The 56,063-nt window shown below is 42.8% G+C and overlaps 2 protein-coding genes and 1 long non-coding RNA gene across 4 annotated transcripts; 1 reads left to right on the top strand and 2 right to left on the bottom strand.

The window, feature by feature from the left end:
- Positions 1–24,111: 24,111 nt before the first annotated feature.
- nfil3-2 (nuclear factor, interleukin 3 regulated, member 2) lies at positions 24,112–36,170 on the bottom strand. 2 transcript variants are annotated; one of them, XM_021625023.3, is made up of 2 exons: positions 35,736–36,170; positions 24,112–28,336 (listed from the first exon to the last, which is right to left on the bottom strand). In XM_021625023.3, the coding sequence occupies exon 2, from the start codon at positions 27,831–27,833 to the stop codon at positions 26,103–26,105; it is 1,731 nt and encodes a 576-aa protein (XP_021480698.2). In that variant the 5' UTR covers positions 27,834–28,336; positions 35,736–36,170; the 3' UTR covers positions 24,112–26,102. The 2 variants fall into 2 exon arrangements, with proteins under 2 accessions (XP_021480698.2, XP_036794434.1); XM_036938539.2 differs by lacking the exon at positions 35,736–36,170 and adding an exon at positions 34,832–34,984.
- On the top strand, positions 32,358–39,635 carry LOC149979394 (uncharacterized). Its single transcript, XR_016485317.1, has 2 exons — positions 32,358–32,479; positions 39,261–39,635. It is a non-coding gene; the product is annotated as an uncharacterized LOC149979394 (long non-coding RNA).
- Positions 39,636–40,765: 1,130 nt separating this feature from the next.
- On the bottom strand, positions 40,766–44,925 carry LOC110538297 (uncharacterized). Its single transcript, XM_021625025.3, has 2 exons — positions 44,420–44,925; positions 40,766–43,189 (listed from the first exon to the last, which is right to left on the bottom strand). The coding sequence occupies exon 2, from the start codon at positions 43,092–43,094 to the stop codon at positions 41,928–41,930; it is 1,167 nt and encodes a 388-aa protein (XP_021480700.1). The 5' UTR covers positions 43,095–43,189; positions 44,420–44,925; the 3' UTR covers positions 40,766–41,927.
- Positions 44,926–56,063: the final 11,138 nt, after the last annotated feature.

The raw sequence follows: 56,063 nt of genomic DNA, 5'->3' as shown, positions 1-56,063 counted from the left end.
ACGTTTCCCGGGAGCAGATTTTTCCACCACTGCCCTCTGGGATTTGAACAAGCAATCTTTTAGTTACTGGCCCAACGCTCTTATCTGCTAGGCTACCTGCCTCCCTGGACAGTCTGTGTGTGTGTTGGGGTCACTGTTTTCAACGTCATAAATAGATGTACAAGTGCCCTTGCAACCTGTAGTAAAGCCAGTCCAGAGCTGTGTTGTGTCTGCTATGTATGCTTCCGATAAACAGAGGCTGGTTCCCTATTCTGAGAAGAGGAAGCTTGGGGTTTTAGAGAATAGCCAGACATGCACTGACCCAAGCATGCATACATAAGCCTACACTCTTAGAAAAAATATGTTATCTAGAACACTAAAAGTGTTCTTCAGCTATCTACATAGGAGAACCCTTGGAAGAACCCATTTTGGTTCCAGGGAGAACCTTTTCGGTTCCATGTAGAACCCTTTCCACAGAGGGCTCTACATGGAACCAAAAAGGTTTTCCTTTTTTCACTACACACAATATGCACTACACTGTGCATGCAACCCCACTTTGAGATACCGACCCCACCGTTACGCTTGTTTACACTGAGCTGCACTGAGGTCGGAACGCAATCATGGTTACATTAAAACACTGTTCCATTGAAGATTTAAATATTGCTAGTTTTCCTGGAAAACTGCCCTTTTCGTCCTCATGCTAGCTATCAGTAGCCACCTCAGACATTTTGGAATGGCAGTGTCAGCCAATCAGCACCTTTGTTGTTCAACATGAAGTGCTATTCCAAAATGGCTGAGGTGGCTACTGCTTTTCTGGGAAAACTAAAGCAGTATTTTAATCTTCTCGATGGAGCAGTGTGGATAAAGGTCAAATTTGGAGTACATTGGCGTATTCTATCCCTGCATTGAGGTATGTTTTCCGACCCATATCTCGCGCCGGCTCCACGGTGTCTTAATGCAACCATGATTGTGTTCCAACTTCAGTGCCGCTCAGTGTAAACAAACATAACGGTAGGGTCGGTATCTTCTGGCAACCCTTATATAAAGCTTTGCATATGGATACATTTAGAATCCATATGTACATTAATACATACTATTCATATAGTGTACATAGTTACACACTAGCCAAATGTTCAGCCTTCCACACTCTCAACGAAGTTATTCCTTGTTTCTCCGCTACCAGGTGAGCGATGATGATGTTTCTCAACTGAGCTTCTCCTTTTCTATCTCTGCCTCTCTGGTGTGGAGGCAGGGATGGATCTCAGACTGACAGTAGTGAGGAGAATATAAATAGTTCTGTAGTGATGCAGGTATGGGGGCTTTGATGGAGGAGCCACATCTGAGAAGACACAGGGGAACTGCCAATATTGGCACTGCACACACATCAGTAAATGTAAATTCCATACAACCTCACCCTTTTGTTGTGTACATACAGATAACTGCTAAAATAAAGGAAACACCACCAACATAAAGTGTCTTAATAGGGTTTTGGGCCACCACGAGCCAGAACAGCTTCAATGCACCTTGACATAGATTCTACAAGTGTCTGGAACTCTATTGGAGCGACACAATTCTTCCATGAGAAATTACATCATTTGGTGTTTTGTTGATGGGGGTGGAAAATGCTCTATCAGGCGCTGCTCCAGAATCTCCCATAAGTGTTCAATTAGTTTGAGATCTGGTGACTGACACACACACAAAACACATAATCCTACTCATTACTCCAACTGGCTAACCTACGTCCCTTTTGTTTTGAGCCGACTTCGCTGTCGGCCAGAATGGGGCACCTGGCTCACACTCGGTTACAAATTGAGTGCAATTAACGCTAACCCGGTTCACGCCCTGGGCATTAATAGAGTCCCCTCACTGGCACACACACCATTTAAACCCCTAATGACACGCCTCTTTCAAAGTCACAGATCTCTTCTTCTAGCCTTAGCATCCAAAATAATGGGCAACTGGGCATTTTTAAACATGACCCTAAGCATGATGGGATGTCAATTGCTTAATTAACTCAGGAACCACACCTGTGTGGAACCACCTGCTTTTAATAAACTTTATCTTTCATTTACTCACGTGTTTCCTTTATTTTGGCAGCTACATGTACCTTTTACACCTCAGTGGTGCGAAGAAGGTAAGACAAAGGGAGGCACTCGGTTGTCAACAGTGTTGGGAATTCTCATCCATATTTCCAAAGCAGTTTTGCTGCCATTGGGACTGTGCCTCCTTTACCATGGTGTAACTGCAGACTGTTAACTCACCCAGTGTTCCTTTCTCAGCCAATGCAGCTTCTGCCATTCAAGCCTCTGCTGCTGCCACTGGTTGTACAACCCCCGCTGCTACATTTTGCCCTTTTGTGCACTGTTGTGAATTTTACCCCAGTGGCCTAAAGGAGGTCTCACTGTTCCCGTGACAATGCTTCAAATCAGGCTATTCCTCTTCTCTATTCCAGTATAGAGCATGTTCCCGTTCCTCAGTTTTTGTCATTGAAGAGTTACATGGAAATGTTTCCTATCATGATTCTGTCATTTGGCCTGGTGTGTTAATGTTTTCCATTTTCTGACTTCTCTAACTGTGTGTGTGTGAATGGAGGTGCAGTGGCTTCTCCAGTATGACTCATGCTCTGATGTTCACAGCTCCACTTACTTAAAGGCTTGGCCTAAGCACATGGCTCCCAGACAACACACAATCTGACTTCATGTGCTGGCCTTCTCTCCTCCTCACTCACTTTCTCTCTTTAGCTCTTTCTCTCTCTCTTTATTTTCTCCCTAGCAACCCACCCATATGCCCCTTTTCTTTCTCTCTGTTGGTTTGAGGACAATAGCAGTCTTTTCCCCCCTGTAACTTATCAGTTCATAACCCATATTTGCTGAAACAGTGAACAAAGAGCAGGATTACTTTAAAGTTCCCTTCTGTCTTCTTTCTGTCACATTGTTTATCTCTCTCACACACACACTTTGGAACTATTTATAGTACAGTGGAAATATTCGTGGTTGAGATACTTTAACTTGGAATTCCTTACTTTTTGCATCAAGATTTTCAGTAAAAAATGCTTAGATATCATAAAGATGAAATCAATTTGAATGAAACAGTAAAGATAATATAATGGTACTAAAAAGATAGTATGATGGTGTGGATTAGGATGCATTAACTACGTCCCAGAGGAATAAACCAGATGAGATAGGCCCATTAGTGGAAAGATGAATATCAAGTTATCGTTGGAAAGGAATGAGTATGAGGACGGGCTTGGAGACTAAAATCCCTCTACAGTGCAGTGAGTGTACTCGACTCAATCCAATAGCAACTCGGCAACACAGCTACATAACACAGATCTGTTTACTACAGAGCATGTTAAAGCCTAGCTGTCAACCTGAACCTTAGAAGCCACGCTCACTCTTCTCTTTCACTTTAGTGCTGAGGACACATCCTCTCACCACAGAGATGGGCCTGATACGCTCCCAAGCTTTTACAAGATAATCTCTGGTTTTGTTTACTTTGTGTTTATTTGCCCATGGCTGAACCTCCACCAGGTCAAGTAGAAGCAGTGTGTTTTGACAATAACTGAGATTATCATCTGAAGAACCTGGGTTTACAGGTTTAGTGGACCTCCTACTCTCTGCCTTAACTCCTGCTTAACCCCTCTCCCTGACTTGTGAAAGCCCCCCAGAAATATGTTGTGTGTTTCCCTTGTGCTGTTGACTGTCTGCCCTTCTGTGCACCATTGTGAACTTTACCCAGCGCAGATCCTCCCCCTGTCCTCATTGAACCCATGCCTCTGGAGCTGGAGGACACAGAGTCTTTTCTAAAAATAGAAATGTTCAATGTTCAAGTTTAATGGTTTCAAAGGCCTTCTTTTGCCTTATCTGTCATGGTTATTTATTGGCTTGTAAAGTCGCACAATATCTTGGCCTTATGTTGTACCACAGTAACAACCAGTGAAATATCCCTATGTAATTATTACCCGATAGTAAAGACTGGCAGTTCTGCGGTACTTCCTACTTAAGCCTAACAACATTGTTTATGAATGCTACATAAGTTATTCCTTTATAGTTACCTTGGACTCTTGCCTACCTACAGACAATTCCACAGTAACAGTGATGATGAGACTCCGATTCTTTTCCTTTTAAAATGTATGCCAAACAAAAAACAATGATTGCAAAGTTTAAAAAAACATACAACTCTATGCAAAAGGACTACTTTTAACAATTTCCACAGAAAAAGTTTACAATTACTGTTTTTTGGTTGACATGCATTTTAAAGTGAAACTTTGAGACTCATCATCACTCTGTTACAATGGAATCCCCCTAAGTAATGTAATGTTTTCCTAGTCTTGCATTTTATTTGTGTAAATATGATTTGTGAATATTACAAGTTAATGATTGATGCAGCTTATGATGGTGATCTGTATAACTAATTTCTACTCCTAGTTCCACAATCTTTTCAGCAATGTCACTAACAAAAATGATTACAAAGTTCAGCTAATGTACAGTACTACTACTTTTGAGAACACAAAGCAAGTTGTTTGATTCTTACAACCCATATGGTGGCACACACCAGCTGATCCATGACTTATTTGACTTGATGTCACCCCACCAGTTGGCCCGCCGCCTCCTCCCATGCCCTTGGCAGTGTGCTGAGCAGGCCCTGCTTTACTTAACCTCCCTGGCTCCAGTCAAGGTGTTACAGTAACACGTTGCGTAACGCTGCATGTGAGCTCCCAGTCACATGTGGCAGTCTCTTCCCCCTCCTCCCTGCCCTCCAGGTGTTTGGATTAGTGGAGTAAGGCAAGAGAAGAACAGAGGAGAGGGAGGAGGGCTGACCTGTAAACTGGCTCTTCTCCTGTCCGTTTATAGGCCCCTCCTCCCTCACTACTCAAAGGTCCTCACACTTTATTGCTCTGTTTTTGTTAATGCTACTGTCATCACTTTTTCTTCTCTGTCCAGCGATGAGAGTGGCTGTTTGCACTTGGGACTGCTGTCTCTCTTAATGCAAGCTGAGACAGTTGCCGAGTCCTACTGACGATCTGTCAACAGATCAACAGGCACCTCACGTATGTTTTAGTGTCACTGCACCCTTTGACATTCTATGTAAGCTAACCAAACAGAAAGAGCTCATTTTGTCCTGGGGCTGTTCAGTCTCATTCTACAACCAGTAATATCATGTAATCCACCCCAACTCTATGTGTGTCTTACTCTGTGGAGGATGTCCAGGAGAACAGTGCTCTCGTCTCAGTCATTTGATCCGTGTCTGTAAACAGATGAATGGACCTGTTGACACTAATCTACTGTATGAGGTAATGGAGTCAGTGACTTTGTAGTGGCACTCCTGAATGTCTGTCCTACTTAATTCACGTGGCATGGCCCATATTGAAACACACACTCAGTGCGAAACCTTTCGTGCCCGAATGCCAGAAGCCACTCTATGGCTTTATGAGAAGAGCACTGATTTCACCCCGCCACTTTGTTGTCAAACAAAGGCTCTGGGCTACTCATTAATTAATCAAATGTTGGAAGCTACCACAAGCCTACCTACCTTGTTGTGTGAGCAGGTATGTAATAGGGGAGCCAGTGCAGTATTGGTGGTGAGAGCAGGAGCTCAGTGGATTGTCTCTTGAGTGTGCCCCTGGCAGGTGGGCCTAGTGCTGCTGACACTCTGGAGGCCTGTGGGGACTCCCTCCCTGACTCACATGGGCATGTGAACATCCAGCTGCTCCACTTACACTACACCCTGCTCACTGGGCAGCACAGGGACAGACCGGCATGGCTGAACTAATGCAGCTTGCAAACAATTACATACTGAGTAGTACGCCTCATTAGCCACAGTAGTACATGGTATTTAAGTTACAAATATTTATGGTATAAGATGAAGAGACTGATTGATACAATAATGCCCATTACACAAGCATAAAGAAATAATGTGGATTTTTATTTATATGTAACGGCTGTTGGAAGGAGAGGACCAAGGTGCAGCGTGGTACGTGTTCATATTTATTAAACACTGAAATAACAAAGAGAACGAACAAAACTGAAACAGTTCTGTCTGGTGCAGACACAAATCAGAAAACAACTACCCACAAAAACCCTGTGGGGAAAAGCTACCTAAGTATGGTTCTCAATCAGAGACAACGATAGACAGCTGCCTCTGATTGAGAACCACACCCGCCAAACAACAAAGAAATACAAAACATAGAAAATGAACATAGAATGCCCACCCTAGTCACACCCTGGTCTAACCAAAATAGAGAATAAAAGCCTCTCTATGGCCAGGGCGTGACATTATAATCAAGGGTCTCATCCAAAGGTTTGATTCAGTCTACATAGAGCTGCTGTGTGTAGTCTGTGACTGTAGGCTAGATTGAGAAATAAAAATACTTTAACAAGTGACATTTCCTCCACTGCTACCACGCATGGCTCCCGGCAACCACATTAAAGACAAAGAAGACTGAAAGAAAAGTTATTTATGTAATTAACTCCTTTAATTTCCAGAGCGTGGTTCTTCAATGTTTTTCCCTTCATGTAACCACAGGCTGCAGGCTGTGAGGAGAGCCAATGCAGATAGCATGACTGTGTGGCTGGTGAGAGGGAATGTAGGTCAGCGAGAAGGAGAGAGACTAGGGACACTTTCTGCTGAGAGACAGTTTTGTGTGAGGCCCAGAGACTGCCTGCCAGTGGCACAATAGCACAGATCCACATGGAGGCTCCCCTGGAATTCAGGCCCCCAGCCCGGGCCTTTGTGTTGGTCAGAGAGCCAGCCTCTGGATGGGATAAGATATCCTGCAAGATGTCAATCAGCATGATGTTCGTTGCACCTGCACTCACAGTGTTAGACTTAAAATGAATCATCCAGCGATCATACACTGTTTACCAAGGGAGAGGGCTACCAACGTTAAGGCTAATCTGAAGATGGTGCTGGCTAAAGCTAAAACTGGCGGGTGTAGAGAGTATAGAGATATTGTTATCCACGTCGGCACCAACGATGTTAAGCATGAAACAGTCAGAGGTCACCAAGCGCAACATCGCTTCAGCGTGTAAATCAGCTAGAAAGATGTGTCGGCATTGAGTAATTGTCTCTGGCTCCCTCCCAGTTAGGGGGAGTGATGAGCTCTACAGCAGAGTCTCACAACTCAATCGCTGGTTGAAAATTGTTTTCTACCCCTCCAAAAGATAGAATTTGTAGATAACTGTCCCTCTTTCTGGGACTCACCCACAAACAGGACCAAGCCTGGCCTGTTGAGGAGTGACGGACTCCTTCCTAGCTGGACGGGTGCTCTCATCTTATCTACAAACATAGACAGTGCTCTAACTCCCCTAGCTCCACAATGAAATAGGGTGCAGGCCAGGCAGCAGGCTATTAGCCAGCCTGCCAGCTTAGGGGAGTCTGCCACGAGCACAGTCAGTGTAGTCAGCTCGGCTATCCCATTGAGACCGTGTCTGTGCCTCGACCTAGGTTGGGCAAAACTAAACATGGCGGTGCTCGCCTTAGCAATCTCACTAGAATAAAGACCTTCTCCATTCCTGCCATTATTGAAAGAGATCGTGATACCTCACATCTCAAAATAGGGCTACTTAATGTTAGATCCCTCACTTCAAAGGCAGTTATAGTCAATGAACTAATCACTCATCATAATCTTGATGTGATTGGCCTGACTGAAACATGGCTTAAGCATGATGAATTTACTGTGTTAAATGAGGCCTCACCTCCTGGTTACACTAGTGACCATATCCCCCGTGCATCCCGCAAAGACAGAGGTGTTGCTAACATTTACGATAGCAAATTTCAATTTACAAAAAATACCCTGACGTTTTCGTCTTTTGAGCTTCTAGTCATGAAATCTATGCAGCCTACTCAATCACTTTTTATAGCTACTGTTTACAGGCCTCCTGGGCCATATACAGCGTTCCTCACTGAGTTCCCTGAATTCCTATCGGACCTTGTAGTCATAGCAGATAATATTCAAATATTTGGAAAAGTCCACAGACCCACTCCAAAAGGCTTTCGGAGCCACTCAGTGGGTTTTGTCCAACATGTCTCTGGACCTACTCATTGCCACAGTCATACTCTGGACCTAGTTTTGTCCCATGGAATAAATGTTGTGGATCTTAATGTTTTTCCTCATAACCCTGGACTATCAGACCACCATTTTATTACGTTTGCAATCGCAACAAATAATCTGCTCAGACCCCAACCAAGGAGCATCAAAAGTCGTGCTATAAATTCACAGACATCCCAAAGATTCCTTGATGCCATTCCAGACTTCCTCTGCCTACCCAAGGACGTCAGAGGACAAAAATCAGTTAACCACCTAACTGAGGAACTCAATTTAACCTTGCACAATACCCTAGATGCAGTTGCACCCTAAAAACGTAAAAAAATTGTCATAAGAAACTAGCTCCCTGGAATACAGAAAATACCCGAGCTCTGAAGCAAGCTTCCAGAAAATTGGAACGGAAATGGCGCCACACCAAACTGGAAGTCTTCCGACTAGCTTGGAAAGACAGTACCGTGCAGTATCGAAGAGCCCTCACTGCTGCTCGATCATCCTATTTTTCCAACTTAATTGAGGAAAATAAGAAAAATCCCAAATGTATTTTTGATACTGTCGCAAAGCTAACTAAAAAGCAGCATTCCCCAAGTGAAGATGGCTTTCACTTCAGCAGTAATAAATTCATGAACTTCTTTGAGGAAAAGATCATGATCATTAGAAAGCAAATTACGGACTCCTCTTTAAATCTGTGTATTCTTCCAAAGCTCAGTTGTCCACACCATTTTGCCAGGACAACTCTGCCAGGACAACTCTGCCAGAGTCTGCACAACTCTGCCAGGACCTAGGATCAAGGGAGACACTCAAGAGTTTTAGTACTACATCTCTTGACACAATGATGAAAATAATCATGACCTCTAAACCTTCAAGCTGCATACTGGACCCTATTCCAGCTAAACTACTGAAAGAGCTGCTTCCTGTGCTTGGCCCTCCTATGTTGAACATAATAAATGGCTCTATATCCACCGGATGTGTACCAAACTCACTAAAAGTGGCAGTAATAAAGCTTCTCATGAAAAAGCCAAACCTTGACCCAGAAAATATAAAAAACTATCAGCCTATATCGAATCTTCCATTCCTCTCTAAGATTTTAGAAAAAGACGTTGCGCAGCAACTCACTGCCTTCCTGAAGACAAACAATGTATACGAAATGCTTCAGTCTGGTTTTAGACCCCATCATAGCACTGAGACTGCACTTGTGAAGGTGGTAAATGACCTTTTAATGGCATCAGACCGAGGCTCTGCATCTGTCCTCGTGCTCCTAGATCTTAGTGCTGCTTTTGATACCATCGATCACCACATTCTTCTGGAGAGATTGGAAACCCAAATTGGTCTACACGGACCAGTTCTGGCCTGGTTTAGATCTCATCTGTCTGAAAGATGTCAATTTGTCTCTGTGAATGGTTTGACCTCTGACAAATCAACTGTCAATTTTGGTGTTCCTCAAGGTTCTGTTTTAGGACCACTATTGTTTTCACTATATATTTTACCTCATGGGGATGTCATTCGAAAATATAATGTTAACTTTCACTGCTATGCGGATGACACACAGCTGTACATTTCGATGAAACATGGTGAAGCCCCAAAATTGCCCTCGCTAAAAGCCTGTGTTTCAGACATAAGGAAGTGGATGGCTGCAAACGTTCTACTTTTAAGCTCGGACAAAACAGAGATGCTTGTTCTAGGTCCCAAGAAACAAAGAGATCTTCTGTTGAATCTGACAATTAATCTTGATGCTTGTACAGTCGTCTCAAATAAAACTGTGAAGGACCTCGGCGTTACTCTGGACCCTGATCTCTCTTTTGACGAACATATCAAGACTGTTTCAAGGACAGCTTTTTTCCATCTACGTAACATTGCAAAAATCCGAAACTTTGTGTCCAAAAATGATGCAGAAAAATGAATCCATGCTTTTGTTACTTCTAGGTTAGACTACTGCAATGCTCTACTTTCCGGCTACCTGGAAAAAGCACCAAATAAACTTCAGTTTGTCCTAGATACGGCTGCTAGAATCCTGACTAGAACCAACAAATCTGATCCTATTACTCCAGTGCTAGCCTCTCTACACTGGCTTCTTGTTAAGGCAAGGGATGATTTTCAAGGTTTTACTGCCAACCTACAAAGCATTACATGGGCTTGCTCCTACCTATATCTTTCCGATTTGGTCCTGCCGTACATACCTACACGTACGCTACGGTCACAAGACGCAGGCCTCCTAATTGTCCCTAGAATTTCTAAGCAAACAGCTGGAGGCAGGGCTTTCTCCTATAGAGCTCAAATTTTATGGAATGGTCTGCCTACCCATGTGAGAGACGCAGACTTGGTCTCAACCTTTAAGTCTTTACTAAAGACTCATCTCTTCAGTGGGTCATATGATTGAGTGTAGTCTGGCCCAGGAGTGTGAAGGTGAATGGAAAGGCTCTGGAGCAACGAACCGCCCTTGCTGTCTCTGCCTGGCCGATTCTCCTCTCTCCACTGGGATTCTTTGCCTCTAACCCTATTAGAGGGGCTGAGTCACTGGCTTACTGGTGCTCTTCCATGCCGTCCCTAGGAGGGGTGCGTCACTTGAGTGGGTTGAGTCGCTGACATGGTCATCCTGTCTGGGTTGGCGCCCCCCCCTTGGGTTGTGCGGTGGCGGAGATCTTTGTGGGCTATACTCGGCCTTGTCTCAGCATGGTAATTTGGTGGTTGAAGACATCCCTCTAGGGGTGTGGGGGCTGTGCTTTGTCAAAGTGGGTGGGGTTATATCCTGCCTGTTTGGCCCTGTCCGGGGGTATCATCGGATGGGGCCACAGTGTCTCCTGACCCCTCCTGTCTCAGCCTCCATTATTTATGCTGCAGTAGTTTGTGTCTGGGGGCTAGGATCAGTCTGTTACAGTGGGGCAAAAAAGTATTTAGTCAGCCACCAATTGTGCAAGTTCTCCCACTTAAAAAGATGAGAGAGGCCTGTAATTTTCATCATAGGTACACTTCAACTATGACAGACAAAATGAGAAAAAAAATCCAGAAAATCACATTGTAGGATTTTTAATGAATTTATTTGCAAATTGTGGTGGAAAATAAGTATTTGGTCAATAACAAAAGTTTATCTCAATACTTTGTTATATACCCTTTGTTGGCAATGACAGAGGTCAAATGTTTTCTGTAAGTCTTCACAAGGTTTTCACACACTGTTGCTGGTATTTTGGCCCATTCCTCCATGCAGATCTCCTTTAGAGCAGTGATGTTTTGGGGCTGTTGCTGGGCAATACGGACTTTCAACTCCCTCCAAAGATTTTCTATGTGGTTGAGATCTGGAGACTGGCTGGGCCACTCCAGGACCTTGAAATGCTTCTTACGAAGCCACTCCTTCGTTGCCCAGGCGGTGTGTTTGGGATCATTGTCATGCTGAAAGAACCAGCCACGTTTCATCTTCAATGCCCTTGCTGATGGAAGGAGGTTTTCACTCAAAATCTCACGATACATGGCCCCATTCATTCTTTCCTTTACACGGACGGATCAGTCGTCCTGGTCCCTTTGCAGAAAAACAGCCCCAAAGCATGATGTTTCCACCCCTATGCTTCACAGTAGCTATGGTGTTCTTTGGATGCAACTCAGCATTCTTTGTCCTCCAAACACAACGAGTTGAGTTTTTACCAAAAAGTTGTATTTTGGTTTCATCTGACCATATGACATTCTCCCAATCTTCTTCTGGATCATCCAAATGCTCTCTAGCAAACATCAGACGGGCCTGGACATGTACTGGCTTAAGCAGGGGGACACGTCTGGCACTGCAGGATTTGAGTCCCTGACGGCGTAGTGTGTTACTGATGGTAGGCTTTGTTACTTTGGTCCCAGCTCTGTGCAGGTCATTCACTAGGTCCCCCCGTGTGGTTCTGGGATTTTTGCTCACCGTTCTTGTGATCATTTTGACCCCATGGGGTGAGATCTTGCGTGGAGCCCCATATCGAGGGAGATTATCAGTGGTCTTGTATGTCTTCCATTTCCTAATAATTGCTCCCACAGTTGATTTCTTCAAACCAAGCTGCTTACCTATTGCAGATTCAGTCTTCCCAGCCTGGTGCAGGTCTACAATTTTGTTTCTGGTGTCCTTTGACAGCTCTTTGGTCTTGGCCATAGTGGAGTTTGGAGTGTGACTGTTTGAGGTTGTAGACAGGTGTCTTTTATACTGATAACAAGTTCAAACAGGTGGCATTAATATAGGTAACGAGTGGAGGACAGAGGAGCCTCTCAAAGAAGAAGTTACAGGTCTGTGAGAGCCAGAAATCTTGCTTGTTTGTAGGTGACCAAATACTTATTTTCCACCATAATTTGCAAATAAATTAATTAAAAATCCTACAATGTGATTTTCTGGATTTTTTTTCTCATTTTGTCTCATAGTGTACCTATGATGAAAATTACAGGCCTCTCTCATCTTTTTAAGTGGGAGAACTTGCACAATTGGTGGCTGACTAAATACTTTTTTGCCCCACTGTATATCTGGAGTACTTCTCCTGTCTTATCCGGTGTCCAGTGTGAATTTAAGTATGCTCTCTCTCTAATTCTCCCTTTCTTTCTTTCTCTCTCTCGGAGGACCTGAGCCCTAGGACCATGCCTCAGGACTACCTGGCATGATGACTCCTTGCTGTCCCCAGTCCACCGTGCTGCTGCTCCAGTTTCAACTGTTCTGCCTGCGGCTATGGAACCCTGACCAGTTCACCGGACGTGCTACCTGTCCCAGACCTGCTGTTTTCAACTCTCTAGAGACAGCAGGAGCGGTAGAGATACTCTCAATGATCGGCTATGAAAAGCCAACTGACATTTACTCCTGAGGTGCTGACTTGTTGCACCCAACTACTGTGATTATTATTATTTGACCATGCTGGTCATTTATGAACATTTGAACATCTTGGCCATGTTCTGTTATAATCTCCACCCGGCACAGCCAGAAAAGCACTGGCCTCCCCTCATAGCCTGGTTCCTCTCTAGGTTTCTTCCTAGATTTTGGCCTTTCTAGGGAGTTTTTCCTAGCCACCGTGCTTCTACACCTGCATTGCTTGCTGTTTGGGGTTTTAGGCTGGGTTTCTGTACAGCACTTTGATATATCAGCTGATGTAAGAAGGGCTATATAAATACATTTGATTTGTTTGGGCTGTAATCTGTTGAGAAGAACTGATATTTCACTATACAGCACAGTGAAGCACAGCTCTGTGAATCAGGCTAGCTATAGCTTGTCAAATCTTGTACGTGCACGGGGAAGCAAACTCTAGTCAGTGTTGTGTGACTGTTAGGGAGATGAATAGACAGTGGTCCGGTGGAGTAGCTGCTCTGCTCCGGACAGAGATATTCGAAGTGGACTGGTCACACTAACTAGATGTACAATGCCTGGTTGATTCGGTGGTGATACAGCACCAAGCTCTACTGTCATGACCATCTGCTGGATCAGTATCGGCTTCCCCTTTTCACACACACAGCATTTTTTTATTTTTTTATATTACATTACATGAGATTGGCTTTCAGTTAAGCCTCTCGAGTTTCATACTGGTATCTCACTATGGGATTATATTCTCCATTGAGGTAGGCCTATCTTGAGATCCTCCTTCCTCCCAGGGTATCGTATTCCATCTGTAAACCACGGCTGTGCTGGTGTCTGCTGCTTTGTATGGCACTTCTGTCATCACTTCAAAATGATTAATGCTTGTTTTTATTGCAATTTGGCAAATTCCGGGCTGAAATTAGACACTTTGTTTTGAGTGTTGATGAACAGTGGGAGCTGTACATCGATGAGCTCAGGTCCTAGACAGGTCCTAAATCGTGACTGAATCATAAAATCTAGATTTTGTTGCACCCTTCTGTTTCTTTTGTAAAAATGGTGATCTCCCATGCCTCTGCCTTTGCTTTATCCTCGTCAATCTTGAACTGCAACAATTTTTTTGAATTTGAGAATCACATCTGATTGAAATTGAAATACTAGTGACACACATGTCATTTTGCACAATTCCTCAACTGTAAATATTTCAATATCTGGTGAAGCATGCTATCAGCAATGTGTTGCTTTCCTGATTTTTTTGTGTGCATGTGTGTGTGTGTGGACAATTTTGGTCCCCACAAGAATAGTGAACAAACTAAAATTTGATCAACTGGGGACATTTTGTTGGTCCGCACAAAGTCAAAAATCTAATTCTAGGAGGTTTAGGGTTAAGGTCAGAATTAGTGTTAGGGTTAGAATTAGGTTTAGGAGCTAGGATCAGTTTTATGGATAGGATTAGGAGCTAGTGTTAGGGTTAAGTTAAAGGTTTTGGGCTAGGGTAAGAGTACGAGCTAGTTTAGAGGTTAGAGAAAATAGGATTTTGACTGAATTGTGAGTCCCCACAAGGTTAGATGTACAAGACTGTGTGTGTGTTTGTGTATTTTATCAGTAAGACGGAGACAACCGTTGACCAGCGTATAGTCGTACAGCATTTCTTGCGGCCTGCCGTTTATATGATGGTGTGTGTGTTTTCCCAGTACCTATGATGGTATGTGTCTGTATATGAAACTCTTTGACCTGGCCTCAAAGTGGAAGTCATTCACCCAATCCCTGACAGTCAGCTGCCAGCAACCCCAAAGTGGCCTGCTCACATTCCACCCTTGGTGAGGGAGGTTGATTTTTCTCCTCTTCTGACTCACCCCTCCCCTTCAATAAATCAGACTCAAACGCCCCCTTTGTTTTTATCTCCTTAAAAGGTTACCTTGTTATACCACTTTCGCATTCCCAAAAGACAAACAGTTATGGCACAGTATCAACACAACGGAAAAATGAAACACTGTTGAGAGATAATGGGTGCCTTGCCTGAGAGAGCCCACGACAACACATTCTTCTAGTACACAGAACAGAACATGCATATCGTTAAGCCTGTAATCCAGGGGCTGTATATGGTCAGGGTTCCTGGAGAAGGGAGACCATAGACCAGTTCCTCAGAAGTGAAGAAGACAAATCGGAGGGGGTGCAGGCATTGTGGGTAGTGTCTGCCCTGGCCTATTTTGCCTGGGACCCCCCCCCCCCCTTTTACCCCCAGCAAGACAGGCCACAGCTGCGTTGCCATGGGTAGCGGGTTTACTCAAGGTTCTGCTGGTGAAAACTTGTTTTGTGGTGGCATGAGAGGTGTGGCCTGGGACAGGGAGGGTGGAGCTGACCTACATTCTGCCTGGGCCTGCAGCAGCACTGTACTGTACTGTAGCAGATACTCAGAAAAACCACAGAGAGAGCAGGGCTCCCCTTAACAGAAAGTCTCTCAGACTGAGGCACATCCAGGACTCACTGGAACTCCAACACACACACATTCCCAGTCATTCCACACACTCTGGAACCTCTAAAATAACAGCTGGCCTGAGGGACGCTAAAAATCTCTTTAGGATTGACTGTTAAGTTGTTGAACTTGTCTCTGTGTCCCTCCCAAGGCTCACTGTCTCTCCCTGTTCCACCCACTAAATACGCTTATCAGGGCTATATTCCATGAGGACACATAACACCTGTTGCCACAGTGAAAGGGCAGATGTCTGGGCCATTTCCAAAGTTCCCACTGGGCACACACTGGTTGAATCAATGTTGTTTGAACCAACGTGGAATAGATGTGGACTTGACGTCTGTGCCCAGTGGGTCAACACTGTCAGAGCCAGGGATGGGCAAAAATAACAAAATACAATTACAAAATACAGAATACCATGAAGATCAGGTCGGAACTCATTAGAATAATACTCAGCATGCTTTGCAATTGTTCATTTTTACATATACATTTATATTTAGTTCATTTGGCAGATGCTTTTATCACACCATAGTGCTATCAGACTTCTGATACCAATGCAGGGTGAAAGGGGGGCAACAAAATGTGAAACGCTATGAACAAATGTATGGAAAAGTATTTTGTATTTTGAAAATACAAATTACAGTATATTGAAAATACTAAATATATTGGAGTGTAGTTCAGCTCAGTGAAATTCAAATGACAAAATACTAAAGTAATTAAAATATGTATTTTAAACCGTCATTAGGTGTTGCCTGAAAACAGTAACAGACACCCTCCCCACTCATAAGATGATGTGGCCACTAATATTACGCAAAGACCTGTAGATGAGGACATGCTGGCCGGTTGTGAAATGTTTGTTGACAATGTTAAGCATTCTCTCTCTCTCTCGCTCATATACACATTACATGTGACGGCTGATGTAATTTTTTGCGCCACAGATGAGGAAATAAAAACAAAGGGAAGGGAGGGTAATTTGCTTTAAGCCCGCCCTCATTCACACATGTAAGGGGCATCATGCACCCCGAAAAATATGATGTGGTACAAAGCACGTGAGGATGGATGTGGGATGGCCCCGACGGGGGCAGACACCCCGGGAATTTAACACACCTGAAACAGCTTTTCCCTGCAATTCCTGCAGTCATAACCATTATGCTCAATTCTACGTAAAAAACGATGTATATTTTTCTGCGTATCTAAGCACACAGACAACTCATGTCTGTAGCCTGGTGGATTTAAAAAAAAAAAAAAACGAAATATGCTTCTCTACATCTCAGCTAAAATCTGGGTAAAAGACAAAGCAATTTGAGTCGTATTCAGTACATGTAGTTATTGCTTGCTTTTCTAAAGCAGGAGTCTTCAAACTTTTCTTGAAGCTACGACATACCTAATACATACAATACAGCTTTAGTGACACCCCTGTCTCAAAAACGAATGGTTTCAGTTGCTTAAATTTAGTAAATGAAGCTTTTCCTCCCAACTGTGCCGTTCTGCTTGTAAAATGATGACTAACTTTACCACTTCATGTAAAAATGGAAAACTGCAATTGGTTAAACTATATCTACTTGAATATAAAGTTGAATCCCCCTTCTCCTAAAATGTAATCTATTAAGACGATTATGACGATTTATTATATGAAAATTGTGCCATTTGCTAATAGCAGTTGTTTTGCTGGTTAAACAAAGTTTAGCAATGTGCTGTGGAAAGATTTGCGCTGGAGGGGATGGCTGCTGTTTTATGGGCTGATAACCAACTGTTTTTTTCACATTGTTTGTAACTTATTTTGTACATAATGTTGCTGCTACCGTCTCTTATGACCGAAAAGAGCTTCTGGACATCAGAACAGTGATTACTCACCTTGAACTGGACAACAACAAAAAATCTTTAACTAGTCGGTTGAGAGGGATTTACTCAAACACCTGAACAGGCCCTCATCCCCGTCATTTGCAGGAGACGACGGTATTGCGGAAGGCGATCGGAGTGCCTTGTGAGGATCCGGCAATGAGTGGCTAATCTGCCTTTGCAATCGATACTATTGGCCAATGTACAATCGCTGGCTAATAAAGTGGACGAACTACAAACACGTATATCCTACCAACGGGACATTAAAAACTTTAATATCCTATGTTTCACCAAGTCGTGGCTGAACAACGACATGAATAACATACAGCTAGAGGGTTATACACTGTATCGGCAGGATAGAACAGCAGCCAGAATTAAGCTGTAGACCACACTACCTAGGGAGTCTATTTACCAACACAAACCGTTGCTGGCACTAAGACCACACTCAATTAACTATATACAGCCATAAGCAAACAGGAAAACGATCATCCAGAGGCGGCGCTCCTAGTGGCCGGGGACTTTAATGCAAGAAAACTTAAATCCATTTGACCTAATTCCTACCAGCGTGTTAAATGTACAACCAGAGGGAAAAAAACGCTAGACCACCTTTACTCCACACACAGAGACGGGTACAAAGCTCCCCTTCGCCCTCCATTTGGCAAATCTGACCATAATTCTATCCTCCTGATTCCTGCTTACAAGCAAAAATTAAAGCAGGACGCATCAGTGACTCGGTCAAAAAAAAGTGGTCAGATGACGCAGATGCTAAGCTACAGGACTGTTTTGCTAGCACAGACTGGAATATGTTCCGGGATTCTTCCGATGGCATTGAAGAGTACACCACATCAGTCACTGGCTTCATCAATAAGTGCATCGATGACGTCGTCCCCACAGTGACTGTATGTAATACCCCAAACAGAAGCCATGGATTACAGGCAACGTCCGTACTGAGCTAAAGGGTTGAGATGCTGCTTTCAAGGAGCGGGACTCTAACCCGGAAGCTTATGAGAAATCCCGCTATGCCCTCCAACAAACCATCAAACAGGCAAAGCGTCAATACAGGATTACGGTCGAATCGTAATATAAACGCTCGTTGGATGTGGCAGGGCTTGCAACTATTACAGACTACAAAGGGGAGCACAGCCGAGAGCTGCCCAGTGACACGAGCCTACCATACGAGCTAAACTACTTCTATGCTCGCTTCGAGGCAAATAACACTGAAACATGCATGATTGCACCAGCTGTTCCGGAAGACTGTGTGATCATGCTCTCCACAGCCGATGTGAGTAAGACCTTTAAACAGGTCAACATTCACAAGGCTGCAGGGCCAGATGGATTACCAGGACGTGTACTCAGAGCATGCGCTGACCAACTAGCAAACGTCTTCACTGACATTTTCAACCTCTCCCTGTCTGAGTCTGTCATACCAACATGTTTCAAGCAGACCACCATAGTCCCTGTGCCCAAGAACACTAAGGTAACCTGCCTAAATGACTACTGACCTGTAGCACTCACGTCTGTAGCCATGAAGTGCTTTGAAAGGCTAGTCATGGCTCACATCAACACTATTATGCCAGAAACCGTAGACCCACTCCAATTTGCATACCGCCCCAACAGATTCACAGATGATGCAATCTCTATTGCACTCCACACTGCCCTTTCACACCTGGACAAAAGGAACACACACCTACAGTGGGGCAGTGGGGAGTGTGTGAAAACCTTGTGAAGACTTACAGAAAACGTTTGACCTCTGTCATTGCCAACAAAGGGTATATAACAAAGTATTGAGATAAACTTTTGTTATTGACCAAATACTTATTTTCCACCATAATTTGCAAATAAATTCATTAAAAATCCTACAATGTGATTTTCTGGATTTTTTTCTAATTTTGTCTGTCATAGTTGAAGTGTAACTATGATGAAAATTACAGGCCTCTCTCATCTTTTTACGAGACCTTGCACAATTGGTGGCTGACTAAATACTTTTTTGCCCCACTGTATATGAGAATGCTGTTCATTGACTACAGCCCAGTGTTCAACACAATTGTGCCCTCAAAGCTCGTCACTAAGCTAAGGAGCCTGGGACTAAACACCTCCCTCTGCAACTGGATCCTGGACTTCCTGACGGGCTTCCCCCAGGTGGTAAGGATAGTTAACAACACATCCGCCACGCTGATCCTCAACACGGGGGCCCCTCAGGGGTGCGTGCTCAGTCCCCTCCTGTACTCCCTGTTCACTCATGACTGCATGGCCAGGCACGACTCCAACACCATCATTAAGTTTGCTGATGACACAACAGTGGTAGGCCTGATCAGCGACAACGACGGGACAGCCTATAGGGAGGAGAGACCTGGTCGTGTGATGCCAGGACAACAATCTCTCCCTCAATGTGATCAAGACAAAGGAGATGATTGTGGACTACAGGAAAAGGAGGACCGAGCACACCCCATTCTCATCGATGGGCTGTAGTGGAGCGGGTTGAGAGCTTCAAGTTCCTTAGCGTCCACATCACCAACAAACTAACGTGGTCCAAGCACACCAAGACAGTCATGAAGAGGGAACGACAAAACCTATTCCCCCTCAGGAGACTGAAAAGATTTGGCATGGGTTCTCAGATCCTCAAAAGGTTCTACAGCTGCACCACCTATTGCCTGATATGGCAACTGCTCAGCATCTGACTGTAAGGTGCTACAGAGGGTAGTGTGTACGGCCCAGTACATCACTGGGGCCAAGCTCCCTGCCATCCAGGACCTATATACTAGGCGGTGTCAGAGAAAGGCCCCAAAAAATTGTCAGACTACAGTCACCGAATTCATAAACTGTGGCAAGCGGTACCGGAGCGCCAAGTCTAGGTTCAAGAGGCATCTTAACAGCTTCTACCCCCAAGCCATAAGACTCGTGAACATCTAATCAAATGGCTACCCAGACTGTTGTTCACAGACTGTTTGTTCACAGGCATATTTCACACATTTTTGGAGGATTGCCAAGGCCCCACTGAAACTAGGTCTGGTGTATGCCCTGATCTCAGTGACAAACTTCATATCTGGTTGATTGCCAGTTGTTGTTGTGTCTGGTTGCATAATAAACCATTCTACATTACCGGTTATCCCTGACATTTTAATGTGTATCATAAACTATTATGATGACCATAAAGTATATGTTTGAATGAGATTATCAGAGTCCTGTTTATGACTTTGATTACTTTTATAGTGCTGCTTGCCTTGCTTTTGTTTTTGTCAGTTGCAAATGATCACACTTTAGACTAGGAAGTGATAGTGATAGTTTTAATATTGTCTCAGAAATGTCTACTAATGCACTAATAGTATCTATTAGTGCTTTTCAAGATAACTGTTGAATGTTTTCAACATCACATTTGTTTTTGTTGTGCATTACAAGTTGCGTCATATTGACAATGCTGTACTAGTTTATGTAGCCAAGTGTTACAGAGCTAGCTATCGTTTCAATCTGTGATTTCATCACATTGAAAGTGTCTGTTTGCAGTGATAAGCACATCTCCTCTGTAGGGGAATTCCTTCCCAGTATAAAATGAGGCCATGGAGGAGAGAAGCCCTGTCATGAGGCCCACAATATCTCCATTGTCCCCCTGCTAAGGGTAACCCAAACAGCAGAGATCACCTGGCTGAGAGGGAGGGTTGTTTGGGTGGAGCACCACCACCTGTTAGGTGACGCATGGCTTCTGAGCTTAGGAAGCTCTCCTCTGGTCCAACAGGAAGGAAACTCAGGGGGAAGAAACACAGCCAGCTCTTTGTTATTACTCAGACTTATGCTCCGCTCCATTACTGCCCCTCCTTTCCCTATTTCTCTCTCTCTCTCTCAAATGTTTAAACCATGTCTCTTTCTCTCTATTGTTTAAACCATTTCCATCTCTTCTCTCCCTCGCTTATCCCCTGATTCCCCATGTAGGCCTCTCTCTCACCCTCAGTTTCCCACATGTTCCCCTCTCTCTGTTATATATTCTGACCTACTTTCTAATAAGAGCTACATTATATGGTTACATAAGAGCAAGACTGTCTCTGCAGTTGATACCCTGATACCACAGCTCTGCTGTGTTCTGTCTCACAGAGGGGGTGCTGGCACTGGAAGACACCACAGTGCCTGAGGCTACATATTTGGGAGCCCATAGGTCCTTAGTGAGAAATGATAGTCAAGTGAGCTCTTATTCCTTTGTCATATCTCCAGCCCTTACCTGCCTACCATTCAATTCCAGGACTCCGGCACTCGACTAAAGTGAAATTAAATAAATGAACACCCCAACATTTCGTTGAAATACTTTTGCCCTCAGAACAGCCTCAATTCGTGGGGCATGGACTCTACAAGGTGTCGAAAGCGTTCTACAGGGATGCTGGCCCATGTTGACACCAATGCTTTCACCTGGTCAGTCTACGTCTTGGAAAGAACAGATCTTAATGCTTTGTATACTCAGTGTATAAATCATATTGTTTATCTTATTTACATTATGACACTCCTCCTTATATCACATCAATAGACACACCAATGTAAGTGAAACTTGTGATTGGAGGTTGGGTTGTAACTGGAGAGGAGTGGGTCTGAACGCAGGGAGGGAGGGGTTAGAAGTAGACCTTGAGATAGGCCACTCCCCAGATCTATTCACTGAGCCGCTCTGGACCAGTTTGAGGGCTGTTATGTTGCGTAACCATTATGTAACAGAGTTTAATGGGACACAAAGCCTCTCATTCCCTCCCCCCTGCCTTCCACCTACTCACGTTTTTTTGCACAGTTCAATGTATGTCTATTGCAAGGAATGTTTTGAATCTTTCCATTCAATTCCAATGCTCTTTTGATTTGATGCAAACAAATACCAGGATATTAAAGCATGAGCCATGTAACCTTTGGGTACTGTTTTCAAAACAGAGATTTGTATAAGTATGTGTTTATTTAATAGTGATGTTCATTCCATCCGTGTATGACAACAGCCATGCTAGAGGTTTTTTGAATCCGGGTTGTAGTTGTCACTTACCACAGCTGAGCAGGGGTTAAGTAGTGGTTTGGTCTCAAGTTCAATAACTGTATTTTCCTCACATAAAAACAACACCGAATTAACCATTAAATACACGTCTTTCATCAAACGAGTAGGTCCATATGTCTTTCACAACCACAGCGTGTGGTTCAGGTGTTGCGTGCTGTAGAAGCTGGGGGAATTCCAATCTATAACATTAATATCTGACTTTGATTTGCCCCTGCTGTGAAACCCAGAGGTGTCTGCAACCTGCCCCAGAAATGTGTGAAAAGGTTGCAGCGTGTCACACTGGACATGAGACAGGGCTGTGTAATCCTGTGGCCCCCTCCCACGCTGGCTGCTCCACTGACCCTCTTCCCCAGGCTGGGAGGGACAGCCAGGTAACTGGAGAGCCTTGTTTGTGCTTTGTTTGCCAGGAGGTCTATTCTGCAGGAATCATTTTGTGACCTGCACATCCAGTCCCCTCCAGCCCCAACCTCTCTCTCCTCCCTCCCTCCCTCCCTCCCTCCCTCTCATCTTCCTCTCATTCCACTTTCTCAAGTTGACCTACTTTTCTCCTAACCTGTTTATGCAAGCGACCACGTACGCCAATCAAATCAGGAAAAGGTCTAACACAGCAGAATCAAGACGAGTGCTGCAGTTGTCAGGGAATGTCACCTTGACACTATAGCAGGGTGACATCAGTCGCACCACCCAGACCAAGCATAGGATGAACGCAAGGCAAAAATATTTTGTGTGAGTTTGTGAAGGGCATTGAGGTGTCAGCCCTCAAAGAGCTGCTTTGTTTGCAGGCTTAGTCCAGGTCACTCCCTCCCTTTGTCTTTGTGTTGTAATGAACCTAACCTCGTTGTGTGTTTTGGGAGGGCGGCAGAGAAGATAGGAATGAGGAAAAGACGCTGCCCAACTGGGCTCTGCCTTGATTTCCATCCCCATGTATTCTTCTCATGACAGGTCTGCTGTGACACTGAACCTGGGCCTGGAGAGCTGGCAGCAGGGACAGACTATTTCTGGAACTATTTCTGCACTTACTTTGTAGGTCAGAGCCATGGACATGCCATGGAAGAGAGCCATGGAAGAGGCATGGACATGCCTGCTGAGTGAGAGCCTGAGAACAGGCTGTGAGTTATGTTAGGACTGGGCTTAGAGAAGGAGAGGAAGCTTGCCCAGTTTTCCCTCTGGGTAAAGTGGTTTGTGTCAGGTTGAATGAGGCCTTTATAAAGTGGACTGGGGCATAAGAGAGGTCCTCTGTTCCGTTGGGGGGGGGGGAAATCTGTAGGTGTATGTCTGTGCGCGTACGTCTGAGGGCGTTTGTGTTTAGTGTGGTCGTACGGGTACATCTCTGTCCTGCGTGCGTAGGTCCGCGGGCCTATAGAGAGTTAGCGGCAGGAAGTAGGCCACTGTTACATCAGGTAGATCAGACTGGCGGTCTGTCTGTGTCAGTGTGTCACTCCAAAGCGCCTCTCATTTCAAATTAATCCTGTGTGTCAGGAAAGTAAGGAGCCCAGGGAGCAAGCTATTTGTGAGGACTGGAAACAGGGTGTCCCCACACCTGCTAAAAGAGATGAGGACTTCAAGAGTCTCTGTTAAACATGCCTGTGGTTACAAACAACTAGGTTAGGCTATCATTTGTGTCTTGCCTTAATTTAGATTGTGTCTGTCTAATCATTGTACCTCGCAGCTCCGCTTTGTGGCTGTGTTCAATTAGTAGGCAGTGATTCAAATGACCATAGAAGAATGTTGGTTGTCAGCAGCTGCTCTGGTATAAATTATAGTTTGTTTATTACGCTAGCTAGCATATGGTTATTATTATTCTTTGCAGTGTTATAACTAACCTATGAACCAATTTGTTTTCAGTATCAAGTGATAACTACAGGGAGGTTTTGGTCTTTATCTGTCTGGCATATGCACAGCTGATTTTCAAACAGACCCATCATGAACTGTGTGTGACCCCCATAGACAAAAGTAAAGAAAGGAGAAATCTAACAATATTTGTACGATATGTTGAGAAATTCAACAACCTTTTTATTGTTTTCAATCTTGAAATGCATCCATCTTCCATGATAAATATTAGTGTCTTTACATACACAGCCATGTCAAAAAGGGGTGGTGGCGACCTAGACACCACCTACTGCTAAACACCACACTAGTCTCGTCTGCATCTTTTTTGTCCTTCTTGAATCTTTTTCATAAAACCATCAGCAAAAACACAAGCATCACTGATTTAAAACACATTGACAAAAGGGAGGATGGGGGTATGGAGCAAATACATCATCACGGTCTATAGGAGAAAGACACACGAAGATAGTAACAGAACAACACTTCAGAAAATAAAACAATGACATTAACATTACAGTGTTGTCAGAGAGTGAAAGCTTTACATTTATACACAAGTGGCAAAAAGCTAAACATGGCACATATACTTTATAAACTGTGTGGTACAGTGCAGGCTTCTCATTGTCACCCAAAACGAGGAAAATAAAGGCCGGGGGTGGATGCCCCATGTATTACACTACAGAGGCACATTAGAAAAAGGGGAAATCCCTATTTTATTAACAAAGTAGAGATTGTCCTTGGTTTTTACAAAACTGAATTGCAATAGCTCTTATTCTAAACCAGGTTTTTATAACGTCATGGGCTATTTGTGTAATATAGTAAATTAGCCTCTGTTTCAGAGATCCAATTACCTAGTTTCTGGGTTTAACTCTGTGTGTCTAGCGCACATGGATCGACATCAGGTTAGAAGCCTGAGGTTCTGAGCTCAGTGCATTGTGTTGATTTGCAGAGGAGACTAGGTGGCCTCACTCAGAGTTCAAATATCATACAGATATCATTTAGATGATATTACTATATTTAAAATAACTCTCTCCCCTATATGTCCCCACTTTACGGTTTTAACTTGAGCTTTTATACCTTAAAGTTTATACACATTCATATTTTAGTCTATGTTCCTATTGGCTTTTCTGCAGATGTGGGCATAGGAATAAATACATTGGGCTAAGAGATGGGAACAGTGGAAGTCTAGACTGTTGATGATGCTCAACTTTAGGCCAGCAGCCTAGTTCTGTCTCAGATTGACTTTGATTGAATGCTGTCTAAGATCTTAAAGATCTACTGCAATAACAGGGAAGCTGCATTTCAAAAGCTATTGGCCATGTTTCTGCAAACAGAGTTAAAGTGATGACATTAAAGACGTTTTAACTTAAGTGGAGTTTGCAACAGTAGACACAATGTGACTGTACAGTAATTCTGACAAAAACAGGATGATAATGTCCAAGTCCTTTCTTGCCTCAACAGTTTGTCACATTGTTGTGACATTTTTGTTTGTTTTATTCAAAAATATATATTTATAAATTATTGTGTATTATTTACAGTAATATACAAACCAAGTGCTTGAACAAGAAAGATAATGGATGGGCTGTGTGAGATCATGGAGATGGGAAGGGATATATGGATTGGTAGGGTTAGGGAAGAGGGATGGAATTTCTCATTTTGTTGCATCTTTGGTCAAGAATGTTCCCAGAATGTTGCTGCTATGTTTGTCTAAAGCCAGATGTGCACCATAGGAGGGGCAATGAAAGCTGACAGTATAGTTCCGATAATGGTCAACTTATATTCTCATTTGAAATGACCAACTGTGGTTTGACGAAAAATGATATGAAAGAGTTTCCTCCCTCCTCTCATTTATAAACAAAAGTCCTTCTGTAATTATGGAGAAGATGCAAGAACTGAAAAGTGTATATACAATATATACACATAGAATACTGTTCCCCCAGAAGTCCAGCCCTGTTTTGGGCTTCAGTACAGCTTTTTAGTCCCAGGACATGAAGGTGGTGTAGATGGGGGTAAAGGGACGATAGTGGATTGAGATTGAGGAGGGGAAAGGGAAAGAGCGTATTTTGATCTAAGGCAACATCAGAGACACCTCACAATGTAAGGAACCTCAACAAATTTGTGTTGCCCTCAAGTGTTCTATAGGCACTTAGTCTCGGCTGTTGTTATGGCGTCCGCTTGACGACTCCTTTCTCTCACTCTCCTTCCTTGACTCAGCTGAGGACGGCTGCTTATAGAACCCTGTGGGGGGCTGGCGCTCACTCTCCCTCTCTTTGCCGATCTGCTGCTGCATGAGGGCCAGGTAAGGGTGCTGGGGCAGGGGTAGGATAGAGGAAGGAGGAGGGGTGGTGGGAGAGTTCTGCTGGGTGCTCATGGCTTTGTGTTTGAGACGCAGTTTGTGAGGCAGGGCAGTGCCCTTAACCTCTGCCTGGGTGTCCCCGCTTTGGCATTGGGAGGAGCCCTGCGGGGAGGGCAGAGGGGACCCTGGCTGGTGTGAGACAGACAGGTGCTGGAGGTAACTCCCGGCGTCAGAGAAGGAGGAAGACGGGGACTCGTCGTCCGTGGAGGCATCCTTGTCAGAGCTGCGGGGGTCATTGTCACTAGAGGAGGTGTCTTTGCCTGAGGTTGAGTGTTCTTGGTAGTACCCCTCACTCCTGGCCCCGCCCTCATAGGTCAGTATGGGGGGCTCCTCGTCCTGGGTGCTAAGATAGCAGTGACTAGCCTGGTTGTGGTACAGGTGGGACGTGACGGCCTCCTGTTTTTGGAGGATGTCTGGAGCGAGGCCCGTCTGGGTCTTTTGCTCCTGTTGCAGAGCTCTGTACACCTGCCCTTCTCCTGCCTCGCTGTGGCAGTCTGAGTAGTGGTACGGAGGGGAGTCTAGTGTCTTCCTCTCCATCTGCTTGGTCACCTCTGCCAGTCTCTCTGAGCTCTCTGTGTGGCTCTCTCGAGCCTGGGCCAGATGGCTGGCCTGAGAACTCTGCTGTTGGGCTGTCTGTTGGTCTATGTCCTGCTGCCTTTGGCTCTCCCCAGGGTAGGAGGCACTACTGGAGCGGTAGAGGATGACACTCCTCTGTTGGGTGGGTGGAGGGACCTGACTGGTCTGGCTTGTGATGCTCTCCTGGTGGTGGTAGGAGTGGTGCTGTTGGCTGTGGTAGACCGACTCCATCACCTCCTGGTGATGTGTGGAGGACAGGCTATGGTGGACATTCAACATGCTGCTTTCAATGTCCATCTCCAGGCTGCTTTCCTCCTGCTTGATCGCGTAGACCGCAGGCTCTGGGCTGTCCCGGGAGGACCCGTCTGACATGTCTGAAAGGGACCCATGGGGGGAGTACGCCACCAGTTGATTATGCCCCCCCCCGCTGCCTGACTGCTCAGTCTCCGAGGAGTCAGAGTTCATCATCACCTGGGAGCTGCTGGAGTAGCCGCTGGAGTAGTAATTGGATGTGGAGGATCTCCCGTTGCCTCCATTGTTGCCTCCACTAGTGAGCTGCTGGCTCTTCTCCATGTAGGAGGCAGTGCTGATAAGGCCAAAGCGCAGCTTCAGCTGCAGCAGCTCCGTCTTCAGGCGGCAGTTCTCGTCATTCAGCACCATGACGCGGTTTTCCAACACCATGTCGTTCAGTCGTCGCTTCTCCCTGGAGCGTTTGGCCGCCTCGTTGTTCTTACGGCGCTTCTCCCAATAGGATGCATCCTTCTTTTCATCAGAGATGAACTCACGCTTGCGTCTGCAATTCATGCTGGGCTTGACGAGACGCCCCTGGCGAGAGGGGGTTCCTTGAGGCGATGGGAGAGACTCTTCGTAGTTAGAGTATGTCTCTAGGCTGTCCAGGTTATTTTCTGAGCTTGCTGATTGGAGTTGTGAATTCAGGCATTCCATTGTTGCACAGTGGAGGAAAGTTTGGAATATTGCTACAACCACTGGAAAGGAAACTCAAGGAATGGGGTGATAAGGAACAGTGGGATTCAGCTATATCTCACTGATTGAATGAGCTTATAGTTCAAGTGTCTAAACTGGCCAAGAAGATCAAGAAACGGTGGAACTCTGCGTTAATTCCCCTCATTTATCCAATGTATGTTCAGCCTTTCTCTAGGCAAGTCTCTTCAGCTTTCTCACAGAAAAGTGGGTCAAAGCTGCTTTGTAGAGAAGAAAAAAAAGAGTTCCTGGAGTGGAGAATGTGACAAGCTTCACCGAGCAATTCTCTAACCTTTTCTCTGTTTTGTTTTTCAATATTTTTGCGAGAGCGCTGTGCTGAGCAGACAGAGAAGTGCTCTACTGCTCCAGGCGTGTTGCAGGATGTAGGTCACTCAGTCTATCTCGGCTTGTCAGTCTCTTGGGAGCGGCGCTACCTCTCCTTCTCCAGTAGGTTGCAAGATGAAAGGCTGAGGAGACAAAGAAAGAAAAGGCAAAACTCTTAATCCTCGTGGACTGCTGTCGACCACTATGCATTCAGATTGAAGGAATAATATCTTCTTTATGTCATTGTTAATTAAATCCATTTTAGTTTTTGGCATGGCTGGTGATCAAAGAATTTTGAGGAATAATTAATAATACGCTCCTTCTCACATCCTTCTGCTTTCATCTATGTTCTGTATGTCTGGCTTTGACTGAATTGTTACACCTGGCAACCACTAGACCCTAGTAACCACTGTCTGACCTCATGGCCCTTCTATTGAGCTTCTCTGTCGATGGTCCATGACCCCTTAAGGTGTCAGCATGCTTCAGTTCGGCTGGCGCCTTGCCGAACGAGTGTACTTGCATACTCCCTTAACTTAAAAATACCTTCGCTTGGAAAACTAGAAAAAAAAAAGCGACAATAGTACTTTGTCCATTTTGAGACGCCGTAGTCAGTATACACTTCCTCAAAATAGTCAGAATGACTAAATCAAGAAATCTGTCATGAATTTTTACGTTTTAGCAGAGGAGATGTTAGTCGCACAATTGTACATATAATTGAGATGTTTGGTGCAGTATTTCTGCATGAAATGTGCATGAAAACGATTCCGTACCCTTACACAATGTATGCACAAACTCTTCCGAACTGTTTCGTCTGGGAAGCATGTGGACGCGTTTAGCCCTGCATGTTGACGTTGACTTGCATGGTGTAATAAACATGAGGCAAATATAGTAGTTTCTTAGTTACTATATTTTTCTGTGTAAGACATTATACATTTGCTATTTGTGACATTGTTCCTCCGCCTTTGTAATCACAACTGTGTGTCTGGCAACCAAGTTGAGAACACATGATTACCATGTAAACTCAGAAACAGTAACACTACCAGAAATTACATCATTCGAACACATGGAATGATTGGAAATTGAATTTGTAAGCTTTAAACAGCCATTTTTGACTTATTTCATGGCTGCTCTTAAATAGTATTTCAGGCAAATGTATTTTAAGAGCCAGAACAGTGAATCACCCAGGTGCAGTGGGTGTAGGGTTCCCCTCATTCCATTTTAGAATTCTAGGTCAGGAACAAAGATTCCAAAACAACCATATTAAGAAACAGCCCACTATGTTTACATAGAAATTATCATGAATTGGAGAATTTACTGTAAGTGTAATAACCGTAAAGATTCATATTATATTTGGACAACCAGTCCCTGGCGGTGAACGAAGACAAAGGTTCCCTGCCAAGGAAAAGCGGTGGAGAGGGCACTGGATTTTAAGGTAAGGGCGGATAAGGATATGGGGGGTTAATTAATGAATATAGGTCAAGTCTCAGGAAGGAGGGGGGAGGAGAATGTGCCAAGCTCTCTTGAATTATGACATCAGGGTGGTCAGCCTCATAACTATGAAGTGTCTGGGAACCTGCTCAACAGGGACTCTCCTGGTAATGAGGTAAACAGAGATAGATGTGCCACTAGCCAAACCTCTTAAGTATGATTTTCATGAATAAGCCAAATGGCTTTTCCAGTGTCTCTTTTCATGTTTCCAATTTGTCTCTGCTGGTTGTGTACCAGTTATTTTATCTGTGTTGCTGACTAACTGGTTCAATATCAATTCCATTCCATACAGGTGACTTGAGGTAAGCAAAAGAATTCAACAGGCATCGAGGATGGATTCTTCCTGGAACATTTGAGAACTCATTCAGACTGTTCCCTTGTTCCATGGTTCCATTAAACTGGTTTTGTATGCTTTAAATTAAATTACATAAATCAAATTAGTTGCTGGCCAACAGGAGTTGTTTCATCCCTGCCTCATGTACTCTCATTTTCTTAATGAACAACATGAGTTGAGACACACTGATCCTCTTTGCCTCTGTAATCTCATAATCTGTCTTTTCCATGGGTTATATTCTCCTTGGAGTCTGGGGCAAAATTGCTCTACACTTTTCAAATGTGGGTTCAACACCAATTTCTCTTTCCAGGCACAATTCAGCAACAAAACGAGCCAAATCTAGATGGGATATTACAGCCCTAGTTTTTAAATTCAAAATGTTTTGCTTCCAACAAAATGACGACAACCCTTCTAGGTATGGGTCATTTGGGTCCCAGTGGAGACTAAATAGGGATACAGGCTACGATCATGCCTGGAAAAACAGTTGAGACAGGGCCTGATCTTGCACTGCTAAATGCAGTACTTTAAGGTCCTCATTCCCACAAGCCATTTGTGTGTGGCTTAGGGGTAGGAGGGAAAGAGTGGAAAGACCACAGAAACCAGGGACCACTCAGTAAACCCTGGCTCTGACTAGTGCCTACACGGCATGCTGGAATATAGGTCAGTGGAACCACGGGTGAGGCAGGGAGAGAGAAACAGAGAATTAGAGCGTACTCTATTTATAGAGGTGAAAGATGCATGGAGAGAGGGACAAAGATTGCGAGAAGGTAGACAAAAGACAGGGGAAAATGAGCTCAGATGATAGCACCTCGCAGGATGTAAACAAACGGGGTACTGTACCAGCGTTAACAACATATCACCCATGGCAACAAATGTTTTTTTTTTATTAAAAAAGGGGGGGGGAAACTAATCATGTCAACATCAATCCCTCCTGATCGAACAACACACTTACACTGCGCAAACAGATTGACTTAAAAAAAAACTAAGCTGCTCATCTCCTCTGCGGGCGGCTGGAATTAGCTGGAGACATGAATGGAGCTGGAGTGTTTGCCGATTAATGCATCACAAGCTCCTAGTCTCCCACTACTGCTACAGGAATAGAGCATCATAATAAGTGTGTATCCCACCCGAAGCACAGCGTGCCACCCTTACCTGATAATCAGAACATCTAAGCATCAAACCTACCCACTTCAATAGTGTATCTTATAACTAACCGCAGGGTACTGAAATAGTGATTGCCAATGAAAGGTTAATGTGTTTTTATGACAAATGTAGTGTGACCTGCCAGAACAAATGTCAAATAGTAAGAAATTCTACTGCTTCCCTTTTCACCCATCTAATATGCTTACGAGGCTCTGTGTTTCAATGGAACACTCCTACGCTTGTGGTAGACCATAATGAATTCCATGTCCAATTTCATGATAAAAGGTGAACAAAAAGCTGCATCTCAGAGTATGAATCTGTTACTGATAGCTCTGTTTAACATTAGCACACATCCTGGTTATACTTAATAAATATAAAGTCATTCTACCACAGGAAAGGGCTTGGTTACATTTGTGAAGTGATCAAAGAGAATCTAAATGTATGCCATTTACAATTATTGGGTCCAAACAACCACAAAGCTATATTTGGTGGGGCTTGAGTGCAAAAGCTGTTTTTTTGTTGAGCTCTTAAAGTAATGGGAGCAGGTGTAAAATAAGGAGGAGGCCCCCAGACCGCAGTGCCAATTTTCACTGAGACTGAGGAACTGAACTGCCCCCACTGGGGAAGAATGCAAATAGATGTATTTTTCAAAAATTCCAAGTAGGGTTGGGCCGATATATGAGTAAATAGAATAGGGACATTTGACATTGACAATATATTGTGATGTGCTGTATCAATATGTTGAAAATTAAGTCTAAATGAATTAACTAAGCCTTATTTTTTCCCAGTCAACACTAAGATTATTTAATGAGAAGGCGACTATACCAGTGTAAATAGGTACAAAAATGGCACAGTCTAGAATGATTTAGTCATTAACGGTGCAGAACGATAATATCGGATATCGCAATATTTAGAGTAGCACATCGTAGAAGGGGTCTCCCCAAATATCGTCCAAGAATGGGTTTATCTTCCCAAGAAAAAGTACACATTCTTGGACATGCAGGCGGAGTTCCAAGCCAACTCCTTGTTCCATAAACACAGCCATATCAGCCTCCGTTAAACAGGGGAAAAAAGGAGTGACCCAGTGCAGTCCATGTGTTTCCCAGTCACATGTGCTCCCTTGGCCTACTTCTCTGCCTCTCCCTCCCAGCCACAGCAGCACAATAACAAAGCACCTACTCTATCCTTCATTATCTTTCATTGTGCCAGGAAACCCTGAGAATGTCAGGCGGGTCAGGATAAACCCCACTCCACATTGTTTACCATCAACTACAATAGGAGTGAAACAAGACATAGTGCACGCTGCTCTAGTGAAACAAAGGTAATATCATCCTCATGATAATTAGCCATGTTATTACCATGTTTTTAGCAATAGCCTACTAATACAATAAGGAATATAGTAGCTGATCATTGTATTGCAATTACAAGCAATTTATGGAAAGGTTCATGAATCCTACAGAAAAGGGGTGTAGCGCAGAAAGGTGAGGATTGAAGAAAATGTATAAAGGCTAAATGAATATGTTTCTAATTGTGTATCACTACGATATGAAGGAAACCCAAATGTATAAAGGCTAAATGAATATGTTCCTAATTGTGTATCACTACGATATGAAGGAAACCCAAATGTATAAAGGCTAAATGAATATGTTCCTAATTGTGTATCACTACGATATGAAGGAAACCCAAATGTATAAAGGCTAAATGAATATGTTCCTAATTGTGTATCACTACGATATGAAGGAAACCCAAATGTATAAAGGCTAAATGAATATGTTTCTAATTGTGTATCACTACGATATGAAGGAAACCTAAATGTTTATTTGGCGCGTTTATCTGCTGCCCATCAGTGTTTCTGTTCTGCATGAATGGGTTGGGTGTCTTTGTTACGCCAGCTAGGATTCATTTTGGTAGGTTTTTATTCTGGTATTATAGGGGGCTCTGCAGCACATCCCCTCCCCGTTATGACTAATGCAACCTACACTTGGAGCTGGCATAGTGGTCCACCTTATGCGCCAAAAAATTAGCCCTCCTCAGCAACACACAATAGAGGCTTCCGCTGATTGCGTCATCTCCCCTACCTATATATGTTTTAATTACTTAAATGATTTATTATGCAACCCGCACCATTACTACAGCCTTTAGTGCAATGTGTTACAAAAATTGAACGCATAACCAAATGCTTTGCGTAATTTCCCATTGTGCATAGCACACCTGTACCATAGGCTATATTCTAAACTATATGGTATTGATGAACTTTTCGTGAGATATAATTCCGGTATGACTTTTCAAGAAAACATGAATAGTGTGAATAGCCTACACCCTTACCGCGGCACCAAAAGTAGGCAAGACACAACTGCGCATGCCATCACCAAACAGCAAACGCATGAGCTGCGGGCACCGGGGGCACTCATTCCACAATCATTCCCACATGCAGTGTGGGGGTACTTTCAACATACAGACTGAGCAGGATAGTCTTTTATAAAACAAGTTACAACAAGTGTGTGTGCAGTATTAATTATTATATGCATGTAGCCTAATAACTGCATAGGCTAAACGTTGAGATGGACAAGCAGCGCGCAACAGTGATGCTGATACGGAATTGGAGACTATAATGCACGTTACATAGTTGCTGTAGAGCGTTACATTGTCTAAAATGGTTTCCCAATATAACTAATAGCCTACACGGCAGGCACATATCTACGTCACATCACACGATTTTTAGCCCCCTTCAACATACCACTACTCTTTGTGGTGTCTCTGAACATACCATTACTCTCGGTGGTGTCTCTGAACATACCACTAGTCTTTGTGGTGTGTCTGATAAATGTACCTTTTGCATATTATAACAGATCCCCGGGGAAATCATTCAAGGCAAAAGCAAGTTTCTTGCACATAGCTTGTTTCCCTGTTGCATTCGCTACCCATAGGCTAATCCAACAACTTGTCAAGACTGAGATAGGCTCACATTTGACCCAGCAGCCTAAATAAGGACAGAAATAAACATGCCCAGTATATCCAGCTCACCTTACAAAAACAGCCAATACTTTAGACTTTCATTCACATCCAAAACAATGTTTTCAGAGATGTAGGACAGCACAATATTCTAGTAGCCTTACTCTATATTCAGTTTGCCCCACTGAGCAGGGGAAGGGTTAACGGGTTGGCTAACCTTTCACAAATTACTACATGTGATGGAGAGAAGTGTGACCTCAGACCATCATTGCCTCAGACCAGACTGGTCTGATAGACTAGATGTAACATAGTAAACGTAAATCCGGGACACTCAAATAAATGCATGTTACGCTTGGTATGGTTACAAACACAGATGGTTACTTATGGCAAAAACAAAAGTAGTGTGGATGGGTGGGCGTAAAACGCGAACGTCTAGGAACCCAAAGGTTGCGTGTTTGAATCTCATCATGGACAATTTTAGCTAATTAGCAACTACTTTTAATACTTGTCAACTACTTAGTATATTAGCTAACCCTTCCCCTAACCTTTAACCTAAAGTTAACCTTATCCCCAACCTTAGCCATAACCCCTAGCTAGCTAATGTTAGCCACTTAGCTAATGTTAGCATTAGCCACCAGCCACAACTAACTGCAATTCGTAACATATTGGAATCGTAATTTATCATACGAAATGGAAGATTGATCCACAAATGAATACATACCATACGAAACACAACGTACTAATTGAAGTGTCCTGGATTTAGTTGACCATTTTTACGTCTAACCCGGAGTCCAGGTGTAGACCGACAGGGAATTTTTTCCAGTTGCCTCCCATGGACTCAAAGCCTTACCATGCCGTTCCAAGTCTTAACAGTGTCATTTTAACTCACAAGCATTTCAATTACAATGTCATATATATATATATATATTCTTTAGTAACAAAATTATGGACATTTATTTCAGCAACATAAATTAATTTACCAATTGTAAATTATATAAAGACAGTTCTATATAGTTATATATATATATATATATAGAACTATATAGAACTGTCTTTATATAATTTACAATTGGTAAATTAATTTATGTTGCTGAAATAAATGTCCATAATTTTGTTACTAAAGAATAGAGGAATTTATCCAAAGAATAATACTTTTAACGTATTTCAAGTTATTGTATCTTTCAATATTTTCACAACTCTACTGTGATGGGGGGAAGTGAAGCTACTCCAAATAAGTGTGTCTTCTGTGGCCCCTGCCACCCAGCGTTCCTTGTTCTGAAGAAATTCCATGCTCCCCTTCTCCTTATCACCCCCCTCCCTATACATTCTGCCACTAAATAGGGGGAAAACGCCTCGCCTTGACAGAACATACATATGGTTCAACGTCCGTCACCAACATTATAAACACTTCCCGTTGTGCCAAAATGGTTGCAACAATGTATCAGTGAATTTGAAATTCATGCAAAACAAAAATGATGAAAAGTTTAATCGAAGTGCCACTAAGTAACACAGAAATTGGTATTATTAAACAATTTAATTTAATTGTTTTCAATAATAATAATTCACATTATACACACGAATCGACGGGACATTTAAAGGCAATCCATATAAAAATAAATGCTTACCTTGTATGTGTAAATAAAAGCCCACCGTGCGAAGTCTAATATAACATCCACGCTTCTGTTCAACAATTCCTATTTCCGACTACTATCGAATTCAAATGTGCGATCGTCCTTCAAGTACAGTGCGAGCTCTGTGATTAGTGCCTGTATGTGAGCATGAATTCTGTGTCGCTTATTTTGAATATGTTCTCTTATTACGTTAGAGACGTGCTACAATTTCCTCCTCGCTCTCTCAATGTCTCCAATTGTATGTTAGTAGGTCAGTAGTTGCATAACAGAAGTCTTTGGGTGCCTAGTCACGTTTTGTTTCTCGCTCGCGCGCTCCGTATCTGCCCCCTCCCCTTTCTTCTCCTTCGAATACTGTTGCAGAGAGGTGGGGAAGAGGAGAGAGGGGAGGGAATAAGTCAGACTTGCTGAGATGTAGGGTGAGATACCCCTAATTAGGTTAATAGAGGGAGAGAGAGTGAGAGAGAGACTTGGACAAATGGAATGGTGGGGAGACATTTTTAGAAACAAGCCTTCAGCAGAAGATATATAAAGAAACAATTGTATCCAACAGCTGTTGTTTAGGGGAGAAATGTGTGCCCCTTTATTGAATGGATAGGCCTAATTACTCCAGACGGCTCAGTTTCGCCCTTTTAAATATAGCTTTATTTTTTCAGCTTTATTCTAATGAGCAAACCAAAATCTATTCACATTGTCCCTCATTAGCACATGAGTAGTTCTTTCTTCATATTCAGAAGAATGAATGCATAACCTGCCTAGCCTAGGCTTTAGCTTAACATGGAGCAGGTGACATGGGTTTGAATCTAGTCGGACACATTTATCAGGAGCTACAATGGTCTGTTACAATTGTGACATGGCCACATACAATTGTGACATGCACTTCGCTGCAACCTGGATTCAGGGGTGGACATAATATAGTAAGTGAAAATCCAGGACACTCAAATTAGCTGTTATGTTTGGTATGGTATGTATTCATTTGTGGATGTCCATCATCCATTTCGAATTACATTTCGTATGATATGTTACCAATTACAATTCATATGATATTTTAGGGGTTAAGGTTAGGGTTAAGCACAGGAGGTTGGTGGTACCTTAATTGGGGAGGACGGGCTGATAGTAATCTCTGGAATGGAATTAATTGAATGGTATCGAACTCATCAAACACATGGTTTCCATGTGATGAGTTGTTCTCTCCTCAGCAACACCTTCTGTGAGGTTAAGGTTAGGAGTTCGGTTAAAGGGTTAATGGTAGGGTTTGGGGAAGGATGTAGCTCAAAAGTATTAAATAGTTGCAAATTAGCTAAAATGTTCAAGTTGTTTGTGATGAAATTCGAACACGCGTTACATGCCCACCTATCCACCCGACAAAAAAAAATATTAAAATGTATGCACTCAAGTCGCTCTGGATAAGAGCATCAGCTAAATGACTAAAATGTAAAAAATAAATAAAATGCAACCAATCCAGACGTAACATGTCATGCTAATTTGAGTGTGCCAGATTTCCGTTTACTATTTTACGTCTAGTCTGAGAACAGGTTGATCACTCATGCCAAACAAGAACAGGATGAAAATGAGTTTTAGTAATTTGTAGACACATTGCAGTAAGTTGTCTGATTTTGTTGTGACATTGGCTCTCATTTCCAGCAGCTGTAGCCTTGTGGTTCATGCATCTGGTTACGGTTTTTGCATAACCGCTTGAATCTCAAGAGCTCAGTACCTCATTCTCATCTGATAGAGACATTATACTGTAGGCTACTTTATTGGCATCCTTCTTCTTATGACACACGATTTGTCTTGTTTTGCATTACATGTACAATGCACACCATTCAGTAAAGAAAGTCTTAGTTGATCATTAAAGCCCCCTGTCGTCTTACACCATATAGAAGGTAGCAATTTACATAGTTTTAAATACACAATTGTAACACATTGGTTGAATTTGTGTGTTTTTGGTACTTCCCAAATAGTGAACTAAAATTTGACTGCAATTGTATTTATTGCTGTTATTGCCAGTTCAGTAATGTGTTACTCAGTACAGTAATGACAGGGTGAAATGATTGAAATGGAGTTCAGACTTTTGGAATGTAATCTGTGACCCTTGACAAAAATTGTTTGTCTGAAATATCCATATCCTTTTGCTCATTTAATGTGCATCTTGACTTGGAATGAGCAATATATCTTAGGCCTATGTCCTAGCTGGATATGAAGATGCCATGTAGCTACAGCAAGGGGAAGGTTGACTGCTCATTTTCACTCTCATTCTTCTTTTTTTCTGGTAAATGAATTCCTGGTGGGACAGGCTCATGGTTAGGAGGTAGACTGTGATCTCCTGTGCTTTGATGATTACATCCTCTTCCTCTCTCCAGTCCATCTGCCCTCCACTATCTGACCTTACAACCTGTGCCTGTTCTGTCTTGCGTCAACAGAGAGCCATGGAAACAACTGGAGCGATAACGGTATTATTTAATGCATTTTGTTGTGTCCACGGCAGTTTTGATTGGAACAAAAGGACTGGCTGAATGCCTAGAGGGCTGTTTCCAATTGCAGATGCTTTTAATAGATCTCTCTCATTATCTTCAAGGCCCTGGTTACTTCTCATGTGGCCGAAGAGAGCAGCAGGGAATGGAGGGTTGAAGTCTGACTTCAGGCTCAGTCTTTGTTCAGCATATGCTCTCTGTCTCTGTCTTTCTCTCTCTCTCTTTCTCTCTTTCTTCAACCGACCCACTTGAGCTTTCAAATGCACTTTGTGTATCTACCTGCAATGCCATGCATTTTATTGTGTATCATTGTGCTATTGAACACAGCGTCACAGACATAAGTGCGCCTCCATATGCCTCATTTGTTTCACAAATGAGCAGGTTGACTCACCATTCGTGAAAGGTTTTCTATGTGTTTCTTTGTATTGTGGATAATGAATGGAGGTAGCGAGCATGCAGCAATACCTTCCTCATGTCAATGATAGAAACAACCTTGAGAGCAAATGCATATAGATGTTTCATTAATTTGGGTCATATGGAGGCTTAGAGGATTGGTCCTCATTTTTCTATGTCTATTAATTGCTGTTTACCTGAAGATGCCACTCATTGCCTACTCTATGTCCATCTCATCATCTGGAGAGAACCCCAAACATGGACCAAGCACCGGCATGCTTCCATTATACCCCTCTCTCTCCCATTCCTCTTTGTTCAGAGCTGAAGCATTGGCCGTGAACTTGACGCACCCCCCCCCCCCCCCCCCCACTCCCTCTGTACCCCACCCCACCCCACCCAACCACTCCCCCTCCTAGCTACGTATGCATAGGTTCCCATGGCAACTGTCACACTTCCTGCCTAGCAACCGGCGTTATCTCCCGCTGAAAACAGCGGGGACAGAATGGAGAGGGGAGTAGCAGGGGGGTTGCGGTTTAAGGGGTGTGTTATTGGGGGTGGTTGTGTAGTAGTGTGCTGATGCAGTAGTAGCTTCATTAACTAGCCTCACTCCTCTCCTCCACCCCCACCCGTCCTCTTCCTCCCACTCTCACTACAGGAATCCCCAATTTGACTGAGGAACCTGTGAAGCCAGCTGCAGGTTGAGGAGAGCATCTCCTTTGTAATGAGATAGGAACGTCACAGGGCTCAGTGAATGGAAGATGTTCTGCACCGGTGGATACATGGCGCCTCTACAGAGTTCTACTGTCAGCTTGTTTTCCCTTCATCTTGATTGATTTGACTTGTTTACATTGACACACATGCTGGTTTAGGTAGGCCTATCTCATTCAATGTAGGGTTTGGTTACTAGGGGCAAATAATAATTAAATGACTTGATGGTTTGAGTGTTGTTATTGAGTGACATAGCAAATAAACCTTGGTGTAATTTTGCCACTACACCTGCACCAAATAAAATCTGCCACACTGAAATAAACACACAGGCTACTATGTCACTATCTGTGTGCTCTGAATGACAACAATAGCACCATCAGCTAGCCTACTCAACAAATGGTAGTCTGTGCTGCCACCTAGTGGTTTCTAAAGTTATTATGCTGTTATATTTATTACCGCGCTCTGATCTGCTTTGGTTTGTCAAGGGATTTCATATGGGAAATTAACAATGTTCAGACAAATTATAGGTTTAAAGGGTCATTGGTATGACACATCTTAGACTAAGTAGGTAAAGCTCTTAGTAAAGCATCTGCATGATGAGTGAACCTATGGGTGCCGTGCAGGGAGTGTAATTAAGTTTGTTATGATGAAATCTTATTTCGTTAATGTGAATGTGTCTTCAGGCCCAGTCTAGCTCATACCACCCACATCCCCTGAAATCCCCTGTAATGATTATAATTGCAGTTTCTCTGTAGCTGTGGCCTCTAATACACACTAGATCATGACTGGCATGCAGACTCCACCCCTCAGGACTCGTTTGCTCCTGTCTGGATAGACAAAGTTCTATAGTCTCACCTGTCCAATCTGTCTGGCTCTGCTGCTCTTCCTACATACTTAACTCTGTGTAAGTTAGGTCTCAGACAGGAGAAATATGTGACAGAGGATATTCAATAAGGTTGAATATTCTAAACGGTTGACTTTAGTGTATACTGATGAACTATGTTCTCAAAGGCTGCTACTAAATCCCTGAAGAAATCTTTGAGTCATTGTAGAACAATTACTCCACCTGTTAGATAATGTGAGACAAAGCAAGATACATATTTCCACAGTGTAAGTGGAGACATTTAGACTGCAACATGTTGTTTTCTCAGTGACTTAATACATGGAGGAAATCTATGATAATGCATGCTTTGGTGGATATAATGGTGTCCTAACAGTGGGAGGATCAAGTGCAGGGGTGGGAAATCATTTTTGCTCGAGGGCCACATTGGGATTTCAAAATTCAGCAGAGGGTCGCACACATTTTCTTTTTACTCAAACCTCCTGCGGGTCAGATTGAATGGGCTCACAGGCCGTTGCCCATCCCTGATACTGTATGTTGCCATCCCTGACCAAGTGGCTGCTTGACTTTTAGAGTATTAGAAAGTGTATAATCAAAACGAGACGAAAATATTTAATTTCAAAGATTTATTCACGAGTACAAAAATGTATTTTCATACAGATATTCACAGAACAACAAATATTTTCATCACTTAGATACAGTTTACAGTGCATGTCGAGTAATTACACAGACCATGTACTCTTTGGACAAGGCTAACAAACAGTATTCAACTGAGACATGAAAACACTTTCACTAGTTGCCAGACACAGTGTGTTGTCCTACATGAAGCATATCACATTTCAACGATTGACATGGTGTGTGTCTGTCCTCACAGCTATGCTGTTGACTGTGCAATGGAATGATAGAGTATTAGTTGATTTCCAATTGTCATCATCCAAAGTCCATTGTGTTGCAATACATTAAAGAGATGCCAATAGTTGAAAGTCCTCATTCAGGGACTGGAGACCGTCACCTTTCAGGTTATCTGTCCTCAGTGCCCTTTCTATGGTTGTGTTTACAGTTTAAAAGAATGTGGTGTTCTTTCCTCATGCATATTCAAAACCAATTAGTGCCAATGCCACAGCACTAATAATGAGTTTGTTGAAGCTCCAGTTGAATTACAGTGTACATTAGTTCAGCACCAGTTCACCTCAATGTCTCAATCACTGACATTGCTTTTCTGTGGCCTTGAGAAGCAGCATTGTTGTACATGCAGAGTGGAGATGACTGTCAATAGTACAGCATCCTCTGGAGAGGTGAGGCAGTGTTCTCTTGTGTCAGAGTGTTTTTGAGGGTCTCACAGTGTGTGGGGCAGAGGGCCACAAGTTAACCAACACCTATAGCTTTGTGCTTTCATAAGGTGATGATGGGACTTGTTACAGAAACTGTTCTCAATTGAGGCGCAGATAAGGAGTCTAGGAGTTTAGGATTTAGGAGAAGAAAATCAGGACAACTCAAAATTAGAGGGTAAAAATACACACACTCATAAATATAAAGGTAAATAGTTTGAATTGAGGATATGGGGTGGATCATAGTCCAGTTGGCCCAGGGCATTGGTTTGCCACTGTAGCAGCTCAGCGTGCCAAGGTACTGTTGTGTTTAGAGTCTCTGTTTCCCTCTATCTCATTTTCACCATGTGTGTGTGCTTATGTTAAGTTAGTATGCTAGCTCAGATTGAGCTTCCTCTTCTGGGATGGGACAGTTTACCGAGCATCCACTGACCCAGTCCTGGGCTCAGTTCACTTTAGCCAGCAGCTGCTCTGAGAACAGCTTCTTGAGCTGGGCCACCTCTTCACTGAGGGAGCTGAGGTGGGACTTGAGGACATTGTTCTCTGTATAATAATGAGACTCTGTCTGGCCCTGTAGGGGTGTAGGTTGGCCATACTGAGTGGACTCTTGCTGTTGTCGCCCCCTCCGGGTCTCCTCTCCCTCCTGCTTATGTGGCCAGACTCCTGCCCCCTCAGCTCCACCCAACATGATGTGTCCGTTGACTGCCTCCCGGGGACCGTCTCTTGCTCCCATTGACTGTGTGGGGCTGTGCCTGTTGTCCTCTCCACTGCTGAGGATCTTGAAGCGCATTTTGTGAGGAAAGTTCTTTATGCCCTCCCCAGACTCCACTTTCCCCATTATCACTCTGGAGAGCTCCCCAGGGAAGTGTCCACTGTGGTGCACCTGGGCCTCTGCAGGGGAGTGGTGTAGCTCGTAGCCCAGCTCCTCTGCTCTGTGTGGGGACAGTTTGCCATGATCACTCAGTCGGTCCTCAAAGGAGAGGGGGCTCCCTAAACTGGAGCTGCCAGGGGTGGAGAACCCAGAGTCCTCTGACATGCTGCCAGCGTCCCTGGAGCCTTGCATGCTGAACTGGCCCCCGGGGGCAGCAGGGTGGCTCCCTGGTCCACTGTTCAGATAGTAGTGTGGAGCCAAGGTCTGTGGAGCACAGGGGGCTGCAGGGAGGGGCAGGATGGGTGTGTTGGAGGGATCTTTGACCAGGCCGAAGCGGAACTTGAGAGCCAGCAGCTCGGCCCTGAGACGTGCGTTCTCCTCCAGCAGTGCCAGCACGCGATTCTCCACCACCATGTCGTTGACGCGGCGCTTCTCCCTGGAGCGCTTGGCCGCCTCGTTGTTCTTCTTGCGCTTGTCCCAATAGCCGTCATCCTTCTTCTCACTGGGTATGAACTCACGCTTCCGTCTGAGGGGGTTCCCAGAGGCGGGCGGATCATTGGTGCGCTTCAGAGCAGAGGTGCGTCCGAGCAGAGAGCGGGCCAGCAGGCTGCTGGAGGTCAGGATGGACACGGCCTCGTCTGTGAAGGACAGGGTCCCACCAGGTGTAGAACTGGACTCTCCACCGCTCTGCTCCCTCATGTCTTGAGAATCTTCTTCAAACATCTCACTGGTCACACTCATGGTTTTGCTGTGTTGAGATTTACTGTTCTTCAGATAGTGTCTCAAAATCCAGTGTCGTGGAATGGTATGGCGGTAAATTGTTTCAATACCCCCACCTAGCGTTCAAAAGAGGAAGAAGAAATGGAGAGGGGGATTTAATTGTTATGCAAGACCAGTTACAACACAATGTTATGTAACCCCATTACATTTTTCCAGTTAAACTGGAGCTACTTGCACAACAAGCCCACATGACTCTTGAATAAGAACCATGATGTACTAAGTGCTAGACAGACATCTCTTTTGAAAATGTTTACAATATAATAATCAAAGTGGGCTCCTGTCAGTCTAAAGGTTAAACGGTTAATTATAAGATCTATATTTCTTAAATAAAAGCTTTCTTTAGAATTGGGAGGAAAAAACAATAACATTTTAGCCTTATATTTATTAATTATCCCTGTCCTGACCCAATGACTGGAACTGGAGTCGCTTCATCAGACTAAATCAGTGTTAGCCTACATGTAGGTTAACATAGTGTTATATAACACACCGTATCAATATCTAGAAAAATCCCCGCAATGACCTGTATTGATTGCTTTGTTTATTTTTGATTTGACTAAAACAAAACGGCTTAACATTTTCAGTTAACGACCAGACGTTATATCTTTCAGGAATCGAATTGCCTCAATGACATTTATAAGAGCACAAGCCTAGTTTGCAAGTTAATAATAGTCCGCGCCCTACTGCTATTCCCTCCGTTCATTTACCAATGGTTCGCTGTATAGATCGAACTGTTAATTAACCTAGCTGCAGTACATCCCTAAACGAAGGCTGAACTGGTTCTTCTCTAAGCCGTTTAGAGGATGTCATTCTACATTTCAGTCAGATATACAAAGGGAACGAAATAACGTATTTAAACAGCAATGAAAGTTTCAACAAACTATTGCAATTAAGGTCCTGTTAAGCATAATTACATACCTGTTCCACTAAATCTATTCAGATCATCTTAAGTCATCATAATTCTGTGACTGTAAAGTTATCTACTTGAATAGATCACTGGCGAAGCCTAATAATGACATTTGTGGAGTAGTTGTGTGTGATAAACATATATATTATATAAATATATTTAAATTTATTTTATCTAAACCTGATTCGAAAGTTGGCTATAGTTTTCTTTACTTGGTATATTTGATATTATTTAACCTCAAATCATCGTAGCCTTCATAATTGATAGGCTTCTGTTGTAGGCAACATTGTCACATTTCTGCTCCTTATGCGATTGCCTATTCTCTGTAGTATAATGAAGGCACTGTTGAAATACACCGCATGAGTGTAAATTGTGAAATTACCTTGAGTTGGAGTCTCGTTGTCTCAGAAAAGCACCGATCTTTCAATTAAAGAAACGTGTCACAATGTAACAGAGCGATCATAATAATTCAGCAGCTTCGATTCAGCACTGGGTCATCGAATACACAGGATACTTTGTTTCCTGCACGGTGTAGGCTACTGTTAGCCTACTCAATATTAGGCTACTAGTCTCTCTGACACCTTGTGTCTCGCGTTTCTGCTCCACTTGGATTGCTGCAGCTCCTATTGGTTTCTTTCCCGGTGAAGTTCAGCCGAGGACGTTTCCTATCCTCACTTGAACCAATGGGCCGCATATGTGTGGTGCGCTCACTGAGACCGCCTCTCTCCATGCCAAGACCCACCCCTGTCCTGGCAAAGGAAAGCTCACATAACGTTATCCTGCTCATGCATCATCAACTGAACTCGCTAGCCCATCCTTTCGTAACAATTAAGTAATATTGCCAACTCTGGCTCCCTCTCACTCCCCCTGCAGATTTCCAATAGACCTATGATCTTCAACCAAACATCAGCTTTAGGGACGGCATGCTCGGTTTCACGTCAAAGTGAGTGATAGATCAGAGTTGTTGGAATAGAATTGAGAAAGAAAATGCCAGCAGTCATTATGTAAGCATTTGACTGAATCCATTCTCATTATAAAGGAGACATTCCTAAAAAAAAAAAAAAAACTGTAGATGTCTGGAGGGATATAGTGCAGGGAAATACTCTCTGTTTTTTATATGGCTTCTTATGAAATGTTCCATAAAAACAGCAGAATTCAGCAGTCACATGAGCTTTTAGAGTGGAACATACTGTATGCATCAGTCGAATGACCACCAAGCATCTTATGAAAATAAATCCTGGGTTTAAAAAAGTCTCTCCTGAATTAGTTTCAAATCCAGACTATAGGCAGGCAACAGCTTGAGACTTTATGACATTCTTTCCTCCATGTCAGTCTTGTTCCTATAGGATTAATACATTTTTAAACCATGTTATTTTTTTCTGGAAATAGATAAAGACAAAGTTTTCAAATCTAAATTGGTTAAACTACACACATACACAGAGCATACCAAACATTAGGATAATCTTCTTAGTATTTAGTTGCACGCCTCCCTTTTGCCCTCAGAACAACCTCAATTCATCGGGCAAGGAGTATAGAAGGTGTGGAAAGTGTTCCACAGGGATGCTGGCCCATGTTGACCCCAATGCTTCCCATAGTTGTGTCAAATAGTCCTGATGTCCTTTGGGTGGTGGAACATTCTTGAAACACACAGAAAACTGTTGAGCATGAAAAATCTAGCAGCGTTGCAGTTCTTGACAAACCGGTGCGCCTGGCACCAAGTACCATACCCTGTTCAAAGGCACTTTAATATTTATCTTGCCCATTCACCCTCTGAATGGCACACATACACAAACCATGTCTCAATGTGTAAAAATCATTCTTTAACCTGTCTCTTCCCCTTCATCTACACTGATTGAAGTGGGGTTAACAAGTGACATCAATAAGAGATCATAGCTTTCACCTTAATTCAACTGGTCAGTCTATATCATGGAAAGAGCAGGTGTCGTTAATGTTTTTTATGCTCTGTGTACAATGAACTGGTTGCTGACCTCATAATATATCATATCTGTTCTTAGGCAAAACAAGATGAAATTAATTACAATGATTAAATGAATAGTGACTCATCATGTACTTTTGATGTTCATCTGTTTATACAGTGTGATGTCCATTGACCGCTCAGCCTACAATAGCCAGGCGCTGCAAGGCGCTAGTGATGTCATTTCCCAATTATCACCCTCGCTGTCCATTTGGTATGACCACAGGCATTCCTCCGGCCCTCTCCACTAACTATGCAACCACTACGCACCCACCTCAACTGGCACAGTGCCTGCCTTGGTCCTCTCCCCTTCAACAATCCCTTCAACAGAGCCTCGTGAGTGCTTGCTGTTTGCGTGGGTCTTGGTTGCAGAATTTATCATTTGTGTTGGATGCAAGATATAGATATGAATTATATAAAAGATATAAACAAACAAAATATCGCGTGAATCCCTCTTTAGTGGCGGTAGTCTGAGGCCCTCTTCAAGAAGTTTAAGTTGCAAATCAATCGTTGTTTTTGAAATCAGTGGACAGTCAATGAAAAATGCACTCTTGCAACAGCCTATGGAATAAAAGTGGGGCATTTATTGTGCAATCTAATTCATGCAGATAAAAAAATCCATAGGCCTAATGGACCCATACTCAAACTAGCACACTTTTGATAGACTTAAAGGGGAAATCTGTAGTTGCTACATCCATTTTGGACATATAAATTATTTATAGTAATGTAAAAATATAATTTAATCGTATTATTATATGTAGTAGAAAGAAATGGGTTAGAAAAATGTAACATCCATGTATTGCCATCTATGTAATCTTTAACATTGATTTATCCTGCAATAGAAGTTGTTCAATTGGTAACATACATTTGTGTCTTCTTCTAATGCCTCTTAAGGGGAAAGTAATCTAAAAGTACCTGAATGTAATCAGATTACGTTACTGAGTTTGGGTAATCCAAAAGTTATGTTACTTTGGACAGGTAACTAGTAACTGTAACGGATTACATTTAGAAAGTAATTTACCCAACCCGTATGGGGTCAGGGATTAGTTGGATAACCCATTTTCTCCAGTGTTCTTCTGTACAGAACTCAATGTACATGGTGAGGTCACTGTCCTCCTCACTGTGTTTGCCATGGCTATCACAGGCCAAAGAAGATCAAACATCATGGGGCCAGGGGCTAGTTTAACTATCTATCTTACTGCAAGCTGGGGTGGGGTAGGTGGGAGATAGCTGGGATGCATGCATGTATTCACAGACGTAATTGAATAGGTCATACTCCAATTCATATAATGGTACTCAATATCAGTGTCTTCATTTGCGTTAAAGGAACACTTTGATGTAACTGTAACTACAGTGTAACAAAGCTTGCTTTTTTTGCCTTATTTGCCTGAAATACACACTCATTTGAGGCATTACACACTCACATCATACAGTGATCTCTATACATATAAATATCTCTGTCCTGCCTGCCAAGTGGGTGGTACACAGTGGCACAGAGGGACTCACAGTTAGGCTGTTTTTATCCCAGCAAGACTGAACGACAGAATTGACCACTGGGAGAGGACAGGGAGGTTTTAGTGGAAGATGGTGGTACAGGGATGTTGTGTAACGTCCTCTGGGACACACTGGGATCGTGCCTAAAATACCAACATGAGGAGTCCACTGAGGAAAACAAAGGCCATGATCTCTATACTATAATTTACTGTACATTTTGTTCTATTGACACACATGAATGATTGCTGCAACCTGGTCTCAGAGCATTTCATATTATTCTGTATGTAAATTCGAGAGACTCCATTTAGTATGATATTCTACGTTTGGCCGTATGGTATGTATTAATTTGTGGATATCCACCACCCATTTCGTATGATATGTTACAAATTACAATTTGTATTATATGTTATGAATTAGCAAATCGTACAATATGTTACGAATTTGCAGAATTTACAATATGTTAGGAATTCTAGTTAGGTGGCTAACGTTAGCTAGCTGGCTAATATTACCTAGGTTAGGGGTTAAGGTTCATTTTTAGGAGCTAGGTTAAAGGGTTAAGGTTAGGGTTAGGGTTAGGGGAAGGGGAAGGATTAGCTAAAAGGGTTAAGGTTAGGGTTAGGTGAAGGGTTAGCTAAAAAGGTTAAGGTCAGGGTTAGGAGAAGGGTTAGCTAAAAGGGTTGCAAAGTAGCTAAAAAGTAGTAAGTAGATGAAAGTTGCTAATTAGCTAAAATGCTATAGTTGTCCGTGATGAGGTTTGAACTCAAAACCTAGATGTTCACGTTGTACGCCCACTCATCCACTACAACCAACCACCTTAGCCTTAAGTAACCATCTGTCTTATGTAACCATATCAAACGTAACATGTCATACTAATACCAGATTTACATTTACTATGTTCACTGGTCACGATGGCAACACCCACCCGTAGCACGCGCTCCAGCAGGTGTATCTCACTGATCATCCCTAAAGCCAACACCTCATTTGGCCGCCTTTCCTTCCAGTTCTCTGCTGCCTGTGACTGAAACGAATTGCAAAAATCGTTGAAGTTGGAGACTTTTATCTCCCTCACCAACTTTAAACATCTGCTATCTGAGCAGCTAACTGATCGCTGCAGCTGTACATGGTCCATCGGTAAATAGCCCACCCAATTTACCTACCTCATCCCCATACTGTTTTTATTTATTTACTTTTCTGCTCTTTTGCACACCAGGATCTCTACCTGCACATGACCATCTGATAATTTATCACTCCAGTGTTAATCTGCTAAATTGTAATTATTCGCCTACCTCCTCATGCCTTTTGCACACAAGGTATATAGACTCTTTTTTATTTATTTATTTATTTTCTACTGTGTTATTGACTTGTTTATTGTTTACTCCATGTGTAACTCTGTGTTGATGTCTGTTCACACTGCTATGCTTTAATTTGGCCAGGTCGCAGTTGTAAATGATAACTTGTTCTCAACCTGGTTAAATAAAGATGAAATAAATAAATACAATTTAAAAAATGCTACGTCTAATCTATGAGACCTGGCTGGATTACTGCAGGAAAAGATTTCACAACACTTCCTTCACACCTGGACCACACCTTGTCAAAGTTTCTCTCTCTTTTTTCTTTCTTTCTTTCTTTCTTTCTTTCTTTCTTTCTTTCTTTCTTTATTTCTTTCTTTCTTTCTTTCTTTCTTTCTTTCTTTCTTTCTTTGTGTCTCTCTTTTGTTGTGCCTTTCTCCCCCCTCGCACTCGCTATCTCTCGTCAAACTCTTTCAACCCTGTTGGCCAGTCTCAGACCATATCACAGCCTCATTCCAGAAGCTGGGGTTATTGTGTCTCAGTTTAGATAATGGGCTGTAACACATTGACATGTTGCACCACTTATCTGCCCTGCACTCATTGACACGCTACAGATAGGAATGCTCAACACCATGCTGTAGTTTCTAGTAAAACTACAGCATATCAGTAATTGCTATTGAAGACACCCCAACCTGAAATAAAACTGCCATGTCCCCATTTGACCCCCCTTTATAGGCTCAGCACCATCTATCCCTCCACTATCCCCTCCATACAGAGTCACGTGTACTGTGCTGTAAAATGCTATTTTAATTCTATATAGAATTATTCCACAATATTGCAACATTTAGTTTTCCTGAATTGAGAATTAACTTCAAGCTCTGAATCAATGAATGGAACGAATTGCAAAAATACCTGAAGTTGGAGACTTATATCTTCCTCACTAACTTTAAGCATCAGCTATCTAAGCAGCTTACCGATCGTTGCAGCTGTACACAGCCCGTCTGTAAATAGCCCATCCAATCTGCCTACCTCATCCCCATTTTGTTTTTATTTACTTTTTTGATCTTTTGCACACCAGTATTTCTACTTGCACATTATCATCTGCACATCTACATCACTCCAGTGTTTAATTTGCTAAATTGTAATTACTTCGCTACTAAGGCCTATTTATTGCCTTACCTCCTCACGCCATTTGCACAAACTATATATAGACTTTTTCTATTGTGTTATTGACTGTACGTTTGTTTATTCCATGTGTAACTGTGTTGTTGTTTGTGTCACACTGCTTTGCTTTATCTTGGCCAGATCGCAGTAGTAAATGAGAACTTGTTCTCAACTGGCTACCTGGTTAAATAAAGGTGAAATACAGTGCCTTGCGAAAGTATTCGGCCCCCTTGAACTTTGCGACCTTTTGCCACATTTCAGGCTTCAAACATAAAGATATAAAACTGTATTTTTTTGTGAAGAATCAACAACAAGTGGGACACAATCATGAAGTGGAACGACATTTATTGGATATTTTAAACTTTTTTAACAAATCAAAAACTGAAAAATTGGGCGTGCAAAATTATTCAGCCCCTTTCATTTCAGTGCAGCAAACTCTCTCCAGAAGTTCAGTGAGGATCTCTGAATGATCCAATGTTGACCTAAATGACTAATGATGATAAATACAATCCACCTGTGTGTAATCAAGTCTCCGTATAAATGCACCTGCACTGTGATAGTCTCAGAGGTCCGTTAAAAGCGCAGAGAGCATCATGAAGAACAAGGAACACACCAGGCAGGTCCGAGATACTGTTGTGAAGAAGTTTAAAGCCGGATTTGGATACAAAAAGATTTCCCAAGCTTTACACATCCCAAGGAGCACTGTGCAAGCGATAATATTGAAATGGAAGGAGTATCAGACCACTGCAAATCTACCAAGACCTGGCCGTCCCTCTAAACTTTCAGCTCATACAAGGAGAAGACTGATCAGAGATGCAGCCAAGAGGCCCATGATCACTCTGGATGAACTGCAGAGATCTACTGCTGAGGTGGGAGACTCTGTCCATAGGACAACAATCAGTCGTATATTGCACAAATCTGGCCTTTATGGAAGAGTGGCAAGAAGAAAGACATTTCTTAAAGATATCCATAAAAAGTGTCGTTTAAAGTTTGCCACAAGCCACCTGGGAGACATACCAAACATGTGGAAGAAGGTGCTCTGGTCAGATGAAACCAAAATTGAACTTTTTGGCAACAATGCAAAACGTTATGTTTGGCGTAAAAGCAACACAGCTCATCACCCTGAACACACCATCCCCACTGTCAAACATGGTGGTGGCAGCATCATGGTTTGGGCCTGCTTTTCTTCAGCAGGGACATTGAAGATGGTTAAAATTGATGGGAAGATGGATGGAGCCAAATACAGGACCATTCTGGAAGAAAACCTGATGGAGTCTGCAAAAGACCTGAGACTGGGACGGAGATTTGTCTTCCAACAAGACAATGATCCAAAACATAAAGCAAAATCTACAATGGAATGGTTCAAAAATAAACATATCCAGGTGTTAGAATGGCCAAGTCAAAGTCCAGACCTGAATCCAATCGAGAATCTGTGGAAAGAACTGAAAACTGCTGTTCACAAATGCTCTCCATCCAACCTCACTGAGCTCGAGCTGTTTTGCAAGGAGGAATGGGAAAAAATTTCAGCCTCTCGATGTGCAAAACTGATAGAGACATACCCCAAGCAACTTACAGCTGGAATCGCAGCAAAAGGTGGCGCTACAAAGTATTAACTTAAGGGGGCTGAATAATTTTGCACGCCCAATTTTTCAGTTTTTGATTTGTTAAAAATGTTTGAAATATCCAATAAATGTCGTTCCACTTCATGATTGTGTCCCACTTGTTGTTGATTCTTCACAAAAAAATACAGTTTTATATCTTTACGTTTGAAGCCTGAAATGTGGCAAAAGGTCACAAAGTTCAAGGGGGCCGAATACTTTCGCAAGGCACTGTATATACTTTTTTAAAGTGCTCCTCTGAGAGTTCCACACAGAAACACATTCAACTCTTATCGAATCATCTATACACGCAGCCACATCCACTGTTTCATAATCATAAGCATATGACATGTACTGCGGCTCCTAAAAATAGAACACGGCTCATTTTGTTTAACTTGTGGGTCTGTTTCATAACAGGGGGACTAAGCCCCCCGTCCTCCTTAAAGTGGCAATATGCAATTGCTACATACATTTTTTGACAAATTAATTATATAAACCTGTTGATTCTTATAAACGCCTTATGAGCATATTTTAACTGCCTTACCTCATTAGAACCCAAATTACAAGCTTATTTTACTCCATTGTTTGTAAACAACGCAATTGTAAACTAACACTGTATAGCCTCAAAACATGGTTAAAACTATAATTGTGATATCATGGATGGTCAGTCCTTGCATCCATAGCTTTGTCTATGAATTTGAGAGTGAGTTAAATTTCCCCAACCCCATCCCTCAGCTGTTTACCAGAAGAGCAGCAGTGTTGTTATAGTTTGAACTGCAGATTGCCCCTTTAACTCTATACTGTATGTCTATCACTCTCCATCTGCTAAATCCAAAGCACATGCACTAACTCACAATGAACACTAAATTAACACACAGAACTTACTCTGTGTTAACATTTTGCTTTGAGGCAAAACCGTATGCGTTTCAGTATTAACCTCTGACACACACATCAGAACAACATGAGAAAAACAGAGCATTGTGACGAGGAACACAAGACCTCAGAACCCTTCCTTCCACATGCTTCTATTCCTGGATTCTAAAATACGTCACACAGTTGCCACAGCAACCACTGCTGGTTGCAGAGAGGAGGGGATGTGATGAAATAATCATAAAATGGGCGGGTAACAAATGGAAAATCAAGTTTTCACATCCAGATCAGATCAATAAACCAGAAAAATACTTTCAGCCTAAAGTTATTTTCTTCACAATATGTTGAAAAGCACAAATGTTAATGATGCAGATGCAGACAGAGTATGAAAGCCATGTCTGGCCGTTCTTATTTTAGGTTGAGCTCCGTAAGCAGTTCTCTAGCTCAGTGCCAGGTCGGCTCCAGGAAGGAGCGCAATCTCCATTATTTCCTGTAACTGGGAGGTAATGACCTTGTCACCTAATGCCATTATGTGACTCAATGTGTCACCAATCCATGTGTTGTTCAATGGGCACACTTTGACCTACAATCCTGGCTAGCTGCAGAGCGGAGGTGACAGCCGTCCAGTGTGTAATTGTAAGAGGCAGAGCTCATTGAAAGTCGTCCTTTTTTCTTTGAACATAGCCTCTGATAAACACTTGTATTGGTTTCAAAGAGCATAAAAGCATATGGAATATAGCTTACTAGGCAACACAAGATGTTATTGCCTTCTTCCACTCTATTGAAATACAAATTGACAAGGAACTGAATGTATTTATATTTGCTGTGCAACTACTCTACTATGACATCTGTCATCAAGTCAAACGCATTGTTCAGTTGTCATGAAATAAGATATAAATCCTCAGAGCTTGTGACGGAGAGAGTTGTGTGTGGGAGGGGGGTCTTAGTTGTATTATTCTTACTGGTGGGTTGGTGTTGTTGAACAATCTATAGCACAGAGGGGTGGGGGTCGAGAGTGAGTGCATGACTAGGGTTATGTAACCCATGCTGTGCCCTTACATAATACATTCAGAATCAGCCTCAAGGACAGATATAGATGGCCTAGTTTCCACCTTGTGCCTGCCAGCATACCAGTGGCACAGTGTCCTGAACACTAATTTCACTGCTGGCTGCAGAGAGGAAAGGCTTGGGATTGTTCAGCATATCTATGGTTTTACAGATTTTTTTTGTCAGATACAGTGATATGTGTCTAAAGAAGACAAAAAATGCATTTGCAGTGTACATGTTAAGACAAATATGGCCACAGATGTTTTGGTGTGAGGCTGATAGACATACCTTTTTGGTTTGCTAATCCCTCCTGTAGTTGACATCACTTAGACATGACACATGTAGGCCTAACACACCGCAAGGCCCTGAGCCATGTCAAACAGATTCTTTTCCAAGTGTGCATGCAAGAGCCACCCTGTCATTACTCTATTTATACTTTCACAGCTCCAGACTCTTCCAGTATGCCATGCTCCAGACATTTTGGAATGTTCCTCTACTCGTGTCACCTCTGCTCTTCCACCAACATTGCTGAGCTAATGACCAGTTCCAATACTGATTCCACCACTCTACCAAAGCTAAAACAAAACTCTCCTTTTTCCCACTGCTAACATGACCATATCAGCACAGCCTGGCTCAGTGTAACTCTGTGTATTGCGAAACCGTTAAATGACCTGTTAATCAATATCAGTTTGTCTACATTTGAAATAGTTGTTGCATCATCCTCAGATAGCAGCTTCCCTCTCATTAATTTGAAGTTGAAACATGTTGTACTATCCACATTAGTGCTGTAGTGTCAGAGTGAATCCACTCAAATAAAGGAGCTAGGTTACGGTTGTTATCAGAGAGGACTTCCTCCATCATACTCACTTCCGTTGCCAGAGACAACTAAGTACACTTCGTAACACCCTCCGATGTAACATGTTTGGATCTAGCAGCCTCCCTCTCTCAGATAGAGAGGAGTCTTTCTATCACTGTAATTACACCAATTCATTTTCAGAGTTAGTTAGCAGAATTGACTGATTTGTGATTATTGGTTAGTTGCATTACTGGGAGTGAACCCATTAGACTCACATGGTCCTATTCTCCTCAGTTTGTCATGTCCTAAACAGCACATGTCCCCCATTTGCAGAACCTCTGAGCACAAGTAGCTTTTAGGACATACTTAGGAGGAGGGGGAGGGGGGTTAAAATTAGAAAGAATGTACAAATCCCAGAGAGCACTAATAGAGGTATGTAGAGAAGCACTTTGTTACAGCCTATTCAATAGACTGTACGTAGTTTCCTGTTCCTTACTCTGTTGCTGGGCAGATTATCGAGATAATGTAATGAAGAAAAGAGAGAGATATAAAAGCATGTAATATGCATTTAGATAAGGTAGAGTGAAAATACATCGCAATTATTAATGACAAAAATGTCAATTAAAAACAGAGACAAGGAAACTCATCTGAAACTTTGCTCCTTCATTTTTTTTAAAGGGCTTCACTTTAGCCTACGTTTTCAGACAAACCCTTTTGAGATTCATCCATGTGTACCAGTATTGACTTCAGTTCACATCCATGGTGTAGCTGTAATGGAAAACAGTGACTTTCACGCTGAAACTACAGTATGTCAGCTGTGTCCACTGCAGCCAATACAAGTATCTGCATGTCTAACATATCTTTCCCCCTGAGAACTAAACTGGGTTTTCACAGCTTCAGTGATGGAAACTCCTTGTTGGACTAATGCTTTGCCCATGATGTGATGTTGAGGTTTATGTAATGTCTGTTGGTGTTCCAGAAAAAGATTCAAAGGCTTTCTCAAGTAAAGGTACTGCAAGTACGGTCTTTCCACTAACTCCATAAATAGAGTAATGGCAGTGCAGAGGAAGAACAGTGAAAAAAGGCTTTGAACAGTTGGCTGTAAGAGCTTAACCCAAAGTTACTTCAGCCCCTGATCCTCTGAACAAACCCCATGCCAGAGCTAGCCGCCAAGGCTAATAACACATTTGGATTGGTCAGTGATGGGAACTGTCATCTACTGTCATCAGATGTAGGCGATGTTATTGTGACATTGGGGACAATAGGTTGAGCTGGGCCTCACTACTTTGACAATTGATAAAGGATTTATTGTGGAAGTGTACAATAATGCATACTGGTGTTGAATAACCACAGAGAAAAGATTCCCAGCTGGTGGAGTCTAACTAGCCTGGTATATACCAGACTGATTTACCGCTGTAGCGAACCAGTCATGGGTCGGTCGTTCCATGTCATTTCAGCATGCCATGACAACCACCATCTCAGATTGTTCTGAAATCATTTCTATAGTAAGAAGCAGATAAGATAAGCATTCCGTAGGCATTATTTTGATAAAATATTATTTGATCTCTGAGGAATTAAGCTGATTGATTGCAACCAAATTGGCAATTTTAACATATAGGATTCATATAATCAATAATTATAGTACCTAACAGCCAATTTGGACCAAACGTTTTTGACGAGTATATAGTGTCAGTTCTCTATGGTTGACAAGTAGTATGGAGCTGAGGCTCAGAGTTTTGTTTCTTCATCCTTTGTAATGTACTCTAGGTAAATTTGGTGTGTCCCCCTGTTTT

The sequence above is a fragment of the Oncorhynchus mykiss genome, chromosome 12 (assembly GCF_057628025.1).
Source record: "Oncorhynchus mykiss isolate SJ-2025 chromosome 12, ASM5762802v1, whole genome shotgun sequence".
NCBI classification, from domain to species: Eukaryota; Metazoa; Chordata; class Actinopteri; order Salmoniformes; family Salmonidae; genus Oncorhynchus; species Oncorhynchus mykiss.
This window is presented reverse-complemented; position numbering and strand designations above follow the sequence as displayed.

Bases quoted from the DNA above. Each gene is read 5' to 3' on its own strand.
- nfil3-2 (XM_021625023.3), bottom strand. From the start codon at position 27,833: ATGGAATGCCTGAATTCACAACTCCAATCAGCAAGCTCAGAAAATAAC.
- LOC110538297 (XM_021625025.3), bottom strand. From the start codon at position 43,094: ATGAGTGTGACCAGTGAGATGTTTGAAGAAGATTCTCAAGACATGAGG.